Source organism: Erinaceus europaeus, chromosome 21 (genome assembly GCF_950295315.1).
Source record: "Erinaceus europaeus chromosome 21, mEriEur2.1, whole genome shotgun sequence".
In the NCBI taxonomy this organism is placed as follows: Eukaryota; Metazoa; Chordata; class Mammalia; order Eulipotyphla; family Erinaceidae; genus Erinaceus; species Erinaceus europaeus.
Window position 1 is genome coordinate 2607359 of NC_080182.1, and position 65899 is coordinate 2673257.

Consider the following 65899-nt stretch of genomic DNA (forward strand, 5'->3'; position numbering starts at 1 on the left):
TACCTGGCCGGTCTGCCCACCTGGATGACGTCCCGTGTCACTGGGCTTCACCGAGAGCCTCTACTACACTTACCTGGCCGGTCTGCCCACCTGGGGGATGTCCCGCGTCACTGGCCTTCACTGAGAGCCTCTACTACACTTACCTGGCTGGTCTGCCCACCTGGGGGATGTCCCGTGTCACTGGGCTTCACCGAGAGCCTCTACACCTACACTTACCTGGCCGGTCTGCCCACCTGGGGGATGTCCCGCGTCACTGGGCTTCACCAAGAGCCTCTACTACACTTACCTGGCTGGTCTGCCCACCTGGGGGACGTCCCGCGTCACTGGGCTTCACCGAGAGCCTCTACTACACTTACCTGGCCGGTCTGCCCACCTGGATGACGTCCCGCGTCACTGGGCTTCACCGAGAGCCTCTACTACACTTACCTGGCCGGTCTGCCCACCTGGGGGACGTCCCGCGTCACTGGGCTTCACCGAGAGCCTCTACTACACTTACCTGGCCGGTCTGCCCACCTGGGGGACGTCCCGCGTCACTGGGCTTCACCGAGAGCCTCTACTACACTTACCTGGCCGGTCTGCCCACCTGGGGGACGTCCCGTGTCACTGGGCTTCACCGAGAGCCTCTACTACACTTACCTGGCCGGTCTGCCCACCTGGATGACGTCCCGTGTCACTGGGCTTCACCGAGAGCCTCTACTACACTTACCTGGCCGGTCTGCCCACCTGGGGGACGTCCCGTGTCACTGGGCTTCACCGAGAGCCTCTACTACACTTACCTGGCTGGTCTGCCCACCTGGGGGACGTCCCGTGTCACTGGGCTTCACCGAGAGCCTCTACTACACTTACCTGGCCGGTCTGCCCACCTGGGGGACGTCCCGCGTCACTGGGCTTCACCGAGAGCCTCTACTACACTTACCTGGCCGGTCTGCCCACCTGGATGACGTCCCGTGTCACTGGGCTTCACCGAGAGCCTCTACTACACTTACCTGGCCGGTCTGCCCACCTGGGGGACGTCCCGCGTCACTGGGCTTCACCGAGAGCCTCTACTACACTTACCTGGCCGGTCTGCCCACCTGGGAGACGTCCCGCGACACTGGGCTTCACCGAGAGCCTCTACTACACTTACCTGGCCGGTCTGCCCACCTGGGAGACGTCCCGTGTCACTGGGCTTCACCGAGAGCCTCTACTACACTTACCTGGCCGGTCTGCCCACCTGGGAGACGTCCCGTGTCACTGGGCTTCACCGAGAGCCTCTACTACACTTACCTGGCCGGTCTGCCCACCTGGATGACGTCCCGTGTCACTGGGCTTCACCGAGAGCCTCTACTACACTTACCTGGCCGGTCTGCCCACCTGGGGGACGTCCTGTGTCACTGGGCTTCACCGAGAGCCTCTACTACACTTACCTGGTCGGTCTGCCCACCTGGGGGATGTCCCGCGTCACTGGCCTTCACCGAGAGCCTCTACTACACTTACCTGGCTGGTCTGCCCACCTGGGAGACGTCCCGTGTCACTGGGCTTCACCGAGAGCCTCTACTACACTTACCTGGCCGGTCTGCCCACCTGGGGGACGTCCCGCGTCACTGGGCTTCACCGAGAGCCTCTACTACACTTACCTGGCCGGTCTGCCCACCTGGGGGACGTCCCGCGTCACTGGGCTTCACCGAGAGCCTCTACTACACTTACCTCGCCGGTCTGCCCACCTGGGGGACATCCAGAGTCACTGGGCTTCACCGAGAGCCTCTACACCTACACTTACCTGGCAGTCTGCCCACCTGGGGGACGTCACGCAGACCGGTGTTCACCGAGAGGCACCGCTCTCACATGGACCTCGTCAGCTTGCCCGTCTGGGTGACGTGACACCAAGTTGGGCTCCGCTGAGCACCGCTACACCTGAGCTTCCCTGACGGGCCCGCCCACCTGGGTGACGTCACGCCCACCTGTCAGGTGGCCTGCCTGTCAGTGAGGCTTTGCTTCCTCCAGCTGCTCCAGCCCCGGGGACTGGGGGGATGGGTGATAGGGGCTTTATTTTGGGGGTGATGGGGGGGAGTCATCTCAAGGGACTCACCACTGAGTCAACTTATCTCAGGTAGGAGAAGAAACAGAGAGGGAAAAAGACACCACAGCACTGAAGCTCGCTCTGGTGCAGTGCGGACCTGGCCCGAACCGGGATCAGGCCCGTAAGAAAGCAGCTGCATTGTTCAAGTGAGCTCTCTGGCTGGCCCTGGATAACAGGTTTTTAGGATGTGAGACGAGACTTCGCCGTCTATTTGGTCCCCTCACACCTGGTCGAGGTGCAACAGTGAAGGATACTGGTGCACAGCTGTGGCTGTTGCCGGATCCGCTGCCCACCCACCTGCCCTCCCTCCGTGGATAGCTGACCCGGCTGAGCAGAGAACCTGCAGTAGCCAAACCTGTTGGTGTTCAGAGGGGAGCCGCCACCCCTCCACGGCTGCCGTACTCCCCATCCCAGTGTAGACAGAGGCCGGGTCTTCTGCATGCACCCCCAGAACCCAGAATGAGCCATGGCAAGTTCATTTGAAATAAACAAGTCTTGTTACTTTTTGACATTACAGAGTTTCCTTGGTACTTTTTTTGGAATCTGCACTGGGGGTTGGGACTATCTGTCCCCAGCTCAGAGGTGTGTGTGTGTGTGTGTGTGTGTGTGTGTGTGTGTGTGTGTGTGTGTGATTTGCCAGTAAGAAGTCATGCTGTAGGGGACTGTCCCAGCCACAAGTCCCTGGAGGAAGTAAGTGCTCCCACCCACCAAAAAAAAAGCCCAGAGTCTGGGAAGAACAGGGTGTGGAGTGTATGTGAGGCTCTGACAACTAAGTCAGGGTACAGTGGAAGAAGGGTGGCCTGGCAGGTGGCTTGAGTCAGGCTGGTGCGGACACTGCACCCAAGGAGCTATGTCTGGGTCACTGTCACCACTGGCCTTGCTGCTGTCCACCCCACAATCTGATTTGATGACCCCCCCCCCTTTGTCCTGGGCTCACTCAGCACCCACACAGCCTCTACTGTGACCTAGTGTGTCACCGTTAAAGTTACCCTCTCTCTGCCACTGTTTTGTCATCAATTCTATTTTTGGAGAGCTGGGATCTCTCATGTGAGTCTGAGTGATTTCACTGCTTGGGCCATTTTTTCAGAGAGCGAGAGAGACCACAGCACAAGCGCTTCTTCAGGGTTGACACGGGTGCCCTTCTGATACTATCCAAGGGGTTCCCATGTGGTGCCCGGGCTCCAGCCAGCCTCAGCACCACATGAGAGCGCCGCGCACAGCACCAGGGGAAGCTTCATGAGCGTTTTAGTGGTATGTTGGTGTCTCTTCTCTATATCTCCCTCTCTCTGTCCTGCCTCTAACAGTAAAAGAAAGTTTTTTTTAAAAATTGGGGGGAGGGGAGTTCGGTGGTAGCGCAGTGGGTTAAGCGCCTGTGGCGCGGAGCGCAAGGACCAGCAAAAGGATCCTGGTTCAAGCCCTGGGCTCCCCACCTGCAGGGGAGTCACTTCACAAGCAGTGAAGCAGGTCTGCAGGTGTCTGTCTTTCTCTCCCCCTCTCTGTCTTCCCCTCCCCTCTCCATTTCTCTGTCCTATCCAACAATGATGACATTATAAACTACAATAATAAAAAAGGGAAACAAAAGGGAAAATAAATAAAATTATATATATATTTTTTGCTAGGAGCAGTAGAATCTTACACATTTCAGTTTGGCTGAGAGATAGCTCATCCTGTAGGCTATGTGCCTTATCATGGATCCAACCCCGGCACTACCGGGGAGGTGCTATGGCACTGGAGGAAGCTCAGCTTTGTGATCTGCTTTTTTGTTTTGGTTTGATTTTTACCAGAGCACTGCTCAGCTCTGGTTTATGGTGGTGTGAGGGATTGAACCTGGGACCTGGGAGCCTCCAGCACGAGAGTCTATTTGCATGATCATTATGCTGTCTCCCCCCACCCTCTCTGTCTCTGTCTCTCTGTATCTACTTGAAGTAAAAGGGATGTAAAAGCCAGCCTGGGGACCGCACATGTTCAAGGCCCCATCACCACAAGACAAACAAGGCTCCGTGTTCTGTTTTCTTCCTGGCTTTCTTGGTCAGGAATATGTCACCCAGTTTTCACAGGCAAGTTGCTTGCTTTCTTTTGCTTTGCTTTGTGCCTCTGTTCCCTGACTTTGTCCTTCAGGCCACTTCCGGGGGGCAGAGTCCTGTGGGTGAAGCCAAGTGCACTGTTTGTAGCAGCGGCTCCTGGCGTTATCCAGTCTCCTTTCTACAGTCCCCATTTCCTGCAGCTCAGGGCTGGATAGCCCTGTGGGGACCACTGGAATTGTCACCAAGCTCTGCAAGAGGGCAGTGAGCCCAGGTCCCCAGGGCTCTGCCTCTGCCACTGAGGCCAAGATTCCTGATTAGGACAGAGCTGTGGCTGCCGGGGACCAGGCTCAGCAGTGGTGACCTCCCAGGGGCCTCCAGCCGAAGGGGCCAGAATGGTGGGAGCCACTGGGACCACGGGCTCCTCCTCTCCTGGGCCCCCTCCACCCCTAGGAGGCAGTTGTCTTCCACATGGTCCCTTAGACCTTCTGGTGGGACACTTCTGCTGTGTGGCCTGCAGTGTCCCGCTGTCCACACTGGGATTCAGTCAGGGGACACGGTGCACACCCTTCCTGCTTCTCTCTGGGGCTTCCTAGCGTCTCCTCCCCAACACAGTCTTTGCAGCCCCATCCCTGTCCCCAGATCTGCTCCTGGGCCCCCAGCCCCAGGAGGGGATTCCAGTGCCATTCATTCCACTCACCGACCTGACCACCAGGAGGCCCCCATGCCCCTCCCTCCTCAGAGAAAAGCTACAGCTAGTGCTCCCCCCCATTTTCAGTACCCTCCACAAATTCCAAATTGTTGGTCTGCTTCTAATTCTGCTTCTAAACCCCCTTCTGTGTCATTGGTTTAATCCCCCTGCTTAACACTGTATTCTGTTTACATAACCACTGTTAACTCAGCACCACCCTGCCTGCAGGGCACTGGTTTAATCCCCACTGGTTCATGATGTCTTTTTGCTCCACCCCCTCTCCTAGTACACCCTGATTTCCACCAGTCACTTTTTGCTCCACCCTCTCTACGTCACATCCTGTTTCCACCCTACTTGGCGAGTATGTATATAAGGACAGGATTGTGATTAGCGATAGCTTAGATTGTGCTGTGTTCCACATGAATAATGACTGAACTGTGTACCACTCAGCCATGAGTCCCTGGTCGTCTGTCTCCCGCCCGCGAAGCTAGCCCAGCACCAAATGACTTTCTGGCCCCTGGCTCGAGATCAGAGGGGAGGGGACCCAGAAGTCTCCCCTGGAACCCCCTTCCTAGCGTCCCTCCACGCACCCCAGGGAGACGACACCAGCCTCTGCTTTCTCAGCAGGCTGGAGGACACCCCGTGTTGTTCCTGTGCCCGGCTTCTCTTGAAAGAATGTTAGGGCCCGGACGGTGGTACACCTGGAAAAGCGCAAACATCATGTGTAAGGATGTGGTTTCCAGCCTCTGGTTCTTACCCCCAAGCGGGAAGCTTCATGAGCGGTGAAGCAGGGCTGCAGGTGTGTTTCTTTCTGTCTCCCCCACCCCTCTCAACTTCTGTCTTTTTCTTTTTCTATATATATTTTTTGCCTCCAGGGTTATTGCTGGGGCTCAGTGCCTGCACTACAAATCCACTGCTCCTGGAGGCTTTTTTTTTTTTTTCCTATTTCATTGCCCTTGCTGTTTTATCGTTGTTGTGGTTATTATTGTTATTGCTGTGACTGTTGTTGGATAGAACAGAGAGAAATAGAGGGAGGAGGGGAAGAGAAAGATAAGACACCTGTAAACCTGCTTCACTACTTGGGAAGCAACCCCTCCTGCAGGTGGGGAGCTGGGGGCTTGAACTGGGATCCTTACGTCAGTCCTTGCACTTGGGGCCATGTGCGCCCAACACGCTGCGCTACTGCCAGACCCCCATTATATTTTTTTAAGAAAAAAAATGGCCACCAGCAGCGGTAGATTCTCATGCAGGCACTGAGCTATAGCAATAAAACCGGGAGGCGGTGGTGGTAATAACAACAATAATAATAATAATATGTGACACAGCAGCACTAGGGTGTTTGGTTATTAACATTTTAGAGCAAGGTACATCATGGTCCTTCCATCTTCAGATTACCCCAGTCCTGCCAGAGGTAATGATTTTTTTTTTTAATTTCTTTATTGGGGAATTAATGTTTTACATTCAACAGTAAGTACAATAGTTTGTACATGCATAACATTCCCCAGATTCCCATTTAACAATATAACCCCCACTATGTCATTCATCATCTTTCATGGACCTGTATTCTCCCCACCCACCCACCCACCCCAGAGTCTTTTACTTTGGTGTAATACTCCAATTCCATTTCAGGTTCGACTTGTGTTTTCTTTTCTGATCTTGTTTTTCAACTTCGGCCTGAGAGTGAGATCATCCCATATTCATCCTTCTGTTTCTGACTTATTTCACTCAACATGATTTTTTCAAGGTCCATCCAAGATTGGCTGAAAACGGTGAAGTCACCATTTTTTACAGCTGAGTAGTATTCCATTGTGTATATAGACCACAACTTGCTCAGCCACTCATCTGTTGTTGGACACCTGGGTTGCTTCCAGGTTTTGGCTATTACACATTGTGCTGCCAAGAACATATGTGTACACAGATCTTTTTGGATGGATGTGTTGGGTTCCTTAGGATATATCCCCAGGAGAGGAATTGCAGGGTCATAGGGTAGGTCCATTTCTAGCCTTCTGAGAGTTCTCCAGACTGTTCTCCACAGAGGTTGGACCAATTGACATTCCCACCAGCAGAGCAGGAGGGTTCCTTTGACCCCACACCCTCTCCAGCATTTGCTGCTGTTACCTTTTCTGATGTATGACATTCTCACAGGAGTGAAGTGATATCTCATTGTTGTCTTTATTTGCATTTCTCTGACAATCAGAGACTTGGAGCATTTTTTCATGTGTTTCTCGGCCTTTTGGATCTCTTCTGTGGTGAATATTCTGTTCATGTCCTCCCCCCCATTTTTGGGTGGGGTTATTTGTTGTCTTGTTGTTGAGTCTGGCAAGCTCTTTATATATGTTGGTTATTAAACTCTTGTCTGATGTATGGCATGTAAAGATCTTCTCCCATTCTGTGAGGGGTCTCTTGGTTTGGGTAGTGGTTTCTATTGCAGTGAAGAAGCTTTTTAATTTGATGTAGTCCCATAGGTTTATACTTGCCTTAGTCTTCTTTGCAATTGGATTTGTTTCATTGAAGATGTCTTTAAAATTTATGCGGAGAGTTTGCAGTGAGTACCTCCCTAACACTTCCTCTCCACTATTCCAAGCTTGGGATCCATGATTGCTCAACAAATTGTTTGGCTTCATATGTTAACTCTGTTTTCAATCACCAGGTTCCAGATGCCACCAGGATGCTGGCTAGGCTTCCCTGGATTGAAGACCCCACCAATGTGTCCTGGAGCTCAGCTTCCCCAGAGTCACACCCTACTAGGGAAAGAGAGAGGCAGACTGGGGGTATGGACCGACCAGTCAACGCCCATGTTCAGCGGGGAAGCAATTACAGAAGCCAGACCTTCTACCTTCTGCATCCCTCAACGACCCTGAGTCCATGCTCCCAGAGGGATAGAGAATGGGAAAGCTATCAGGGGAGGGGGTGGGTTATGGGGATTGGGTGTTGGGAATTGTGTGGAGTTGTACCCCTCCTACCTTATGCTTTTGTTCACTAATCCTTTCTTAAATAAAAAATTAAAATAAAATAAAATAAAATAAAATTTATGCGGAAAAGAGTTCTGCCAATATTTTTCTCTAAATATCTGATAGTTTGTGGTCTAACATCCAAGTCCTTGATCCACTTGGAATTTACTTTTGTGCTAGATGAAATACAGTGGTTCAGTTTCATTCTTCTGCATGTTTCAACCCATTGTTTCCAACACCATTTGTTGAAGAGACTCTGCTTTTCCCATTTAATAGTCTGGGCCCCTTTGTCAAAGATTAGATGTCCGTAGGTGTGGGGGCCAGAGGTAATGATTTTTGCGCGCACACACACACACACACACACACACACACACACACACACAGCAAGGCTTAGCATGAAACGCACATGGAGCTGCTCTCCACAGTGCCAGGCCAGAGGACAGGCTCACTCATGCAGAGTCCCTTCCTTGACCCTGTTTTTTTTTTTTTTTTTTTTTTTTCAATTTTTATGAGGCAGAAAAGTAGCAAAGCACTGCTCCTCCCTCCTTCCATCAGATTCTCTTTTCTGCTCCCTTGTGCCAAGGATGGAACCCAGGGCCTCACACATGTCAGGGGAAAGCTTTACCCCTGAGTCCCCTCTCCAGTCTCTCCTGCTGTGTTCTTTTATTATTATTATTATTTAAATCAGTATCCTTTGTTTAACATTCCAGACCAGCATATAGAGAGCTGCTTCTTCATTTCAAGGGCTGCCTACTATTTTGGGGTGCAGCTGTGGTGTGGCAGTCCTTTCCAGTGGATGTGTGCATTGTGGGGGGGGGCTGTCTTTTGCTATGTCCTTCAGGAAAGGAATGTTTATGGCCATTCAGAGTGTGTGTGTGTGTGTGTGTGTGTGTGTCTTTGGGTAAATTCTTCTTTTCTTTTTTTTGTACTCCAGGGTCTTGCAGCTGTGAGAGTCCATTGCTCCTGCAAGACTCTTCTTTGCCTGATAGAGAATGAGGCACGGAGAGAGGGAGAGACACAGTGGAAACACCACAGCGCCCGCCACTCCACCAGTCATGAAACTCCATCTTTGTGTGTTTAATGCAGATTTCAGGTAGAGAAGGAGAGGAAGGGAGACACATCTCAGTCTTGGGGCTCCCCCTGCAGCCCTAGTACTCACGTGCTATGCCAGGTGTTTGAAGCCAGGCCTCGGGCATGGCGAAGCAGACAGACGCCCTCCCAACAATCCCCAGCCTCTTTTTAGCACTCACACCAGCCTGGCAAGGTGGAGCCTGATGCCACCCACCCAAGAGACAAGAAGGCTAGCCACATGCCCAGGAGTCGAAGGCCGTTTATTCTCAAGGGATGGAGGGCTCCTTCCTGGCTGTGCCCCTCACCCCAGATCTTCTCTGCTTGAAAGGGGCTTCTCAGCCTGGGGCACCCAGGACCCTTGGGCAGGTGGCTCAGAGCCCCTAGGAGACGCGTCTGGAGGGGCCAGGCAGTGGGAAGCGCCGACTCAGCAGCCGTATCTCCCAGAAGTAACTCATCAGAGGCGGCGCAGGCAGCGGGCACAGGCTGGACAGCGGCACAAATTCCGGGGATCCGAACCTGTGGAAGCCACACAGAGGATCCGGGGAGCCCCGTTGGGCAGGAGAGGTCAATCAGGGTCACAGCCATGACCATCACAGTCCCTACAGGGAGCTTCTGCTGCCCCTTCACCCACCCCACCAGCCACCACGCGCCCCAGCCAGACACTGGGCTGCCCTCCCAGGACTCCCACCAGTGTTGGGAGTTCCTCCTTCCTTGCCCCTTGTGGGGTGCACCCCAGGTCGGCACACACCAGGTGAGCACCCTCTGAGGGTGTCCCAGGAGGAGTGCCACTGTGTCATCGCACTGTGCGTCCCCTAAGTGGGTCCCATCCCAGCACCCAGGATGGATGAATGGGAGTAGGGATGGTCGGAGGGAACCACCCCCCTACTTCCCAGATGTCAGAGCCCCACTGCTCCCACTGTCTTGGCACCTTCAGAAGAGCCACACAGCCCCTCCCCAGTCTGGGGTTTGGCCCTGTCCTCCTCCTGACTCAAGTGCAAACTCCCTTCAAATCCTGAATAAAAGGAGAAAGCCCAAGGTGAGTGTGGGCAGGAGCCAGGCGCACATCCAAGCACATATATGTAGGTGTGTGTGTGTGGGGGGGTTACTCAGGGTGCTTATTCAAGGGACTCAGGGGGCTAGGCCTAAGTTGTTTGTTGTTGCTGCCATTTAGAGAGAGAGTGTGCAAGAGGCCACAGCAGGGGGCTCACACTGGGGCCACAGGCATGGCCGACCAAGCAGCCAGCCCACTGTCTGCGGGAGCTAACCCTCCTCTGCGACCATGTCATCCCATCACTCTCAATGAACTTTTTTATTTTAAGATAGTGATCGAGAGAGGGTTGAAGAGAGAAGAAGAGACACCACAGCCCTGCCCCACCGCTAGTGAAGCTTCTTGTTGGTCTGCTTCTGGATTCTGCTTGTGAAGCCTTCTGTTTTTATCATCACATTGGGTTCGCTTGTGTTGCTTGCTATGTGCTCTGTTTGCACGTCCACTGTTGGCTGGGCACCCCCTGCCTCCGGAACATGTGGTTTAGTCATCACTGGTTCCCGCTTTTTCCTTCCCCCCGCCCCCTGTCGCACTCCGTGGTTCCTGACTCTTCCTCCGGAGGAGAGACATGCAGGACAGAACTGTGTTGTGATTAGAAGAGATTAGTTTTTTAAACTACATCCCCGCTCGTGAATAAAGATTGAACCGCGTTCTCATCTCAGCCATGAGTCCCTGGTCGTCTCTGTCTCCCGCCCGCAAAGCAAGTCCGGCAGCTTCTCCCTTTGCATGGTGCTCCCACGTGGTGGCCAAGGGGCTTGAACCCGGGTCCCTGTGCACTGTAATGGGTGTGCTCTACCGGGTGAGCCCTCCCCCATGTGCACGCACCTTTTAAGAACAGAAGGCACATCTTTGAGGGCAGAGGTGACACGAGTGTGAGCCAGGGCATCACAGCAGGATCTGACCTGCCCTCCACAGCCCCCTTCTCCACCACCCCACCGGGCACAGCTTGACTTACCCCGGCACCGGGATGGATCGCATGGGCACCAGCGCCTTCCGCAGGGGCAGCTGCTCCCTCAGCGAGCTGTCCACCGCGCAGGTTTCCCGGGGCTTCCGAGGGTCACGCTCTCGGCTGGGCTCGTTCAGCCAGGAGAACCTGCCGCAGGTGTGCGTCGTGAGAGCTGCAGCTGCCGGCCACAGGAGCGCTCCCTCGCTCACCTGGCACCTGCCCGGCTCAATGGCGCTCTCAGACTTCCCTGCCTGAGGTGCCTGGTTCCGTCCCCAGCGCTGCACGTACTGGAGTGGTGCTCTGGCTCCTGTCTCTGTCTCTCTCTCTCTGTCTCATTATGCCTCATGGGAAACTCTCACATGCAGTGAATAAATCTTTTTTTTTTTTTCTAAATAAAGAAATATGAGGACCAGGGACACAGCATAATGGATCTGCAAAACACTTTCATACTTGCAGCTCTGAGGTCCCAGGTTCAATCCCTGGACCGCCATAAGCTAGAGCTGAGGAGTGCTCTGGTAAACAATACATAAATAATGGTTACTTAGTTATTTATTGGTATTGTCTTTATTTGATAGAGACGGCCAGAAATTGAAAGGGAAGGAGACGATAGAGGGAGAGAGACAGAGAGACACCTGCAACTTTGCTTCACCACTTGTAAAGCTTTCCCCATGCAGGTGGGGACCGGGGCTTGAACCTGGGTCGTTGTGCACTGTAAAGTGCACTCAACCAGGTGTGCCACCACCCAGGCCCCCAATAATGAGTTTTTAAACATAATATTTAACGTCAACCAGCTCACAGCCTGCAGCCATACACGTACTGCTGTTACCCACCACCCCGTAAGGAGAGGAGGGGCACAGAGAGGTTAAATGACTTGCCCCAGGTCACAGAGCAGGAGGTGCTGGGGCACTGCAGCCAAGCGACCTGGCCCCAGGGTGCCCCGAGACCCCCAACTTTTAGACTCTCTTGGTTTGAACCACAGGTCTAGCTCATGGTAGCTCTCACTCTGATTTTATTTTATTTTATTTTATTTTATTTTTGGACAGAGACAGAAAGATAGAGGAAGGGAAAAACCACAGCACCAAAGCTTCCTCCCGTGTTTGTTTCTATCTGAGAGAAAGGGTGAATGGGTTAGACACACAGAGAGGAGAGACACCACAGCACTGCTCCATCATTCATGATAGAGACAGCCAGAAATTGAGAGGGAAGGGGTTGATAAAGAGGGAGAGAGACAGAGAGACCCCTGCAACGTTGCTTTACCACTTGTAAAGCTTTCCCCATGCAGGTGTGTGTGTGTGTGGGGGGGAGCTCGAACCTGGGCCATTGTGCACCGTAACATGTGCACTCAACCAGGTGTGCCACCACCCGGCCCCCAGTAATGAGTTTATCTAGCTAGCCGCATGCTGTACTTGGTGCACCCGTGTGCTGTTCAAACCCAGGGTTTCAGGGACAACATAGCACATGCCTCTGGCATGTTCTCTCCTTAGCTCTCTCCCCACCCCAACACCTTCCATGGCTTGGGCGCTGCAGCCATCCTGGGGACACACCCTGCACCCTGTCACCAGCCCTCTTTTGGCCAGTGAGTGTGACACGGAGCCAGCCCCCAGAGATGTGCAGTATCAGCCCTGCTGCAGCCTGTGGGTCCTTGCTGCCGGTGACGGACTACTGGCCCTGGGCCTGTCACATCCTGGGCTGGGCCGGGCATTCAAGAGTGCCACTCAGCTGGGGCCTGGGGGTGGGGGTTCGCAGACTGTCACAGCACACGGAACTGCTCATGGAGAAGCCGCCTCTCAGTTCCAGGCTGTGCACCCCCAGAGTGAATCCTTGGGAGTCCTGGGGGCTCAAGGGAAGGTGGGGCTTTGCCCCTAAGCACTGGGGGTCTGGTACCTGTAGGGAATGGTGCTGGCGAATTTCTCCTGGGCCTTGGTCCGATTCCTCCACGCGTGGCTCTTCTTGGGAGCTCGCATCTTCTTGGTGGATGGGGGTTTAGTGATGGAGCGCCTCTCAGCTGAGGACAAGAGGGCTGTCAGAGCAGGGAGGCTGTGGGGGGCTGGTGCCCACTCATCTTCCCCACCCACACTCGCTCATGATATGATGTGACACCGTGTCACAAAGGTGGCATCACGCTGAGGGAGCTCTTTCCAGACTGGCTTTTGTCTCAGCATAGTCACCTTGAGGACCTCCAGCTTCACTGGTGACCAGCTCCTTGTTCCATGCCGGGTGGTACTTCGTGGGTGTAGCATACCTCTTCATTGAACCGCCACCACTTGCAGGATCCTCAGGTGTTTCTTCGTGGGGCTCTGGCAAACAAGGCCACTTGGAATGTCCAGGCTCACGTTTCTGTGTGAAAATCAGTCTTTGATTCACTGTGTCTCATTGCCTATGAGTGAAATTAACAGGACTTAGTCTATTTTTGTTGTTGTTGTTTTATCTGTTCATATACATAGTCACCACGATATTGCTAGGCTCCAAGTCTGCACGATTCCACAAGCCCCAGCTTCTGACAGACATTTTTCTTTTTTACATACATGTAGACAGACAGACAGACAGACAGGAGAGACTCTACAGCACTTCTCCACTGCTTTTGAAGCTCTTATGTCCTGCCCACGAGCTGGAACCCCAGTCCCGGCACGTGATAAGGTGTGTGCTCTGCTGGGTGAGTCACATCTGAGCTCCGAGGAACAGGAGGGTCCCCACAGGGCTCAAGGCAACCTTGGCAGCCATGTGTCCTCAGAATCAACTTGTTTCTGTTCCCCCCACTGAGTGACCATCATCCTGATGGCTGGGGCTTGGTCACAGCATCCTGCCCACCGCTGCCCCCCGTCAGGTCCCAGAGGGTAAAGACTGGGGTGCAGGGTCTGGTGCTGCCTTCTCACAGGAGGCTGGAGGCGGAAAGAGAGGACCAGTCAGCCATCACAGCTTCAGGTTACTTACAGCTGGTCTACGTGACCCCAAAGAGGCAGGAGCTGGCCATGGTCCTGGCAGCCACCCCGGCCTGGCACTAGTGACCCCTGGGCCAGCAGCTCAGAACCCCCCAGGGTCACAATTGGTGACATATGTGTCTCAGAACCCCGAGGAAGCCCCTCCCTCCAGGGAATGGTCATCCTCCATCCACACCTCCAGTTTCCATGTGGGGGAGGGGCAGTCTGCCTGTCCCCATTCTGAACACAGAAGGGAATGCACCAAATTAGCTTCCAATGCATGTGGGATGTGAAAAATTAAAAACAAACACACACACCTTTTCAGCTCCGCTTAGACTAAGACCCTGTCTCGTGCCAGGAATCTCAGGGCTAAGAGTTCAAACCCAGAGAGTGTGATGTTGAGGGAGGGATCCCTTATGCCCCATCACCCACAGTGCACCCAGCCACTGGCCTCTCTGCCTCAGTGTCCCCTCCTGCCTGCTGGGCACCCAGTGCGTTCATAAGCCGGCCAGTACCGCCTCTGTGAAGAGGTGAGACCGGTACCTCCCCCAGAGCCCTGGAGCTGAGGCTGGGGCTCCTTGCTTCCACAGGGAGGGAACAGGTGCTTAGCTATGGTTCCCCCTGGGTCTTACCCAGGACCCAGGATGCTTGGCCCCATCTGAGTCTCCTGGGAACTGATGACGAGCACACAGGCAAGTCATGAAGACCTCAGCCTCTGCTCCCACTGGACACCGAGCCTGGACACTCCCAGCCCCGACCAGGCACGGGTTGGAGCCCTGGTCTCCCTCTCCTGCCCCCATCCTGTCCCTGCACAGCAAGCTTCTCACGTGAGGCAGGAGGCCTGTGCGGCGTCACCAACCCAAGGGCTGGGTTTTTTTCTTTTTCTTCCTTCCTTCCTTCCTTCCCTCCTTCCCTCTTTCCTTCCTTTCCCCCTTCCTTCCTTCCTTCCTTCCTTTCCTTCCTTCCCTCCTTCCTTCCCTCCCTCCCTCCCTCCCTCCTTCCTTCCTTCCTTCCTTCCCTCCTTCCCTCCCTCCCTCCCTCCTTCCTTCCTTCCTTCCTTCCCTCCTTCCCTCCTTCCTTCCTTTCCCCCTTCCTTCCTTCCTTCCTTCCTTCCTTTCCTTCCTTCCCTCCTTCCCTCCCTCCTTCCTTCCTTCCTTCCTTCCCTCCTTCCCTCCCTCCCTCCCTCCTTCCTTCCTTCCTTCCTTCCCTCCTTCCCTCCCTCCCTCCCTCCTTCCTTCCTTCCTTCCCTCCTTCCTTCCTTCCTTCCTTCCCTCCTTCCTTCCTTCCCTCCTTCCCTCCTTCCCTCCCTCCTTCCTTCCTTCCTTCCCTCCTTCCCTCCCTCCCTTCCTTCCTTCCTTCCTTCCTTTCTTCTTCCCTCCTTCCCTCCCTCCCTCCCTCCTTCCTTCCTTCCTTCCTTCTTCCCTCCTTCCCTCCCTCCCTCCCTCCTTCCTTCCTTCCCTCCTTCCTTCCTTCCCTCCCTCCTTCCTTCCTTCCCTCCTTCCTTCCTTCCTTCCCTCCTTCCCTCCTTCCCTCCCTCCTTCCTTCCTTCCTTCCCTCCTTCCCTCCCTCCTTCCTTCCTTCCCTCCCTCCCTCCCTCCTTCCTTCCTTCCCTCCTTCCCTCCCTCCCTCCCTCCCTCCCTCCCTCCTTCCTTCTTTCCTCTCTTTCTCTTTTTCCCCCACCAAGGTTATCTCTGGGACTCAGTGCCTGCACAGTGGCTCTGCCCAGCCTGGTGGCCTTTTTCATACAGAGAGACGGACAGACAGACACCCGCAGCCCTGCTCCACCACTTTGAAGGTTCCCTCCTGCAGGTGGGGGCCCGGGGCTTGAACCCCAGCCGTGGTGCACTGTGCACTCAAACTGAGTGTGCCATCACCTGACATCTGCAACTTTTCTTTCAATTCTCATGTTTTTCCTGTTTCCTTACATGTCACACTGGGGCAGAGTAGACTACTGATAACACAGACACTGGGATATTTTGCACTGGGCAGCAGTGTTGGCTTGCACTCACACCACGGCAGGAGGCTGAAAGAGAGTTCAGCTAGTAGAGCAGACCCTTCACCACGCATGAAGACCTGGGTTCGAATCCCCAGCATCATGCATGGCACCAAGGGGAAGTTCCATGAGTGGTGGAGCAGTGCTCTGGAGTCTCGCTCTCTCTCTGTCTTTCCATTTAAAATTAAAACAAACTAAAGTCCCCTGGAGTCAGTGGAATTGGAAAGACGGTTTATTTATTTGTTCATTTATTTATTTTTTACCAGAGCACTGCTCAGCTCTGGCTTATGGGGGTGTGGGGGATTGAATCTGGGACTTTGGAGTCTCAGGCATGAGAGTCTCTTTGCAGAACCATGATGCTATCTCCTGCATCCCCAGGAGCATTTTAAAAACCTAAAATCACAATAAAGGCCACTGAATTGTACACTTTATTATTTTTTATTATTATTTTTTGCCTCCAGGGTTATCACTGGGGCTTGGTACCTGCACCACCAATCCACTGCTCCTGGAGGCCATCTTTTCCCTTTTTGTTGCCCTTGTTGTTTATCATTGCTGTTGTTGTCATTGTTGTTGTTATTGTCATTGTTGTTGGATAGGACAGAGAGAGAATGGAGAGAGGAGGGGAAGACAGAGAGGGGGAGAGAAAGACAGACACCTGCAGACCTGCTTCACTGCCCATGAAGTGACCCTTCTGCAGGTGGGGAGCCGGGGGCTCGAACCGGGATCCTTATTCCAGTCCTTGCGCTTTGTGCCACGTGCGCTTAACCCGCTGCACCACCACCTGGTGCCCCTGAATCGTACACGTTAAAGTAGTTGGCTTCAGGGCTGGCAAGAAAACTCACTGGGAGAACACACCTGTGTCTCCAGTGCAGGGACGAAGCTTCCACACTGTACTCTGTCTCCCCTCTCTCTCCCCTCTCTCTCTCCCCTCTCTCTCTCCCTCTCTCTCTCCCCTCTCTCTCTCCCTCTCTCTCCCTCTCTCTCTCTCCCCTCTCTCCCCCCTCTCTCTCCCCCTCTCTCTCCCCTCTCTCTCCCTCTCTCTCTCTCCCCTCTCTCCCCCCTCTCTCTCCCCCTCTCTCCCCTCTCTCTCTCCCCTCTCTCTCTCCCTCTCTCTCCCCTCTCTCTCCCTCTCTCTCTCTCCCCTCTCCCCCCTCTCTCCCCCTCTCTCTCCCCTCTCTCCCTCTCTCTCTCTCCCCTCTCTCCCCCCTCTCTCCCCCTCTCTCTCCCCTCTCTCTCTCCCTCTCTCTCTCTCCCCTCTCTCTCTCCCTCTCTCTCTCCTCTCTCTCTCCCCCCTCTCCCTCCCCTCTCTCTCTCCCCTCTCTCTCTCCCCTCTTTCTCTCCCCTCTCTCTCTCCCCTCTTTCTCCCCCCTCTCTCTCCCCCTCTCTCTCCCCTCTCTCCCCCTCTCTCTCCCCCCTCTCCCTCCCCTCTCTCTCCCCTCTCTCTCTCCCCTCTCTCTCCCCCCTCTCCCTCCCCTCTCTCTCCCCTCTCTCTCTCTCCCCTCTCTCTCCCCTCTCTCTCTCTCCCCTCTCTCTCCCCCCTCTCTCTCCCCTCTCTCTCCCCTCTGCCATCCTCCCAGGTGGAAAGATGGGTCTCTGGTGCCGTTGTGTGGTAGCAGTGGGGAACAGCAACCTTCCCTTCTCTGGTACATACACCACCAGGCGTTGTTAACAAGAAGCAAGTGGCCTGGAGCCTGGGAAACCAGGGATTCCGGCTGAGGCTCATGGAAACTGCATCTCAGCCCTGGCCTATGGTGGAGTACTGAGATCTGAGTCTGGAGCCTCTGGGTCCTCGGGCATGGACGTCTGATGCATTACTGCTTCTCTCCTGGCTCCAAGAAACTAGGTCAACAAGACACGGCGTGAGGGGAGGAGGTTCCCTCAATTGGGGGTGAGGGTGGGGCTGAGCAGACATGGTTCCAGTGGCAAACGCATCTGGGGTGAAGAAGAAAGACCACAAAGGCAGCAGCCTCGGCAGCTGATGACTGGGGGGTGGTCCTGTCCCCACCCCTCCTGCCAACCAGCCCAGGGTCCCTCTCAGGACTCCTTATTGTCACCAGCTGTACACTAGGGGCCATCACAGCCAGCATGCAGCTGACAGATGAGTACTGGGGCTCAAACCCAGGGTCTCATGCACAGCAAGGCAGGCACTCTACCTAGTGGAGCTATCTCCTGATTTTCTGAAGAAAAAAAAGATTCGATTCTTTATTGAGAGAGAGAGAGAGCACACAGGAACCAGAGCATCTCTGGCCTGTGTGTGCTGGGCATGGAACTTGGGACTTGTATTCTGCTGGGCTCCCTTCCTAGCCATGCCTTAAGAGTTTCTTTCTTTCTTTCTTTTTCTTTCTTTCTTTCTTTCTTTCTTTCTTAAGCAGTTTAATGAGTACAAGAGGGGAAACTATGGCTTATTCTAGAATCCAGTTTGTATTGTCTCCTGAGGTGACAGCTCTGTGTCTGCAAGTAGTGAGGGCACCCTCGTGTTGTAAGAAGGCGACTGGGGCCAGTGTGTGTGCAACAGACCAGGTACAAATGCCGTCACTATATCCGTCTGAACATGCCCCTGGCTTGCCAGTGTGTGCAGCTGGGAAAGGCAGAGGAGTGAGGCTTCGAGCCTCATCCCGACACCAAGAGAGGGGGCCGGATCTTGTTACATCTGCTTAGTGAGTTTCAGCTACTTGAAATTTCTAGTCATTCTGGACACACGCAGAGTAAGATTTATCACGGTTGTAGTTGCTTTCTTTCTGCTGCAGCCATTCTTTTCTTTTTGCCCTCTTTTTATGTTTTTTTTTCTTTCTGTTTTCACTTGACTGTTTTCTATTTTATCTCCTTGGTCTCTCCTCTCCACATTAATGTGTCCCTAAGTGCTATGGAATCTAGACAGTCTTTAGAGTTCTAAGTATTCTTAGATTAAAAAAAAAATTTTATTTTTATTAGGGGATTCATGTTTTACATTCGACAGTAAATACAATAGTTTGTACATGCGTAACATTCCCCAGTTTTCCACCTAACAACACAGCCCCCACTAGTTCCTCTGTCATCCTTTTCCAGGACCTGGACTCTCCCGTATTCTTAGATTTTTTTTTTCCCCACTAGGACCACTGCTATGACTTGGTGCCTGTGTAGCAGCTCCACTGCTCTGGTGGCCATTTTAAAAAACAATTTGATAAAAGTGACTCCGAGGAGAGATGGGGCCACTGCTTGTGAAATTGGACTCCTGCAGGTAGGGAGCAAGGACTTGTCTGATAAATTTCCTATTTCAAGAACAGTTATTGATAAGCAGAAATTTTTTAACTGGTGGGTTTTTTGAAACAGGTAAGGTATTTGATTTCACTCTCCTCTGGCTCTCATAGTTTGACAAGGTCTATTGTTATTCATGTCTTTGTTCCTCTATAGGGAAGATTCCCCCACTACCACACCCCCAAATGCTTTGAAGATTGTCCCTTGCCTTTTCAAATGAGGTCGCCTAGTTGTATTTTAGTGGGTACTGAGCTCCTGGTGTCCTAGTAATGGTGATCTGGTCCAGTGATGAGACTGCAGTACAAGGGGCGAGGCAGTGAGAGCACATGGCTGAGAGCACACATCACTATGCACAAAGGCCCAGGTTCAAGCCCCTGGTCCCATCTGCAGGGGACAACCTTCATGAGTGGTGAAGCTGCTCCTCCACTCTCAACTTCTATCAAAGAAAGAAAAGGAAAAAATGGCCACGGGGGGCATTGAGTGGTAAGCTTTGAGCCACAGCAACAACTCTGGTGGCAGGCAGGAATGAAGAATGGAAGAAATAAAGGGAGGGAGGAAACTGCTGTATAACTACTGAAAAGGCCATACTCCTCTTCCTGTTACAGAGCAGACTTCTGAGCTTCCACTTCTCGTGAGTCCCCTGCTGAAACCCCTTAGCTGCACGCCGAGAGAGCAGCCCTCTGACGTGTGTTCACTTGAGCACCAGTTCACCCATCACATGACCAACCTCACAGACATCCTGGGCCTCAAGCCGTTCCTTTTCCTGTTGGAGGCAGGCTTCTTCATGAGCTCATGAGACAGAGCTTGTCAAAGATGCTATGCAGATCTACAGCTAACTGGCGATATTTTGTGCTTTATATGATAATAATAACAGTATCTCCAGTATAATGGAGGGTTCCTTGCGGACCTGATTATTTTTGTATATATCTTTATCTTGCAGGTAAAGTGACCCCCCCATTTAATAGGACCCCCTTTTACCCCGGGGGATAACAAGGAAGATGGGCAAGGAGACGAAGAGGGGAAGGATGAGGGAGCCGACTGCAGACAGCTTTACCTCCAAGTCTCTCTTCCTTGGAAAGGAAGGGTAACTAGCCTTCCCAAAGGTCAGCTTGGAGAAGGGGACACATGACAAAATCTGTGGGTGACTTCCTCCCTTCCACCCACTCCAGAGAGAAGGCAGTTAAGAGTCGTTACTGCCTGTCTGAGTGAGGCAGAGTCTTCTCTCCACTTGCTCTGCCCAGTTTTGCAGAAATATCTCCTACCTGGAACTCCACCTGGGGCAGGTCTGAGCCCTTTGCTAACTGCAAAACAGGGACTCAAGACTGCCTGGACTTCTGGTCAGGGCTCTGGAAGTGTGTGTGTGTGTGTGTGTGTGTGTGTGTGTGTGTGTGTGTGTGTGTGTGTGTACACAGTTAACAAGAGAGCTGTACTTTATTGTAGTTGTATCTTTATTGTAGTTGAATCCTTCAGAAGTGTCATTTGGAGCCTATCTTGCTTCTCATCTTTGAAGCCCTCTTCCTCTGTTGGTCTGCTTCTAAATCTGCTTCTAAGACCCCTTCTGTGTCATTGGTTTAACCCCCCCTGCTTAACACTGTATCTATTTACATAACCACTGTTAACTAAGCACCGTCCTGCCTCCAGGGCACTGGTTTAATCCTCACTGTTTTGCAGGCTTTTTCCTTCTCCCCACCCCATATCTTACGTACATCCTCTTCGGACCTGACTCTTCCACCTCAGGATAGATAAGGTCAGGACTGTGATTAGAGATGGCTTAGATTGCGCTGTGTTCCACATGAATAAAGACTGAACTGCGTACCACTCAGCCATGAGTCCCTCTCTCTCCCGCCTGCGAAGCTAGCCCAACACCTCTCCCCACAAAGTCGGCTCACATCTGGCTGCTTCCATGAAACTCAATTCCTCCAGCCTCACGGCCCATGGAAGGAAGCCAGTAGCACGTTCTTACCTGCCGTTGCACCGGCCTTTCACCTCAGTCACAGCCGTGACTATGCCTGCAGTACTTCTGGGGTTTGTGCCTTTTCTCTCCCTGCCAACGAAAACCCAGCTCTCTTCCTGCACCCTGTGGGATCACCCCTGGGTCGCCAGACCCACCCATTGCTCCCACCTCACTCCTGGCCTCCGACGGACACCCGTCTGCTGGTGGGGCCTTTGTCTGTGAAATGACCATCTGGAAATGCTGACCACAGAACAGTCCACCACAGTGTGCAAAGAGCTAGTGACTGCCTTCAACAATGGTGAGTGGGGACGGGGCTCAACGGCAGAGCATCTGCCCCATGTGCTCCAGGCCTGGGAACAAGAGCCACTAAGACAAAGGACAGGGAGTCAGGCGGTAGCGTGGTGGGTTAGGCACACGTGGCGCAAAGCGCAGGGACCAGAGTTAGGATCCCGGTTCGAGCCCCCGGCTCCCCACCATCAAGGCTGTCGCTTCCCAGGCGGTGAAGCAGGTCTGCAGGTGTCTGTCTTTCTCTCCCTTCTCTGTCTTCCCCTCCTCTCTCCATTTCTCTCTGTCCTATCCAACAACAATGACATCCCTAACAACAACAATAATAACTACAACAAAAATAAAAAATAAAGGCAACAAAAGGGAAAATTAAAAAATGTAAAAAAAAGACGAAAAACAAGCACAACTCCAGGGATGGGGGGGCAGCACTCTGGCCTCCTTTCTTCTCACTCTCTCATCACCGATCACAGACAGACATACACATATGTGTACATGTGTGTGAGTAGATACATACATGTACATGTGTAAATCCACCAGGGAAGTGGCTCAGCAGCGGGCATGTACCTGAAGCCCTTGGGTTCAATCCCAGCACCACATGAAAAAGACAAAAGGGGCACAGGGAAGGGTGCTGGGCAGCCTGTACACGATGGTCAGAGGCACCTGGCTTCGTGGTGGGAACGGTGTGCAGGCCACCTGCCATGGGGAGATAAAAAATGTAGCGGCAAGACAGCCTAGAGTTGGGTGTCGCAATGTTGCGTGCGTGTGTGAACACCAGTGAAGTCTCCTAACATCATCTGCTCATTTGCTGAACTTGACTCTGATCCAACAGATGGCAGGCTGAATCCCTCTGCACAGTTTTAAGTCAGCGCTATTTCATGTAACATAGCACTGAAAACCTCGTAATGTCCCGGAAGGCCCACAGGAAGAGAAGCGCAGGCATCTCTCCCTGATGCGGAGCCCTGGATACAGGCACCAGAGGCTAAGGGCCGGCCTACGGGCCTCCCAGGACAGGGGCGCAGGAGGCCAGCTTCTGCGGGGGCCAGAACACAGCGGATGAGGAAACAGCTCGCCCTGCACTCTGCAGGGTGGTCAGCCTCCTGGAAGTGTGCAGCCCGCCCAGGGCTCTGCGGCTGTGATTCAAGGCCACGGCCAGGCACCACTGACCACATGTAGACTCCAAGCCCAGGCCCTTGAAAAGCACCCAAGACTTGACAGAGTAAGGGATTAAAAAAAACACCAGGAGGCGGGACGAGTAAGTGAAAGTGGGTTCATTGTGTGACCCTGGAGTCTTTCCCAGGGCAGCTTGGTGCTGACAGGGCAGGGCGTCAGCCGTGGCTCACCCCACGCCGGGGCTCCGAGTCAGGGCGTCAAGGAGGCAGCACGCTGCCTCTGCCCATCAGCGACACTGGGCGGATGCCCGCTGCCATCCTGTCTCCTTGTCTGCTTTCCCACCTCTGGGTGAAGAGCAGCCTCAGTGGCTCCCGCGAAGTCAGAGACTAAGCTTGTCTTTGGAAGGAACGAGGAGGCGACAAGGGAGAGGTGATGGCAGCGGGCCTACCCTCAGCAGCCTTTCTGGGTGATTTCCAGCCCTGATGACTTCGTGATCTCCAAACTTGTGAAGACCTGTGTGCAAGGAAGAAAGGAAATGAGTGGGTCTCTCACCGTCGTGCATGGTTTGGTTCTGCTGTAAAAAACCACATTCTGGGAGTCGGGAGGTGGCGCAGCGGGTTAAGCGCACGTGGCGCAAAGCACAGGGACCAGCATAAGGATCCCGGTTCGAGCCCCCGGCTCCCCACCTGCAGGGGAGTCGCTTCACAGGCGGTGAAGCAGGTCTGCAGGTGTCTGTCTTTCTCTCCCTCTCTCTGTCTTCCCCTCCTCTCTCCATTTCTCTCTGTCCTATCCAACAACGACATCGATAATAACTATAATAAAACAAGGGCAACAAAAGGGAATAAATAAATATTAAAAAAAAATTTTAATCTTAAAAAAAAACACCACATTCTGAATGTTTCATCTGTACTATCCTTAACAGTGGCATGGCAGGGCAGGGGAGACAGCACAGCCTGGTAGAGCACCAATTTGCAAGCCTGAGGTCCCAGAAGCTGCAGGTTCAATCCCCAAGATCCCCAGCACCACTTTAGACCAGAGCTCACTCCGTCCAGTGTGATGGAACCAGGCTCAAAGGTCACACACGGCAAAGCAGTGACACTAACTAAAAGAGTTATTCTGCCACCTCCTAACAATGAATGTTATAAAAGCTCTTCATGGAACCAAAGAGTCAGTCCAGGGAGGGTGCATGCCTTACCATGCAAGCTGCACCAGAAGAAGCTGTGATGTTGTGGGGCGCCTCTGCCTCTCCCTCTCTCTCTCTTGCTGAATGAAAACAAGTCATTCCAGGAGCAATGAAATCACACATGAGCCCCCAGCCCCATAAATAGCAGAAGACCAGCGTAGTGACTGAAGTTAAAAAGAATCTTTGACTCCATACCTCACCACACGTGGGATGGATGCCAATGGTGCCGTCCAGTTGCTGCTTGGTGAGCCCACACTTCATGGCAACTGCAAATCCCTGGGTGACCTCGCCTGCGTTGGGTCCCAGAATGTGGAATCCTATCACCCGATCCTTTAACACAAGAGAGAAAATCAGGGGCAGCCCAGGAGGGCTGTTAGCAAGGTCGCAGTCAGAATCCACAGCCTGCTCTGGAGAGAGAACCCTAATGCTGAGCCGAGCGGGAACATCATCGCAGACGAAGCCACCGCGAGCGAGACTGTTTGAGGAGCCGGCAAATGCACATCCCGGCTTGATGTGCACTCACGAGCAATTTGCCCGCTGCAAGAAGGTGCTCATTAGTGAGGGGAGAATTTCCCAGCCCGGCCGAGAGAGCCCTACACAAACGCAGTGAGGCCAGCACCGGGTGATGCCCAGGCCGGGGGCTGTTTCTGGAATCGCAGGGATTCCTGGCCTGGAAGCGAGCTGCCCAAGTCCTCCTGTGGTGGAGATAGACCTGCGGTGGCTGGGAGGGCTGGTGTCCCTGCAGGACCGGATGCCGGGGGGGGGGGGGGGGGGGGAGCTGAGATGATCTGAGCAAGTGGCATCCGCAGGGTGTGTGTGAGGCAGCACTGTGTTGCGCACTGTCCTTTCATTTATGTCTCCTCCTCAAACTACTTTTCATTCTGATCTTCACTAGTAAAAGTGCCTGAGGCAGAGAGAGAAAGAGAGCGGCAGGGGCCTGGCACCTCCTGGTGGTGACAGATGGAAAGTCAGTGGGGAGGAGCTTCTCAGAGGCCTTTTATTACAGCCCAGGCTGTGGGTGCCATGAAGGCTGTGGAACTGGAATCTCTGCCGGGGTGCCTCCCAGCCAACCAGGGGGGTGGCCCAGAACAAAAGGCCTGTGATGGAAACCTCCACATACAGACAAACCGGAAGGCAGGTTCCTCCGAGCCTTAGTCATCGTTGACTGCCACTAAAACCAGGAGCATGGGGCTCTCCACAGGGCGGGGTGGCACTGTGTTGTGGTGCTCTCGCCCTTCAGACCACACGGCACAGCTACTCTTCCCTGAGCCTGTGGCAGAACCCTGGGCCCGTGTTTACTAAGGGGAAGATGTCTCTCTGTGACGACCTTACAAGGTCATGACCATTGCTTTTCATGGTCATCTGTTGGGTTGTGGGAAAAGTCATGATGCACTTTTGCATAGACAAACACAGAAAAAGGGTGGGGGCAGATAGCATAATGGTGATACAAAGAGACTCTCATGCCTGAAGCTCCAAAGTCCCAGGTTTAATCCCCTGTACCACCATAAACCAGAGCTGAGAGTGTTCTGGTTAAAAAAATAAAATAAAAAAAAAAACAAAACAGAAAAATACACTGTGACTGGGAGTCGGGCAGTAGCACAGTGGATTAAGCGCACCTGGCGCAAAGCGCAAGGACCGGCGTAAGAATCCTGGTTCAAGCCCCCGGCTCCCCACCTGCAGGGGAGTCGCTTCACAGGCGGTGAAGCAGGTCGTCAGGTGTCTGTCTTTCTCTCCCCCCTGTCTTCCCCTCCTCTCACCGTTTCTCTCTGTCCTATACAACAACGACGACATCAGTAACAACAACAACAATAATAACAACAGTGAAAAACAACAAGGGCAACAAAAGGAAATAAATAAATAAAATAAACATTAAAAAAAAATACATCGTGACTTTTCTGACAGCCCAATAAGGTGATGCTTCTGTGGCTGATGTTGTTGACGCAATTAATCACCATTGGGCTGCATTAGTACCTAGGATATGGTGGAGTCTGCCCTGAGCCACCTCTGGAACCCGGGAGGCCAAGTGCCTGGCCGCAGCTTCTTTATGAAAAGCCTTCCCACAATGAGCTAGTCCTCACTTTCACACGCATCTCCTTTCTCCGGGTGCCTGACACACCTTCAGTCCACAGACAAAGGACGTGCATGCCCTGTCTGCTGAGTCAGCGGCCCATAGCTTCCCCACTCCCAGGTTAGCGAGCTCTGGGATGGGGCACCTATTCCGGGAAGGCATTAGGGAGATTCCAATTGCAATCTCACACTTGTTCCAACTCAGAGGATTTCTGCTTTGCTCTGCAAGTCATCTTTAAAGAGCTTATTTAAAGATAATAATACTAGAATAAAAACTACCTATTAGAAAAATAAAACCAGCATTTTGGCTTCTGACCACAGTTAACTCACATTATCAAATTTATTGCAGATGATCTTTGCATAGCAGGTGTTGTGGTCCCGGCCAGCTACTGTCCATTCAAGAGGCCAAAAGAAAGTATGATACACCTGGAAGGGAAAGAAAGGGCCCAGGATCAGTGCCTGTGAAGGCCACTCCTCCACATGTACCTGGAGCCTATGAATGGGTGTTCCCACGGCAACACATCTTCCAATGAGGAGCACTACTATCCACGGCAAAAGCACTGGCTCCTGCGGGTTGAAAAGCACGTGCTCAGACCCTGCACCAGCCAGTTTACAACCTGCCTTGCAGCTTCCATGCAAACCAGATCCTGGAGAAGAAGGAGCGTTAGATGTGTTAGAACACTGTCCTCTCTCCCGGTCCCTGAAGGCACCACTGAGGCTGCCCGGCCTGGCTCTGCCTTTCAGGAATCTGAGCATCGCCCAGTGTGCCCCCACCCGGCCCCCAGGCTCCTACCTCCTAATCACTCCAGACAGAAAGCGCTGAGAATTCATGTCTGGTGCCAGGATAGAAAATGTATTCTAAGTGCTAATTCCCAGCAGAGGGATTTAAATACTGATTATTGGCTCTTTAAGAGGATTATGCATTTTTGTATTTTGAATGCTTTTGGTTTTTATATATATAAAAAAACTGACACAAGGTTATTATAAGAATACAGAAAATCAAGGAAAGTAAGAGCTGAGTTTAGAACTAACCCTCTTAAGTATTAAAAAAGCATCAGGCTGCTGCCATAGTCAAAATCTCTGTATATGATTTTTTCAAGATTTTCTTTTTTTTAGCATGAGAGCAAAAGAGAGAACCAGAGTGTTTGCTCTGACACGTGCAATGCTAGGGACCAAATTTGAGACCTTATGCTTTTAAGTCCAATGCTCTCAAGCCACTGTGCCACCTCCCAGGCTGCTAGAAAAAAGAAGGGGAAGAAGAAGCCTACTTAAAGGTATCATAGTGCAATTACAATTAAAAAACTATTAAATTCAGCTTGTGTTGCAACTTGAGAAAGGAACTCTCTGACATGTCTGAATATAACCTTCTCAGTCTCCCTATCTGCTAGAGCCAGAGAGGACATCCTCCAGAGCGGATGTCCTCAAGCACCTGTCTCAGGTTGGAAAAGATCCTGAGAACTCTGAGGTTCCAAATGTGGAGCTTGTGCTTTGAGAAGGCCTCTGCCTTCCTGCTCTAAAGCCAAATGAAGCTCTCCTACGCCCCTCGGTCCCTTTCATTCTTGCCCTGGTGTTTTTGTTTTTGTTTTTTTTCCCCCATCAGCACTTTGAAGATGGTCAAGTCTTTGATCTTCCTGATTCAAAGCAGGTAAAATGTGTGAATCGAACTAGATACCTGTATGGTAGTCCATCTGTTCCAACATCCTTGACTGAAGCTTTCCCCACAAACTAAAAATATTGCCGTTACCATGTATTGCCACCAGGGTTATCACTGGAGTCTGGGGCCTACACTTTGAATCCACCATTCCTGGCTGCCGTTCCTCTCCCTTTCCTTTTATTTCTTTCTATTTTATTTGATATGACAGAGAGAAATGGAAAGGGGCGGGGGAGATAGAGAGGGGAGAGAGAAAGACACCTTCAGGCCTGCTTCACCACTTGTGAAGCTCCCCTCCCCTGCCAGCACGCGGGTGGGGAGGGGGGGCTCAAACTCAGATTCTTGTGCATGGTAATGTGTGCATTCAGCTGGGTCCACCATCACCCAGCCCCTATCAGGTGACGGCACTGGAATTCATTTCTGGACTTTCTATTCTGTTATGCTGGTCACGTTGTCCATCTGGATGCAGCTACGACATGATCTTAACTACCACACCACGTCACAAACCTGATTACCTAACAGGACTGGTCTCCACACACACCCCCAAACACTTTATTCAGAATCTCCCTTTATAAGGTCTATTTTTTTTAAATCAAAGTATGCACACTAACTGGACATGATTCTCAGGGCTCCACTGTGAAAAATAGCAATATCTACCCACTTCGATGGACATTAAGGCAATAACCAGTTTTTATTTATTTGCTTCCCTGTGTCTAAAAAGCCTATGTGCATCACTACTACTTGGATTTTTTGTTTGTTTGTTTTAGATGCTCTTTGTTAACTCCCCTCTATTGAAGAATGGTAGTTCTCGTTAAGTTCTACACTTGCCTACCTGTCTTGAAGCCAAGTCCTCTTTCTCTCTCTCCACCCTCCCTATGAAGGTTATATTCATACAAGACAGTTCTAGTTTCTTTTTTCAGGTAAAGGCTATTCACAAATAAATGGAAATCCACACCCTGAAGAATGAAGTGGGGGCAGGGTAGATAGCATAATGGTCATGCAAAGAGAGTCTCATGCCTGAGGCTCCAAAGTCTAGGTTCAATCCATCCCCAGTCCCCCACTACCTCCACCATAAACCAGGGCTGAGCAGTACGCTGGTAAAAAAAAAAAAAAATGAAGTGGGACCCTACCTCACACTGCTTAAAAATAAAATGGATCAACTGAGTCATGAGAGTACCAAAGTGAAGACAACCCTTTTGTCAACCAACTGACACATGGATGGCCAGAACGTGAGACTGTTGACATCAATCAAAGGCAATGAAACACCGCTACATGTGGATGGGCCTTGAAAACGAGCTTATGAACCGCAAAGAAGCCAGGCCCAACGATGACCTACACACTGATGGTTCCCTTTATATGGGAAGCTCACAAGAGATGACTGTCCAGAGAGCAGAAGTGGAATAGTGACTGTCTGGGCCAGAGGGAAGGGGTAGAGGGATGCAGACGATGACTGTAACTGAGTACTGGGTGTCTGACTCTAGACGAAAATGTTCTAGCACTGACAATGATAGGGTTGGGGGGAGAGTATAATGGTTATTCAATCAACTTTCATGCCCAAGGCTCTGAGGTCCCAGGTTCACTCTCTAATACCACCGTAAACCTGGGCTGAGCAGGGCTCTGGTCTCTCTCGTTAAAATAAAATATACTTTTTAAAAGGACCGATTGTGCGAGTAGGGAAACAAGCCTGTGAATGAAACAGAGCCCCTAAATGACGTAGTTCAAGCGGCGCACCACACGGTATGTGGATTTTTTTCAAGGTAAAGCAATTATTTTTTTAATTAAACTATTCACAACTGAGTCACACAGTAAACTATAATTATTTCACTCTCGTGAGCTTTCAGTTCTCTATGGGATTGAAAAGTGTCTTGTTTTATCACAGAATTAAGCTTTCCTGTAACAGTTTCAATTTATCCCGGATCTTAACAGTATTGTGTTCCAATCTACAAACACATTGTCTTTCCAATTACTTAGACATCTTTGAGAAATGTTTTGAAGTTTTCATTGCATAAGCCTTTTGGCTTCCTAGTTAAATTTATTCCTGAGTATGTCATTCTTTTTGAAGCTACTAGAAATGTAACTGTCTTGATTTTCTTTTTTAGATCATTCATTCCAAGTATACACAACTATAATGGATTAGTATGTTCACTTTCTATCTTCAACTTTGCTCAACTCACGTAGCTGTGGTGCAGGCTGAATTTGTCTGTCTCTCTTCCTCTCTATCTCGCCCTTCTCTCTTGATTTCTGACTGTCTCTATCCAATAAATATATAAAGATAATTTAAAAAGGGGGGAGGGGCAGCGGTGGTGCACTTGGTTAAGTTCACATGTTATAATGCACAAGGATCCAGGTTTGAACCCCTGTCACCCTCTCAAAAATAAAGTCATATACTGATGTTTTAGCCCCTAACATCCTATAAAGTAACCAGATGCGGATAGGGTCTTTAATTAGGGCAGGGGATATAGTATGACGGTTACACAAAGAGACTCTCATGCCTGAGGCACCAGAAATCCCATGCTCAGTGCCCTGCACTACCACAAACCAGAGCTGAGCAGTGCCCTAGTAAAAGTAAGAGAAACATAGAATAAAAATAAAGAGATAATTAAATTAAAATGAGATTACTCGGGTGCCCCGATATACTATGACTATGTCCTTACAAGAAACGGAGATTTAAACATAGATAAGCTCAGAGGAAAGATGATGTGAAGATGTAGAAGGTGACTGGCAACAAGGCAAGGAGAGAGGCCTGAGCAGGTTCAGGAAGAGACTCATCATACAGGAAACATGAGCTCAGATTTCCAGCTTTCAGATTTTCAGATTTCCAGATCAGTGAGATGCCAAAACTGTTTTATTTCTTTCTTTTGCCTCTAGGGTCATTGCTGGGATTCAGTGCTGGCACTACTAATCCTCTGCTCCTGGAGGCCATTTTTCTTCCATTTTATTGGACAGGAAGAGAGAAATTGAGAGGAAGGAAGTCAGAGAAGGAGAGAGAAAGATAGATACCCACACACCTCCTCCACCACTTGTGAAGAGTCCACTTTGCAGGTGGGGAGCCGGGGGCCTAAACCCAGATCCTTGCATGGGCCCCTGAATTTAGTACTATGTGCCCTTAACCAGGTGCACTGCTGCCTGGCCCCCCAAAACCTGTTTCGCATAATTCACATCTTTAACATCTTAAGGAAGTTCCCTTCTATTCCTAGTTTACTGGGCTTTTCTCATCATGAAAGGCTGGTAAATGGCATATGCTCTCTGTGTCTCTCTCTTTTTTTTTCTTGCATCAACTGAGATGATACATTTCTCCTCACTCCGTTAGCATATTAGCACAGTATATGACAGTGAGTGATTTTCATATGCTGAATTAGCATTGCATTTTGGGAACAAATGCCAGTTAGCCAGCAGAGTGATGCCCTTCCAAATGCTGCTGACTTCAACGCCATAAAAACAGTGAGGACAGTGATTAAGAGACACTGTTAACCATAAACAACAAAGCCCACCCTTACCTCCAGGTTCTCTTTTTTAAACATTTCAATAGCTTTCTCTTCAGATAACCCACAGCAGCCATATTCCAGAGGAGTGAAGACCGTGGTTGGGACATTGATGTAATCACACTGGGAGAGAAACAGATCACATGTTCTGATTCTGCCATACTTGTTCCAAGAAGACTGGTGTTGCACGCACTTATAAAAGGAAAATAAATAAGTCCCATTCGGTAGGCCTGCTCTCATGTGCTGCTACTTCAGGGAATCCTGATTTACACCAAAGCAGATGGTGAGGCCTTGAGTACAGAGTAAAGGCCACACACTGGCCGGCAACCGGCAGGGCGGCCCATTTTCCAAGAGCCCTGACGGTAAGCTTCCAGTCTGCAACCTAAGCAGTGCAAGTGCAAGTGGAGGCAGAGTTGGCACTGCTTCTTCCACAGATCACCACTAGGAAAATTCCTTTTCTATCCTATCCTATCCCATCCCATCCCATTCCAAAGAGGAGAGAGAGAAGGAGAGAGGTCAAGGGCTCCACCATCATCCTCGGAGCTCCCAAGGTGATATCCTTTCTCCTTCTGTAGAGGACTATGGATAAAACCCAGGCCCTCACTCATGGTGAGCTGTGTGTTTTTACCTCCTGAACATCTGTCTCCTCATTACCTTCTTACCTACCTTTCTAGACCCTTCCCACCAATTCTTTATTGAGCTGTCACAGATTTTTTTATTACCTAGCACCAAGAGAATAATCCAGCTTCAATCGCAATTCTAGCTCTCTATCAGCAACTGCTCAGAATGGACAGCGGATGGGCTAGTCTTGCCAGCAAAGCCTTCACCGCCCTCAGTTTTCAGTGACTGAGTCTACACAGCCCATCTCAAAGTCTTAGCTCAAAGACCAAGAAACGTAGGGAGGGAACAAAAATCCTGGGACTCACATCATTAGCTCTACAGAGGGTGAAACTGAGGATCAGAGAAGCAGAAGGTTTGACCCACTTTTCATATCAGGCAGGCACTGAAATCTGGGCCAGCATCCCAGCTACGCCAAGCGCCCCTTCCTCCATGTGGGGCCCCTTGACCCAGCCTTATAGTTAGCATCAGCTGTTCCCGTTCTCTGGGTGGCCCTCACCTCCCTGGGAAGCGCCTTGGAGTGGGAACCAAGCCAGTCCTTTGTCTGCCACCCTGCCACAACACCGTGCAAGTGGCAGATACTCCAGAAATATTAACTAAGCAGCCAGGAAGATGGCTCAGCTGGCAGAGTGCATGCCTGTGGCTCCTGGTTCAATCCCTGCCACCACAAGTACCGAGTGGTGCTCTGGTTTCTCTCATTTACATATGAAATCATGTCCCCCCTCACAGTATATCATCAGAAATAAGTCCTTTAAACATATTAATTAAAAGTCAACTGCAAATGTGAGGGACGCTTTGCACAACAATCACATAAATCTGATCGACAGTGACTGGGGTGACAATTTTGATACCGGTGCTGCCTTAAACACAACAGTCAGAGCTGTACCTTTTCTGAACTACCCCCAAAAAGCCTTCGCGCCAGCAGCTTGCCCGCCTGGATAGCGACAGGGGTGAGTTCGAGCTTCCCTTCCAGGACATCGCCAATAGCATAGACGTGAGACACATTGGTCTGCTCCATGTCATCTACTGGGATCTTGCCGCTCCTGGGAGGTTTAGAGGAAGCGAGACACACATTGTGACTAGCTAGCTCTACACTGCTGGGTGGCCAACACGAGGCCAAGCAACAAAGATGAGACGCACGGACAAAAGCCCCTAGGAACTCTTACGACTCTGGTTACCAATTGTTGAAAGGAGCGCCGGCTCAGTCCGGGAGACAGCAAGGCTTGCACAACCCCAAATGGCAGGCTACAAGGTCCAGTCCCTAGCAGCACATTGCACCATAGCTAAGCAATGCTCCGGTCCCCTGCCCTCACGAACCTGGCCCTGCCGATAATTAAGTAACCCTCTGAAAAAAAGAGCAATGGCTTCATGTCGCAAGAGTTCCCGAAGCTCTGAATGAAACACCCTTTGGGTTAGTGAGGCTACACCTAATCTGGAGGCATTAGAGATACCAACAGCGAGCTCTAGATTTCCCCCAGAGTGACACTTTGCGCTTAGGGATTTCTCTCTGTCTAAACAAGAATACACAAACTCACTCTGAATCAGTATGTGAATACCTTCCCACCATGATTTCTTTTTTTTTTTTTTTAAATCACCATCTAATGTGCGAGCTCTTTAAGGCACTTGATAAAGAGTTACTGATTAATGAAAAAAATAATAGAGCTGGCGCAGAGCTCACTGTCAAATAAATTGAAAGCATTAACACCTTGCACTTAGTAATTAAGAGAGAGCTCCTGGGAGGTGAACAGCAGAGATAGTTTGCTCTGTGGGCAACAGTGCTCTGGGCCCACACGGACTTACTTCTCATCCGTTTTGACACCAATCTTCTCCAACCCGATTTTCTTTGTACAGGAGTCCCGACCAATTGCTAACAGAACCTAATTAGGGAGAGGTCAAAAGCACAAGTTCTCAGTATTAGGAATGAAAGATGGAACTTTACTCTGGAGCTTTCACACACAAAAAGGATAATAATATGAACACCTGGTGTCAAGAATGTGACAGCTGAGATAAAAGAGTTCCACCACGCTCAGCTCACATGCACACAGGACCACAGGACCGGAAGGATCCCAAGTTGTGTGTGAAATCATAGCCCCTCCCCCAATTCATATGTTAAAGTCTCAGGACCTGAGAATGTGAGCTGCTTCCAGTGAAGGCCTTTGGAGAGGAAACTAAGATGAAATGAAGCTTCTAAGGTGGGTCCCATCCCTAAAGGACTGGAGTCCTCATGAGTGGAGTGATGGGAGCACAGGCAGAGGGGTGACGATGTGAGGACAGAGGGAAGGCATGGCTGTTCCAACTTGAGAAGAGGCCTTATAAAAACTGTGTCTGCACACACCCTTCATTCCTGGTCTCTGGCACAGAGCTGGTCTATAGCTCTTTTCTTTGATTTAATTTTTTTATTATCTTTATTTATTTATCACATAGATACAGCCAGAAATTGAGAGAGGAGGGGGAGGGAGAGAGGGAGAGAGACAGACACCTGCAACACTGCTTCACTGCTTGTGAAGCTTTCCCCCTGCAGGTGGGGCCTGGGGGCTCACACTTGGGTCCTCGCGCCTAGTAACATGTGCGCTCAAGCAGGTGCGCGACCACATGGGATTTTGGAGTTTCATATATGAGAGTCTCTCGGCATAACCATTATGCTATCTACCCCACCCATCCGTAGCATTTTCTACGGCAGTGTAGCACACCCTGCACTCTTCCTTGTGAAACAGTCCTTAAATTAACTGTGGACTCAGGTGATTTCATCGTTCAAGTCTATGGGACAACCAAGGGCCTGGGAAGTAACCCAGGGGAGCATGTGTCTTGCATGTGTGGAGCCCTGGGTCAGACCGCCCACACCATGTGGACAATGAAGATGAAGCAACAGAAGCTCCATGGGCGGCAGAGCGGTGCTGTGGTTTCTGCCCCAATCAGAAAACATTCTCTAGGAGTGGGCCACTCCTGACACAGCGGGGCCCCAGGCTTGACCATAAACATGGCAGGTTAAAGAGAAACAAGCAACAAGAAGCTTCCTCCGCCGAAATTAAGAGGTGTTATCACCCCCCAAAAGTCCGTGTGAATGGAATATCTACAACATCTGCAGACTTCACTGTTTGTTTTTGAACAAGAAAACTTCTTTTTCTGGCATTATTGTTATCATCATCATCGTTACTTTGTGTGTATGGAACTGGGGGGGGGGGGTCCATGCCTGTGGGATTCCACTGCTCCAGGTCACTTTGTCACGTAGAAACCCAGCAAGAGCAAGAGAGACAGAGACAGAGAGAGAGAGGGAGAGAGAGAGACAGAGAGAGAGACACAGAGAGAAAGGGAGAGACAGAGAGAGACAGAGGCAGAGAGAGGGGGAGAGAGAGAGAGGGAGAGAGACACACACAGAGAGAGAAAGAGACAAAGAGACAGAGAGAGGGAGAGAGAGAAGACAGAGACAGAGAGACAGAGAGAGAGAAGACAGAGAGAGACAGAGACAGAGAGAGAGAGGGAGAGAGAGGGAGAGACACAGAGAGAAAGGGAGAGACAGAGAGAGACAGAGGCAGAGAGAGAGGGGGAGAGAGAGAGAGAGGGAGAGAGACACACAGAGAGAGAGAAAGAGACAAAGAGACAGAGAGACAGAGAGAGGGAGATAAGACAGAGACAGAGAGACAGAGAGAGGGAGAGAGAGAGGGAGATAAGACAGAGACAGAGAGACAGAGAGAGGGAGAGAGAGAAGACAGAGACAGAGAGAGACAGAGAGACAGAGAGAGACAGGGAGAGACAGGGAGAGGGAGAGGGAGAGGGAGAGGGAGAGGGAGAGGGAGAGGGAGAGGGAGAGGGAGAGGGAGAGGGAGAGAGAGGTCGCAGCATCGGAGCATTATCTGGTGCCGGAGCATCTCCCATGTGGTGCTGGGGCTTGGACCTGAGTCACGTGTACGTCAAGGCAAGTACCCCCCACCCCCTCACTGTGTTATTTATTTTAGTAAAATGTAATCCACTCTTACTGAGAAAACATTCAAAGGCAGAAACGTGTGACATACAATTTCCCAGCTAAGCCCCGGCAATAGTTGGGGGCGCTATAATATGGTTCTGGGGTGTTTCTGCACAGTCCCGCATGGGCACAGTCTACCGTGTCGAACGCTAACTGGCCCCCGCCCAACGACACCCACATTTCCCACCCTCTTCACAGGCTCAACATCTCCTCGGGTACAATCTCTCGTGAACCTCCTCTGGACAAATGTGCTGACGTTCAGAAGACGAGCACTCACTGTGTTACAGACTTCTTCAATGGTTTCCGGACCTTCCGTGGATTTAGCTACCACTTTCAGCTTCCCAGGCAAACCCTTCTCCAACTGCTGAATCTAGTGAGAATCAATAATGCAGCGATTCAATCCCCAGGTGACAGAGGAAAGCATAGGCCACAGAGTACACGCCTGTGCCTGGGTCTCTCACTGTGCAGAGTCAGGGAAAGGCGGGCCGCCCCGGGAGTCACAGGATCAGTGACATAAAAGGACTGGTGGGAGACCCTCCAAGTGCTGCCTTCCTAAGTCCTGTAGACCGCAGTCTCTTTTGCTGAGTAAGGAGACAGGCTAGAAAGATGAGCAGGAGGACACATTCTGATAGAGAGGCAAGAGGTTCATTTCCATCTTGTCCACTCTGAAGTATCTGTGAGGAATGCAGGTGAAGCTGGCCGGCAGGCAGCTGTATAACCGACTGTGGGGTTCAGGAGAAATGAGATCTCTTAGCCCTGACAGCCACTAGTAGCACGATGATGAAGAAGAGGCTGAAGGGAGACTGCCCGCAGGAGAAGTGCAGAGAAATAAGGAGGGCTAGAGGCCTCACTGTGGGCCCACAGACACAGGGAAAGGAGATTGTTTCAACCATGAGAGAAAGCCAATTTCTCCTTAAGACAAAGACAGAGAGGTGCCTGGTGATTCTGACAAGAGGGAGGAGTTGCAGACCTGGACAGGGCAGGGCTGGGAGTAACACAGTTGGCTGGACAGCTGCGAGTGTGAAACAGAGGCAAGAAATGAGAAGGAGCATGTGTAGAGTTCTTTGCTATATTTTAAATATTTTAACTTTATTTATTTTGACGGGGCAGAGAGAAATTGAGAGGAAAGGGGGAGAGGGAGAGAGAGAGAGGGAGAGAGAGAGAAAGTTGCAGTACTGCTTCACCACTTGTGAAGCTTTCAACCTGCAGTTAGGGACTAGGGATTGAACCAAGTCCTTGTGCATGCTAGCATGTGCACTTAACCAGGTGCACCACTGCCCAGCCCTGAGACCTTTTTTTATAAAGGGGAGAGAAAGAGGAAGCCAGCCTGAAAAGCAGAGGAGTCAAAAGAAGGCTTACTTGTCTAAAGACAGAGATGCTGATGGGAATGACAGAGGGAGAAACAATGACTCACCAATGGGACATTCCTACCAAGGGGGCAGGAGGGAAGAAGGGACAGCATGGTTGAAGAGGAGACCCAATCAGAGAGAAGGACGGTCACTGCTTCTTCTCACAGGAGAGAGGGACAAATGGGGAGTCCTGCAGACATGGGGGGGGGGAGGAACGCTGTCTCTAAGGCTCTCTAAGGTTCTCTACTGACAAAGGGGGCTAATTTGTTGAATGAAGGAAAGGGGCTAAAATAAAAAACTCAAGGGAGAGGAACCAAGGAATTCCAAATGCCATCCGGACTTACCGCCACAGGCACAAATTTCCTTAAGAACTTGACCCGGTGCTGTTCCATGTAGGCGCCCACTTTCTCGGCCATCTCCTGGTCAAAGCCTCGAAGCAGGACAGAGCGTACCATGACCGTGACGTCTAGGCCGAGGCCAGCCAGGAACCCCGCACACTCCAGGGCCACGTAGGAGGCGCCCACGACCAGTGTCTTGCCAGGGCAGTAAGGCAGAGAAAAAAGGTCATCGCTGAGAAAGAAGACCAAAAAAAGCACAGGCAGTTAAAAAAAAAAAAGTCAGCTGCTGAGGTGTCACTGTCCAGCAGTCTCTCACTGGAGAGACTACAAGAACCAGCCTACCAATGTCGTTGATAGTATTAGCCGTGGAGTGACACACGTGTTCCTCAGTTGTTCTGAAATCAAATCAATGGATCGCCAGCAATGCTACAGATATAATAAGCTACTAGACAGGCATGACAGCAGGAAGCAGCATGTTGTGCACTCCTGGTTTGTATGGAGTGAGCAGGCCTACACATCCACCTGGCCAGCAGCTCAAGGAAAATGAATTTCTTCATGTGCGTGAAGTAGATATAAAAAAAAAGTTTGGGAGGCGCTGTATCATGCTGAACAAAGTTCTCTTTGTGTGTGTGTCCCAGGAAGATGCCTATTAATCTCAGTATGGAGAACAGCCATGGCCTTCCGGATCAAGCAGCTCACTCATATTAAACAAACACTAAATGCTGACACTCATCAGCTTGGCCTCTTTGCTTTGACGTGCACAAGTAGAGAAGTCAGCTCCCAGACCACCTTGGGAAATTACCTAGAAACAGGTAGCATGTTTTGTGCGTAAATTAGACCTTACTGCTTCCCTTAACCTTATTCTCTTTACTCCACTACATCAGGTACCTGGCTTCTTACGCTGTACGTATCTTTGGCATCTATTAGATTATCTGTGAAATTAGGTAAGAGGTGGGCAAGTTGGAAACACATAAACACAGTTTATAATCAGAGTGGCCTGTCTCCTCTTACCTGGTAATACAGTATTCCTTATCTCCCTGGATTCCTAAGTAGCGTGGTCGTTCACCAGTCGCTATGACAAAGTTCGCAGCAGTGTAATAGGATTCCTGTCCTTTTCTATTGGTTGCCTGGAAAAGACGTGGGTGACTTCACTTTTTCCCAGACACCGTAGGACATCGGACAGGCTGCTCACTATTTTCTGTCATCCAAGTACGTCATTAGTACATTTTCATTTTAAAAAGTCAAGGGCGGGGCCAGGCGGTGGTGCACCTGGCTAAGCACACACACTAGAGTGCACAAGGACCCGGGTTCAAGCCCCCAGTCCCCACCTGCAGGAGGAAGATTCCATGAGGGCTGTGGGTATCTCTCTGTCTCTCTCCCTTTCTACCTCCCCTCCCCCCCGCCATGTTTCTCTATCTTTATCCAATAACAAATACATAAAATAAAATTTTTAAAAAGGCAAAGGGCCAGGCTTGGGAAATGGCTCCTTATGAGAGCACAGAACTGCATGTCTGAGGCACCAGAGGTCCCAGGTTCGGTCCCTGACAACAGCAAAGGCCAGAGTTGAACAGTGTTCTCATTCTCATTCTATCTATCTATCTGTCTATCTATCTATCTGTCTGTCTTGTCTGTCTGTCTATCTATCTATCTATCGCTGTCTCTTTCTCATATAAATATAAATCAGTCATCTAAAAATGGAGGTGTTTACACAAAGGGCTGCTTTAAACAGTGTGATGGAGGGAGGGCTGGCTGGAGGCAGGAACCTGCTGGGGGTAGTTGTGTCCTGAAGAACAGGCTGTGGGGGATCTGAAGTTTCTGGCTAGAACAAGCAGGGAGCCACGGCATCCCTAACCGATGACAGAGGCTGACAGAGGCCGCAGGTTTGGTTGGGAACGAGTGGGTGACTCAGCCAACCGTGACAGGCACATCACAACCTGAGGACTAATCCGCTGTGCTTCATGTGGATATAACTGGCTCATCTTTGGCTTCTAAGTGGCAGCTCTAAATATACCACCTCACAACTTATAGAAAAAAAACACATGGCTACGAAATGACCTCAGACCCTGTCAAGACCACTGCACGCCGCCCAGCTCCGTGTTAAGAATAACACCCAACTCTTCCACAACCCCAGTTACAGATGCGTGCTCACCAGAATGACCTCCTCTTCCTGGTGTGTAATACAGCTACTCACATAAAGCATACATGTATGAAACATGTGAATCATGACCCTTTAATTTTTTAATTACGATATATTTCATGATGCTTTTATAGCTAATAAATATTGGAGCTCTAGTTATAGCTTCACTCTTCTAATTGTTGAACGCTTGCTGAAAGTTTTGTCTTTTTGTCGTGTGAGCTTTGCCTGCATAGTCCAGACACGGGTTCTCTTTTTAAGGTGGCAGTGAAACCAACAGGCAACCAGCTTTGAATTACGAGATCTTTAAAACAGAATTCTGGGGCTGGGTGGTGGCACACTCGGTTGAGCACACGTTACAAAGCACAAGGACCAAGGTTTGAGTCCCCAGCCCTCACCTGCAGGGGGGAAGCTTTGCAAGTGGTAAAGCAGGGCTGCAGGTGTCTTATCTTTCTCTCTCCCGCTATCTCCCCTCCTCTCTCTATTCTAACCAATAAAAATGGGGAAAATGGCCTCCAGAAGCAGTGGATTCATAGTGCAGGCAGGCACCAAGCCCCAGTGATAACCCTGGAGGCAAAAACCAAAACAAAACACACCCACACCCACACAGCACCTTTACTTTATGGTGGTCGACAAACTCCCCATAGGCGTTGACATAGGCCACGCCCTTTTCCCTCAGAGACAGCTTGTAGGCCCAGTTCAGAGAGCCTATGTGGTCCTGGATGGCTTCTCTCATGGTCTCCCAGTTGTGCGTCACTGAGGAAAAAAATCATCAGGGTGAAGGCAGAAGGAGCATTTGACTTTTAACTGGATTGTCACTGCCGGGGTCTCACCATTCCATGCCCACTTTTTCAGACAGAAAGAGAGAAGAAGGGAGTCGGGTGGTAGCGCAGCGGGTTAAGCGCAGGTGGCACAAAGCACAAGGACTGGTGAGAGGATCCTGGTTCGAGCCCCCGGCTCCCCACCTGCAGGGGAGTCGCTTCACAGGCGGTGAAGCAGGTCTGCAGGTGTCTATCTTTCTCTCCCCCTCTGTCTCCCCCTTCTCTCTCCATTTCTCTCTGTCCTATCCAACAATGAAGACCTCAACAACAACAATAATAACTACAACAATAAAAAACAACAAGGCAAAAACAAAGGGAAAATGAATAAATAAATATTAAAAAAAAAAGAGAGAGAGAAGAGTCAGACGAGAGGAATGAAGGGAAAGATACCCCAACACCAACGTTTCCTCCAGCGCAGAACTGTGCCCATGCCAAACAAAGCAGGTGCACTAACCGGGTGAGCTATCTTGCCAGCCCGAGAACTTCACTTTTAATGGTGAATTATATCTAACCACATACGAGCACAGTGCATACAGCTCTAAGAATCAAGAAGGGTATATATTCTTTACACCAATTACAGTTTACACTTTTTCCTCTACTGGATGACACAGCACATGCAGAAAGCAGAATGCCAGAAAGCAGAACTCTGAAAACAAACAAACAAACACCCTCCAGGGGTGAGGAAGTGGGGGTGAAGTGGCTCTTCTACAGTAGGAAGGACCCTTCCTGTTGGCTCTACATTCCTTGAAACCTGACAATAGTGACTAGAACCCCCAACCTCCTGCTAAGGGTCTAGACTATCTGTAGCTGCAGCTCCCTTCTAGACAGTCAAGGACTCCCAATGCCTGCTGAGGAGGAGAGCTTCAGATAACCCCCGAATCAAACAGCCGGCCTTTCCTTCCCTCCTGCCCCCGCCAGTGCGCGTGGTGTCTGCTGGGACCCACCTTGCTGACTGTACTCCCAGCCGAACTTCCTTGAGTCGGCCAGCGCCTGTCCCAGCAGGGCTGCCTGATGCATCAGTTTCTTGGGGACGCAGCCGACATTGACACAGGTGCCACCAAGACCTGAGAGAAGGAACAAGAGTCATTCTGGTTTTCTGTCTGTGAGGGTTTAAGTGCAGAATGATGCTGTAAGGGCTGGGTTGTGGTGCGCTCGGTAGAGCGGATACAGTACCATGCATGAGGACCCAGGTTCAAATCCCTGGTTCCCACCTGCAGGGGAAGCTTCATGCACAGTGCAGTAACACTATAGGTGTCTCCATCTCCCTTTCCCTTCCAATTTCTCTATCCTATCAAAAATAAGTATTAAAAAAGACGTGTAGCAACGGCAACCTTGAATGGTTAGGGGATGAACACACACACACACACCACAAATACATAAACAGTTAGCCTAAACTTTATGTTAATGAGGTACTAAGGAATGCATCCAGAACCCAAGCAGGAGCAATCCTGCTGAGTCACCTCCCCAGAGCCATTTTTATTTTGCGTTCTAGAGACACTGAGAGAAACCACAAAGTACTGCTCCACCCTCCAGGCAGCTTCACCCACTTCTGTCCTGGGTGCTCCAACTTGGTACCTGGGAGGGAGCCCAGGGCCTCAGCTGTGGAAGGCACGGCAAGGAACCACAGCCCAGGCCCTAATCTTTACTCTGTAACCACTGGTCCCCGAAGGTGCGCTTGAACTGGTTTCTGGAGACAGAAGCTTCCACTGAGTCTGACTGCCCCTGGGATGAGAAGTGCACTCATCAGATCTGGACTGCACACCAAGGTCCAGAGCCCCTGTTTCAACCTTTCCTCTCTGGAACGCTAGGCCACTGCAAGCTGCCTGGGATATCTACTCTCGATGTCCCAACAATACAAAGCAGCCACACACAATCCTGCCCAACAGGTGCAGGGCGAGATCGTGAGTTCTACTCTTACCAGGGTCTCTCTCGGGAGTCCAGAGGTGTGGGGTGTTTCTGGACAGCAAAGTGAGATGAGGAGGAGAGAGGGATAAAAAAGAAAGAAAAAAGGACAGTGTGCACACTCCACCCTGATCTCACAAGAAAAATCAAGGTAGATTAGTTTTACTCCATAAAATCTTAACAAAACTTTTTTTATTACTCATTTATTGATGAGACAGAGACAAAGAAATTGAGAGACGGAGGACACAGGGGGAGAGAGAGAGACACCTGCAGCACTGCTTCACCACTTGTGACGCTTCCCCTCTGCAAGTAGAGACCAGGGGCTTGATAATATGTGCCCTCAGCCAGGTGAGCTGCCACTCAATCCCTAAGCAAACTTGTTTTTTTTGCCTCCAGGGTTATCACTGGGGCCATGCTGGTGCTATGAACCGCTGCTTCTAGCTACCTTTTTTCCTCTTCTTCTTTTCTTTTTTTTTTTTAATTTTTTTTAAATGTACACAGCAGAAGTTACTCTTTTATTTATTTTTTAATACTTATTTTCCTTTTTGTTGCCCTTGTTTCATTGTTGTAGTTATTATTGTTGTAGTTGTTGTTGGATAGGACAGAGAGACATGGAGAGAGGAGGGGAAAACAGAGAGGGGGAGAGAAAGATAGACACCTGCAGACCTGCTTCACCGCCTGTGAAGCGACTCCCCTGCAGGTGGGGAGCCGGGGGCTCGAACTGGAATCCTTACGCCGGTCCCTGCACTTCGCACCACGTGCCTTTACTACCGCCCGACTCCCCCTCTTCTTCTTTTCATCTGATAGGACAGAGAAGAATTGAGAGAGGAGGAAGAAATAGAAAGAAAGAAAGAAAGGCACCTCCAGACCTACTTCACTGCTCATGAAGGGTCCCCCCTATAGGTGGGGAGTGGGGGTTCAAACCTGGGTCCTCGTGTGGCTCTTTGCACTTTGTACTGTGTGCACTTAGCCGGGTGCCACCACCCGGCCCCCAGCAAAACTTTCTAACTGGGAGTTGGGCGGTAGCGCAGCAGGTTAAGCACACGGCGCAAAGCACAAGGACCGGCATAAGGATCCCGGTTCGAGCCCCCGGCTCCCCACCTGCAGGGGAGTCGCTTCACGGGCGGTGAAGCAGGTCTGCAGGGGTCTATCTTTCTCTCCCCTCTCTCTCTGTCTTCCCCTCCTCTCTCCATTTCTCTCTGTCCTATCCAACAACAAAGCAACGTCAACAATGGCAATAATAACCGCAACGAGGCTGCAACAACTAGGGCAACAAAAAGGGGGAAAAATGGCCTCCAGGAGCGGTGGATTCATGGTGCAGGCACGAGCCCAGCAATAACCCTGGAGGAAAAAAAATAAAAAGAAATCAAGTCAGAAACACAGACATGCTGGAAGCCCAGGAGAAGGCAGCACACCCAGTGCCCGCAGCACTGTGCAAACAGCAGCCGGGAGAGCACACACCAAACGGCAGGTACTGGACATCCGCCGTCGGCGAGTTTTTTGCAAAATCTTCTTGTTTCTCTTGCTCTTCCTCTCTCTCGTTCTCTTTGCTAGGGCTGTGTGTGTGTGTGTGTGTGTGTGTGTGTGTGTGTGAGTGTGTGATGTCAGGGCCTTGTGTAAATGTGCTTTCACTGCTCTAGGCCACTACACTATTTCCTTTAGCTAGAGACAGAGCAAGAGACCGCAGCAGCAGTGCTTCCCCCAGTGCCTTGGCAGCTCCCAGTGTGATGCTGGGACTCAAAGCCGAGGCTACGAGCACAGCGAGTCAGATGCCTTACTTGTGAGCTCTTCTTCGCAGCCTTTCTTTCATTATTTCCTAGTATCTTCCCAAATCGCAGCTCGCTGGCTATGAGGGGCTTGGACTAGTTCAGAGACTGTTTCCTCACCTATTAAACTGGTGACACCTCTTGAGATTGTCGTGAGAGTTAAAGGGGATGAGACAAAGCCAGCATGACAGGCGGCGAGCAGAGAAGCGTCAAGACAAAGACAGTAGCGGCTTACCCCAGGACGTGCCCAGAGGTGAGGGGACCACAAAATCCAGGACCATCACTTTCTTCCCCAGAATGGCAGCTTCCTACAAAAGAGGCTATATATAAAGACCGTCAGCTCTCTGACACACCCCCAGCAGAGAAGACTGTGCCACGTCTTTATACGGTCTTTTCTTCTTCCTGAAGCCAACCATTCCAAGAAGAAGCTTGCAGTGCAGCTTTACAATGGCCCTTGCTGAAGAGCAGGAGGAGCACAGGCGTGAGCAGGAAGAGTACCTTTGAGTCCCCTTTGGTTCCATACCTGAGCACACGAGAGGCCACCGGAACCACCACCGAGCACAATGAGGTCGTAATCAAAGCCATCAAAGCCCGACCCTTCCTGGAGGAGCTGCTGTAGCAGGCCGCTGTGGTGTGCCTGGGGTTTAATCAACAGGGGAAAGCAGGGGGCAGGGGTTACACCAGGCGCTCACACCCGAGGCTTAGTCTGCAGGGGTATCTTCAAGTTGGGGGTGTCAGCCTTTCTGGGTGGTGCTCAGTGCTAGCTCATCGGAAGGTCGGGCAGACATGTATTTTTTGCTCATTGTCATCTGTTAGCTAAGCTTGTGTCAGACGACCAAGAGGCCATGGGTTAATTTATGACTCTAAGTGAAGGTCATTTTCCTTAGTCCAACTCAGATATTACAAGCAAAGACAACAGAACAGCCAGGGGGCACTTCCCAAGACCACGGCGCTGAAGCTTCCTCCACTGTGCTACTGGCCAGGCTCAAACCTGGGCCACACAACGGCAACACAGTGCACTGACGTGAGGCTTCATTTTTGAAATCATTTCTTTTTTCTTCTTTCTCTTCCTCCCTCCCTTCCTTCCTTTTTTTCTCCCTTCCTTTCTTTCTTTTTAAGTTTTTTAATTAATTTATTTATTTATTTATTTATTTTCCCTTTTGTTGTCCTTGTCTTTTTGTTGTTGTTGTAGTTATTATTGTTGTTATTGATGTCGTTGTCGTTGGATAGGACAGAGGGGAGGGGAAGACAGAGAGGGGGAGAGAAAGACAGACACCTGCAAACCTGCTTCACCACCCGTGAAGCGACTCCCCTGCAGGTGGGGAGCCAGAGGCTCGAACCCGGATCCTTATGCTGGTCCTTGCACTCTGCGCCACGGGTGCTTAACCCCCTGCGCCACCGCCCGACTCCCCCTTTCTTTCTTTCTTTCTTTCTTTCTTTCTTTCTTTCTTTCTTTCTTTCTTTCTTTCTCTTTTCTGCCACCAAGGTTATCACTAGAACTCAGCACCTGCTTGATGACTCCACTGCTCCAGGTAACTTTTCCTTCCCTTTCTTCTTTTGAAAGAGATAGAGTGAAATACAGATGGGAGAGGCACAGCCACAGCACTGCTCTTCCACTTGTGAAGCTTGTCTCCGAAGCTTCCCCCTGTAGCTGGGGACTAGGGTCTTGCCCCACTGCTTGGCCCTGAGGCCGATTCTCACACATGGCCAGAAAGCCAGATGCTTCCTTCTCTCCCATGTTTCTTGTAAGCTGATTGAATCCTGATGAGCCACCACCACCCCAAGCGTTTTTCCTCTCTCAGCAACAGTCACAGGATTGGCTGTACATACAGGATTTTTTTTTTAATTTTTTTACCAGAGCACTGATCAGCTTTGGCTTATGGTGGTAAGGGGGGATTGAACCTGGGACTTTGGCTGGCTCCCCACCTGCAGGGAGGTTGCTTTGCAAGCGGTGAAGCAGGTCTGCAGGTGTCTTATCTTTCTCTTCCCCTCTCAATTTCTCTCTGTTCTAGCCGATAAAATAGGAAAAAAAAAAATGGCCTCCAGGAGCAGTGGATTCCTAGTGGAGGCACCGAGCCCCAGCGATAATCCGGGAGGCAAAAAAAAAAAAAAAAGGGACTTCAGAGCCTCAGGAATGAAAACTTCTTTGCATAACCATAAGCATTATGCTACCCTACTCCCACACTACGGTGCCACCCAAGCGCCACTCCACCACACGGGAAGCTCCCCTTTGCATGGTGCTCCTATGTGATAGCCAGGGACTCAAACCCATGGCCAAGTGTACACTCTACTAAGTGAGCTAATTCCCAGCCCCAGGGAAACCCAGTGCTAAGCACCTGCCATCCAACATGGAACTAGAGTTTATAGTGCGGCATCTCCCTGTCAAAGTGTTCTGGCTAAGGATCGATAACACCAGCACTTCTGACAGTGTGTAGGGGCTGTAACCCCTGAACTTCCCAACCTGTGAACTGAGCGGTAGCTTCTGGGGCTCATCAAGCAGAATGTCACTAGATAACAACGTTAATCACAGATTAACATACAGATGACATGGTCTTCTTCCCCAACAGAAATAGCTTTTTTTTGCCTCCAGGGTTATTGCTGGGGCTCGGTGCCAGCACTACGAATCCACTGCTCCTGGGGGCCATTTTTTCCCCTTTTGTTGCCCTTGTTGTTTATTGTTGTTGTTATCACTGCTGTCATTGTTGTTGGATAGGACAGAGAGAAATTGAGAGAGATGGGGAAGAAAGAGAGGGGGAGAGAAAGATAGACACCTGCAGACCTGCTTCACCACTCGTGAAGCGAACCCCCAGCAGGTGGGGAGCCAGGGGGCTCGCTCAAACCGGGATCCTTAAGCTGGTCAGTGCGCTTTGCGCCATGTGCGCTTAAACCGCTGTGCTATCGCCCGCCCCCCCCCCCCCCCATGACCATTTTTACCTGGAATGTTCGGTCACATCCACCCATATGCACTTTATTCACAAAGACATTGGGCACCGTCTTCTGATTAGTGATCTCTAGTAGCACGTCTTGAATATTGGCCCCATCGTCTAAAGAACAAAAATTAAATACTGAAACACACTGGAAAATCCCGGAGCTCCGTGAGAGAAACTGAAGCATCGTGACACTCAAGTGCTCACACGCGCACACCCATGTAAGTCAGTGTGTTAGATAACTTTAGGGAAGGATGACTCAAGGGAGAAACACCCAGGCTTTCAAAGGCCACCTTAAAGAATAAAGATTAAGCCACTGACCCCTTTCAAAACAAAGTCTTCTAAATTAGATTTCTATCTAAGTTAACTCAGTGACTACGCCAAGGCAAGTAGGTAAGAATCCTCTTTTAAGAGCAGGTCTCAAGATTAAGGTTTGCTTCAATGTCATATAACATGGAAGAGATTTTTCCTACAATCACACTTGGCAAAGCTTTATGATCACTATCCAAAATTTATCCCCCACCCTTGAAAATAAAACTGAGCCGTGGATACTTAATGCGTGAATATCCTTACCCGGCGTAGTCTTTAGGAAGCTCTCAGAGATGCAAGCGCATCTGACTGACTACGGCAACCTGGCTAAAAGAAGCTGATGAGGTCCCATGAAAGCAGATAGTAACTGTTTTGTTCACTGCCATTTCTCCCACCCTTGCAAAGCACACGTCTGTGTCAAGTGTTCAAGTATTACAACAGATGGAGCACGGGTGACAAGAATGCCAAAGTATAAAGCTGGGAAAATTAACATCGCCCTCCCCCACTGGGAAAACAATCAGGAAACGGGGGGCTTCTTCTCATTTATTGCAGCTTAATCTATTTTGCTAGAGAGTTGGCAGACACCTCTGAAGCGCCTGAAGTAATTCAAGGTAACAGCTTATGCCTTTTCCTCCCACTCCATCCCTAATACAGAAAACATATAAATAAGGAGAAAAAAAAAAAACGACGCCAAATTATCTGTCATGGGGAGGCTCATTTTCTGCATGGCTGCGGGAGACAAAGATGGTTCACCCAGCCTGAGGAGACAGGAGAACAGAGAAAGCAAACAAGAAGCAGTCATTAAAAAAAAAAAAGATATCCACACAAGTTGTATAAGAACCATTCCACTTACCCGTCTGATCAAGTTCCATCACATTATATTCGACTCCCAAAGAAGCAAAGAGTTCTTTCACCTGTCAAGGAAAATTCACTTGTGTTTTTACTCTCAGATTCAGCAGACGTGCCAAATACCAGCAGCGTCAAGCAGGATGCCCCAGGTAAATTTTCTTTGGGAACCCGAGCTAGGGCCCGCGCTTTCTGTCCCCTTCCCCTGCAGTGGCTTCCCAGAATCCCTCACATCATCTCTTTCCCGCTTCACTGTCACTCCTCAGTCTAGCATCCTCCTTCTGAACTCAGGCAGGCAACTTCTATGTCCACCTGAATGTCTTGGCGACTCGGGACAGTTTGAATGCACAACATTCCATGTTTCTTTTCTTATTTCTTTTTATTTATTTATTTAACATGCCAAGACTGGGGCTTTGCACCTGCCCAATCCACTCACCCTCTATCCTGTACAACAAGAGGATTCTTAGAGAGAGAGAGAGAGAGAGAGAGAGAGGAACATGGAAAGGGAAAGAAGGATGAGGATACCATACCATAGAGCCACCATGTGGTCCTGGGTGCTTGAACCCAAGTCCTCACCCACAGTGAAGTATGTTCTCTACCTGGTGAACTATTATTCCCCAGCCCCCATCTCCCCACCCTCCACCCCCACACCCCCACCCCTTTCTTCTTTAAGATGTACTTATTTCAAAGAGAGAAAGATTGGGGCCAGAGCACTGCTTAGCTCTGCCACATGCAATGCTAGGACCGAAGCCAGGGGTTCAGGCCTGCAGGGCCTGTGCTCTACTCACCAAGCTACTGTCCCAGGAACTGTTTCCTTTCAACGGTCATTGAGTCATTCCACAGATATTTCCCCTTCTCACAGAACCTCTGCTACTCTATGTGCTCAAGATATAACTGTAAGATCCTTGACCCCCAGAAGGAAAAGCAGGCTAGTAAACTGACCATTTGTCTCTTGCCAACTAGCTGCATAAGAGACCCTCAAGCATCACTTTGAAGCTTGGGAGACACACAGCATCTGACCCCGATCAGAATCTGCATTTGGAAAGCGCAGCAAAGCAGGGATTGTGAGTCACCTTCAGGCTTCCCTCTCTTGCAACAGCACGGTACCCTACATGAACTCCCCACCCAGCCAGTGAATCAGTAAGCATCAATCATCCTCTAAACTAAACTAGTTCATCTTGCTCACTCCCCAAGGTTGCTATCGAATCTGAGTCACCTCGAAGCCCCATGGGAATGTCTCAGTAATAGCTGGAGTGTTCGCTCGTCTGGCGTCTTCCCTCCAGTTTTCAAAGCCACAGCCAGAGAGTGACTCTATAAAGCCTGCGCCCACTTCGCCACCACTTCAGACCCGACAGTGCTCACAGCCCTCCTGATAAGGCCCAGGCCGTCACTGCCATATGCAGGGTCCAAGGAACTTGGTGTACCTGTTCCCTGACAAAAACGGGCACTGCCAGACAGAAACAAGAAGGCCAGAATGTCCCACGCCCTCCCTGGGTCTTGCTCATAAAACAGGGTTTCATGCCCCAAAGACCGGGTGGCCATTCTCACCCTCAGCTCTGGAGTGAGGTCTCCAGAGATTTTGCTCGGGCTTTAAGATCAGAGAGCTCCAACTCTGGCAGGATTTGCAACAGACGGTGCACGTCTACAACTGCTTCTAAGGGAGGTTCTGGGGGAGGAGGAATTGAAGGAAGATGGGCATAGACGCAAACAGGGACCGAGGCAGTGGCTCAGCAGTAGAGCACTTGCCTTGCAGGGGTGACACTCTGGGTTCAATCCCAGCATGGCATGAGAGTGCCATGGACGGTGGAGTGGTGCTCTGTTTCTCCACTCTCACTTAAAAAAATATATTTATTTACTATGAGGGGGAAGAGAGAGCCAGAACTCTGCTCAACTCTGGGGACTGAACCTGCAGCCTCAGGCATGCAAGCTGGTGCTTGAAAAGCCCCAAGAAATATTGTTGTTTGTTTGGTTTTTTTTTTTTTTTTTTTTTTTTGCCTTCAGGGTCAACATCAGGGCTTGGTGCCTGCATTACAAACCACTGCTCCTGGAGGCCATCTTTTTTTCCAGTGTTGTTGCTGCTGCTATTGTTGGTGGTGTTGCGACTGCTGCTGTTGGGTAGGCCAGAGATAAATTGGCAAAGGAGGGGAAGATAGTGAGGGGGAGAGAAAGATAGACACCTGCAGACCTGCTTCATCGCTTGTGAAGTGACCCCCCTGCAAATGGGGAGCCTGGAATCCTTGAGCGGGTCCTTGCACTTAACCTGGTGCTACCCGCCTGGCCCCTGGGAAATGTTTTGAAAAGAATAAATTCTAGGAGTTCTCACTGCAAGGAAAAGTTTGTTTTCTTTCTTTTTTTTTTTTTTACATTTATTATCTTTTGTTGCCCTTGTTTTATTGTTGTAGTTATTATTGTTGTCATCGTTGTTGGATAGGACAGAGAGAAATGGAGAGAGGAGGGGAAGACAGAGAGGGGGAGAGAAAGACAGACACCTGCAGACCTGCTTCACCGCCTGTGAAGGGACTTCTCTGTAGGTGGGGAGCCAGGGGCTCAAACAAGGATCCTTATGCCAGTCCTTGTGCTTTGCACCACCTGCGCTTAACCCGCTGCGCTACCATCCAACTCCCATTTGTTTTCTTTCTTACAACACACACACATGCACACACACTCACTCACAAACTCACACACACACACACACACACACACTCACACACACTCACATTCACACACACACACACACACTCACACACACACTCACTCACATTCACACACACACACACACACTCTCACACACACTCACACACACACACTCACATTCACACACACACACTCACACACACACACACACACACATATAGAAAGAGAGAGAGAGAGAGAGATCACAACACCAAAGCTTCCTTCAATGTGGTGGAGGCCGGGCTTGAAGCTGGGTCACACACGCGTGGCAAAGCAGCACACTATTCAAGTTGAGTTCTTTTGCCATTCCTGGAAAAAAGTTCTCCGGATTTTCTTTTTTTTTTTTCTTGGTTTGTTGGTAGATGTTAACTGTGATGATCGTTTCAAAATGTATGGAAGCCAAGCTACCGAGCTGTACACCTTCAACTGTAATGTACATCAGTTATTTCTCAATGAAACTGGAAAAGAAAAACAAAGGTGCTTCTGAAAACAATGGAGGCATTGGTGGTGAGGGTTAAGAGGAGGCTGGCAATTCCACTGGGGTAAGAAGCTGAACTGTAGGCTGTCTGACTTGGCAGAGTCAGAAAAGAGAGCTCACATTAGCCCTTCCACGGGGCTAATCAGCGTGAGCCCCAGATTCTAGCCTGTGAAGCTCCTGGATTTATCTGGATTGGAGTGTGGCACAACTCACACCCCAGGGCACTGCTGGCATTGAGGACAACCAGCCTGTGCTCACGCGGCTTGGCATCGGATATGAAACCAGCAGAGTCACCGCCACCCATCCTCCGCGGTGCCCGCACACACACTCCAGAGTGACATCAGAGGCCTCATCTCACATGGAGACAAACCCCAAACAGGTCCCTCAAATAATCTGGTCAATTCACTATTAAGAAATAAGCGAGCAGGAGCTGGGAGAGAGCTCGTGCTCTACCAGGCGTGAGGCCTTGCGTCCCAGCCCCAACACCACATGGGAGCACCGTGGGTGACACCAGTGCAAACTCCATGGGTAGTGCAAGACCCTGTGGTGTTTCTCCTCTCTGTCTCTCCCACCCTCTTTTCTCTTTTTCTTAAAAAATGACAGGTATAGGGACCGGGTGGTGGCGCACCTGGTGGAGCGCACAGGTTACAGTGCGCAAGGACCCAGGGTCGAGGCCCCGGTCCCCACCTGCAGGGGGAAATCTTCACAAGTGGTGAAGCAGGGCTGCAGGTGTCTCTCTGTCTCTCTCCCTCTCTCTATCTCCCCCTTCCCTCTCAGTTTCTGGCTGTCTCTATCCAATAAATACAATTAAAATTTTTTTTTAAAAATGAAAAGTATAAAAATGGATGTGAAAGCGTATCAGTGGCATCATGTAAGCACAGGGTGCTTTCCTGGGTTCATTCCCCGGTGCCATATAAAAAAAAAAGGAAAGAAAGGAATGGGGACCAGGAGATAGCTCAGCCAGCAGACTGCAACCACCAGCCTGTGTCTGGCCGTACGGGAACACCATGATGCAGCAAGAACAGCCAGGGTGGCGGAGTGGTGCTGTGGTGCTCTCCTCATCTCCCTCTCTCTTTCTCTCCCTCTCTCTATCTCCCCCTCTCTTTCTCTCTCTCTCATCTTTATTTATTTATTTATTTTGGGTAGAGACAAAGCAATTGAGAGGGGAGGGGAGATTAAGAGTAAGAGAGATAGAGAGACACCTGCAGCCCTGCTTCACCACTTGTGAAAACCCCCCCGCCCCCTGTAGGTGGGTCCCCCTCTCTCTCTAAATAAGAAACTAAAGAACCAGGCCCAAGCAATCACTCAGAATAGTGTCCTTGAGGTCATTTTAGTCCAGGTCAAGTGTCCACTTATCTTACCCAGAGGGAGAGGGCCTGGGTTCAAGCCCTGGCACCACGCGGGGGGGGGGGGGGGGCTCCATGCTTGGTGGAGTGGAGTGGAGGTGTAGTAGCTCTCTTCTCTCTGAATAAAGTTCAAATTTAAAAATTAGAACAATGAACAGTTTCTGACAATGAGAGCCCCCATTCAGCACACACACATACGTAGTATAAATGCCAGAAAAAAGAAAACAAAGTAGGAGTCAAAGAAATATCCCCCCAAATACCAACTTTGATGAAAGTCAGTCATCTATAGATCCAAGAAGCTTGAGGATCCCAAAATAACTGAACAGCAGCTCTGGAAAGTGGTCAAAGAACTATCAGGCAGCCCAGCCTAATAGTTTTCCTGTCCGATCAGGAAAATGCAGGCATGGAATAGTAGCAAGTGCTATGGCATCTTTAGTCTCCCATTACACCACCCCTTATCTCCCTTCACCTGACCCCAACCCCAGCGCTGATAACTCAGAAAGGAGGAAGCAGATGCCTGGTTCCTTCCAGTAAAGGTAGAATGAAGATGCAGTGTCCTGACCTGTCGGACAGCTGCCCACAGAACCAGTCTCAGACACTCAGAGTTCAGATGGCCAAAAAGGGCTGGGACTCAGGCCAAGCAGAACACCAAGAAGCAGTGGGTGTGGCTTCTGAGATCCTGCAGACAGCTGGGGGCAGACGGACATGACAGGCAGAAGAAATCCCTATCAGTCAGGGTTCTTAGAAGCAGCAGGGGGACTGAGGGAGCAAAGTCTACAGGAGTATTTGACCCGTGTGTCAACAGTACACAAACAGACTCCAAGGAGGAGAATGCCCAAAAAAGATTTGAGAGAATCCCAAGTCTCCACATGGAGCGGAACCAGTGGAGGGCTTGCTCAGCACACAGTCCGTCTGTTTTTCACAATGCCTAATTTTCAGCAAAAGACCACATATCCCACCAAATCTAGAAAACGTTATCCAAGGGAATAAGCTAATTTCCAAAAATGTTTCTGAACAAGTACAAACTTTAGACTTGGTAGATAAAGACTTTAAAGTGGTCTTAAACATGCTCAAAGAGGAAACTTAAGAGTCAAAAGAAATCAGTGAAACAATTCATGAGCAAAGGGAGGATACCACCCGAGAGAAGAGAGAAGTAACCAAACCAAACGCGAACCATTCTCAGCAGAGCCTTTCATATGCCTGACCTGTGACCCACTGTTTCACTCCACCTGCAGGGGAGTCGCTTCACGGGCGGTGAAGCAGGTCTGCAGGTGTCTGTCTTTCTCTCCCCCTCTCTGTCATCCCCTCCTCTCTCCATTTCTCTCTGTCCTATCCAACAACGAACAACATCAACAATGGCAATAATAATAACCACAACAAGGCTACAACAACAACAACAAGGGCAACAAAAAGGGGGAAAAATGGCCTCCAGGAGCAGTGGATTCATGGTGCAGGCACCGAGCCCAGAAATAACCCTGGAGGGGAAAAAAAAAAAAAAAGATCTAAGTTCACCTAGTCAATCAACCCTTGTCACACGCTTGGCATTATTCAACGCTCTGGTGACATAGCAATGGCCAGACTGACCTCCTGGCCCTTTTATAAGCTTCAAAAGACACACTTTTAAAAACAGAGATAGAAGAAACCAGGAGAGAGACAGCTCACGTTACCATGCATGAGTCTGGCTGGAGCTTCAACACCACAAAGGCGTATCATAGACAGCATGTGTGTGCGTGTGTGCGTGTGTGCGTGTGTGCGTGTGTACGTGGGGGGGGCAGGAGGAGGCAGGGAGTAAAGCTGCATGGATGGTGGCGGAGTGAGTGCTGTGCTGTGCTGTGTCTCCCTATTTTTCTCTCTCTCTCAAATAAAAATAATGGGAAAAAAATCAGAATGTGCATAAGGCCCTAGGTTCATTGCCCAGGACCTCCAAAAAATGGAGAAAGAGAGCTTACAAGCTATCCTAGAAAAAGACCACACAGATGTCAGAACCTGACATGTGACGACTGACCATTAGAATAAGTATGGATAGACAGACTCTGACCAACGACACAAGGATGGCTGGCTGGTCATAAACAAACAGTAACTGGGCCCTTGCTCACATCAAGAGTATCAAATTCAGGTAGGATGAAGGTGAGTGTGAAAAGTGCACTTTAAAGCTTCCAAAATCCAAAACATCTTTATAACTTCTCACTCATAAATAAATGACAAAGTTGCTCAACTTCATCACGGAAGTGCAAATTAAAGTCAGAAAGAAGTACCATTTCACAACTGCTAGCATAGCTGTGATCTTGGATCAATACTGATGGGGAAATAATTATAAGGCTATAAGAAATGCTTACCTTCCTTGTTCCACCTGCCCAAAATACAAGCCAGGAAAGCCTGTTCATACAGATCTTAGACATTTTTAATTGCCTAGTGGGTCATGTGAGGTTTCAGCACTGGGTTTCATAGAGTTGCCCCAGTATCAAGTGTAGAAGGATGTTTTAGTCATGGTCTATATATTTTCTCAGGGACTGAGACTTTCCCTTGTGAAAATGATACTGCCTCTGCTGGGGCCACAGAGCTTTTAGAAGAATTTCTCTGACCTGGGACACTCCTCTAGAATGCCTATGACAAGTTTGTGTCATCTGACCGATTTGACAACATTTTCATTGTGTTGTGAAACTCTCAGTCCCCTGGTTTAGCTGAACACATCAACAGTACACCTTCCTTTCTCTCATCCTGCCTGCCTGCTTTTCTTTGTTCTCTCTCCCACTCTCTCTCTCTCTCTCTCTTTCTTTCTTTCTTCCTTACCTTCTTTTATTTCCTCACTGAATCACTGGGGCTTCACTACAGGCTAACTTTTTTAGATGGAAACAGAGAGCTGGGAGAGAGCCTGCAAAACAGCATGGCCAAAAGAAGTATTGCCATTGCTCCTTCTAAATCACAGCCTCAAAATCCCTGGTCTTCATAAACCCACGCCCTTTGAGATAGTCACAGGATACCCAGTGCATCTAGTTCCTGCCCTCTTGATGAGATAAATTCCAATGCTGTGAAATTAATCACATCTGTCAAGTATAATCATGCTCTGATTGAGTAATCTTTTCACGGAATGCTCCAGGGTGATCAAAGCCTTAAGGAACACACCCCACAAACTATAGAGATCTCATCTATAGGGGCGGGAGGACCTCCAGAAAGACTCTCCGCAGCCTCACTGTCAGCATCCCCAGTCAGATACAGACAAGAATTCCTCGCACAGCCAGACATCAGGGAAAAGACTCTTGAATTCATGTGACACCTGTAAAGACAGCACCAATTCTTAACTGGGTCCTGCACACTATCTGGTGACCTGAAGATAAAGTTTTCCTATAACTATATTTATCAAGACTTGTTTCCCCAAGATATCAGAATCGGTTCTGTTGGCTATAAAGAGGCTGAGATGAGAGTACCTAAGAGATCTTTGTTCTATCTCTCTCTGTTAATCGAAAAAGTTCCCAAGCTATGCACTTTCTTTCCAAAGTGGGATGTGAGAGCTCCCTCGTAATACCACAGAATGGCTTTTCAGAGAAACGTGTCGACTGAAAGGGGAAAATGTGGACAGAAGCCCCATTTCCATGGGGTCGAGGCTAGAAGAGAGCACCCACTCATGCATCGTCAGCACAGCAGAGGCTCCCACAGGCCAGGAGTCTTCAGCGGGCAGTGATGTCATTTCCCTGCACCAAGGAAAAGAAGAGAGGTCTGTGCCTAGCAAGGGGCCCTGCAAAAGCTTTCTGGCAGAGTACAAGTTTTAGCTCTCAGGAGGTGCATGTGTTTCTTGCTATGAACCTGCACTTTGCAAATTGTCCTCGTTTTTTTTTTTTTCTTTCCCCCAAATAAACAAACCCATTCTGTTGGTGAAGCATGGGCTGCTTCTTGGTTGAGGCCAACAAAGGTACAGCATATTAAGAGCCAAATAACTCTGTAACAGCAGGATCTTTTTTTAAACTTCTATGTCAAAAAAAAAAAAAAAAAGCAAACTCAATGATTTAGTGTGATTCATCAAATGGTATGAGTCACCACCGTAATGAAAATTAACAAGCCACAGCTACAGATACTTACACACAGAGACATCTAGACAGATTGGGGAGGGAAATACCTAGGAACGTTTAAGATTCTATTGGAAATATAGGAAGTACCCAAACTGGCCAAAGGGAGCAAAATATTGTTTCAGGATATGCAGGTATTTGGTAGAACTGTGAGGAAGAACGAGGGATTCTGAATAGAGGCTATCCTTGCAGGGTGGGAAGAGTATGTAATCAGGGAGGGTCACCCTAGGAGGCATCCAGAGTCATTTTATTGCTCTTTAAAGCGAGTGAATGACTTGCATGGGTTATGAAACCACATAAAGTGTGGTGTAAACTTAAAAAATAAATCGAAAACTACATCCTACTTCTTCACATGTTCTGTGTATTACTAGCTCAGTTTTTCTCATGAAATGTAATATCACCATAAGAATATTCGATGACCCTAAATACACAAGGGTCTATTTTTGAAAAGTTTCTTTGCAAGTAGGTTACTAGTTACTATAAAAACCCAGAACACGGGAGTCGGGTGGTAGCACAGCAGGTTAAGTGCAGGTGGTTCAAAGCACAAGGACCGGCTTAAGGATCTCGGTTCGAGACCCTGGCTCCCCACCTGCAGGGGAGTCACTTCACAAGCAGTGAAGCAGGTCTGCAGGTGTCTGTCTTTGTCTGCCCCTCTGTCTTCCCCTCCTCTCTCCATTTCTCTCTGTCCTTCCAACAACAACGACAATAGTAACCACAACAATAAAACAACAAGGGCAACAAAAGGGAATAAATAAAGAAACCCAGAACACATATGCCCATCCAAGTAATGTTGAGAGTGGGCATACCTTGAGTGCCTGAAGCTCCCAGTTAAATCCCTGGCACCCCACATGCCGAAGTAATGCTCTGGTCTCTTAACACTCTTAAAACTTGTTCTTTAAGTAATGCTGAATTCCTAGCTAGCTTTCAAGAAGTTAAGGTACTGTGCAACACAGCTGAGTAACCCAGCACACCTCACACCCTCACACCATCCCTTCAAGTTCATTTTACAAAAGTGGAAACCAGGGATGGAAGAGTCCTGCAGCTTGGTCAAGGCCACCCAGTTAGCAGGGGGGTGAGGGGGATCTGAAAGCTTCAGTCCACTCCCAGTTTGTAGCCTTACTTAAACTTTTTTTTTTTTAATGTTGTCTCACTCCAGATCAACTCTTGATAAGCCAAAAAGCACCGAGAGAGAGAGAGAGAGAGAGAGAGAGGAGAGGGAGGAGGGAGAGCAGAAGCTGTGAATCTCCCAGATGCAAACCCACCAGCCTGGCCCAGGTCAGCTACAAGTTGTGCCCAAGGAGCTGAGCCAAGGGACCTATTCCTGGCTTCACGTCACCCTTCCCTTGACAGGAAGGACCACAGCCTCCTGGGCTGCACATGCCGGAAAAGGTCTCACTCAGGCCTTGGCCCTGGTGAGAAAGGGACTCAAGGAGGACGAGCCAGAGGGGCTCCCTGAATTGGGAGAAAGATCCCCCCAGCGCCCCCGCCCAGCTCCCACCATGCCTCCTCCTGCTGTCAGTCATCCTGCAGGTGCCCAGACCCCCCAGGACCTTCGGGACCCAGGTCTCCCGCCCCCCTGAGCCCCCCCAGGTCTCTCGCCCCCCCAGGTCTCCCGCCCCCCTGGGCCCCCCAGGTCTCCCGCCCCCCCAGGTCTCCCGCCCCCCTGGCCCCCCCAGGTCTCCCGCCCCCCCAGATCTCCCGCCCCCCTGAGCCCCCCAGGTCTCCCGGCCCCCCAGGTCTCCCGCCCCCCCAGGTCTCCCGCCCCCCTGAGCCCCCCAGGTCTCCCGCCCCCCCAGGTCTCCCGCCCCCCTGGGCCCCCCAGGTCTCCCGCCCCTCCAGGTCTCCCGCCCCCCGGTCCCCCCCCCCCCCCGGCCCCCCGGCCCCCCGCCCCCACTTCCTGCCGGGCCGCAGCCCCGCCTACCCGCGTGCAGTAGGGGCAGTAACTCTTGCTGAAGATCATCACCCGGTTCTCGGCGATGAGGCTCAGCAGGCGGCGCCGCAGCTCCTCCCGGGCCTCGGCGGACAGGCGGCCGGTCCCGGGGGACGACAGGCGGGCGCGGCGCCCGGGCGGCGAGGACACCGGCACGCCGCGCACACTGCCCAGGCGGCGGTTGGGGACGCCGCCCAGCTTCGCCGGGCCCGGCGACTTCTGCGGCCTCGGAGGCGGTGGCGGCGGGGGCTGCGCCAGGGTGGCGGTGTCCTCCGGGTCGGGCCCGGGCTGCGCAGAGAGGGGAACGCAGCGCGGACGGCGCGGTCAGCACTGGCTCCGAGCTGGGGGAACCCGGCGAGCCGACCCACGACGAGCGCCCGCCCCAGTCTGCCTGGGGGAGCCCGCCCCGCCCACGCCCCGCGCCCGCCCCGCCCACGCCGCCGCACGCCACGCCCACTGCACCGCAGTCCCGCCCACGCCGCCGCACGCCACGCCCACTGCACCGCAGTCCCGCCCACGCCGCCGCACGCCACGCCCACAGCGCCGCAGTCCCACCCACGCCGCCGCACGCCACGCCCACTGCGCCGCAGTCCCGCCCACGCCGCCGCACGCCACGCCCACTGCACCGCAGTCCCGCCCACGCCGCCGCACGCCACGCCCACTGCACCGCAGTCCCGCCCACGCCGCCGCACGCCACGCCCACAGCGCCGCAGTCCCACCCACGCCGCCGCACGCCACGCCCACCGCGCCGCAGTCCCGCCCACGCCGCCGCACGCCACGCCCACTGCACCGCAGTCCCGCCCACGCCGCCGCACGCCACGCCCACAGCGCCGCAGTCCCGCCCACGCCGCCGCACGCCACGCCCACCGCGCCGCAGTCCCGCCCACGCCGCCGCACGCCACGCCCACCGCACCGCAGTCCCGCCCACGCCGCCGCACGCCACGCCCACTGCACCGCAGTCCCGCCCACGCCGCCGCACGCCACGCCCACCGCGCCGCAGTCCCGCCCACGCCGCCGCACGCCACGCCCACAGCGCCGCAGTCCCGCCCAGCACACAGACACGCCCACACGATCGCCCCACCTGTTGCGCCTCTGTCCCTCCCAGGAAGCCACCATCCCGCAGCGCGTGTGAACTTGACCACCTGAGCACGTGAGACAACCCAGCCACACTTTCCAGTCCAGGTTAGGTCCACTGTCCGTGATGCCACCCCGAGGACTTTTCTTTTCTTACAACCAGCCCGCCCTTAAAAAGTTGTGTTTTTTTTTGTTTGTTTGTTTGTTTTTAAAGACGAGGAGAGCCAGACAGTGCTGCTCACCCAGTTGAGTCCACATGTTACTAAGTTCAAGGACCTGGGTTCAAGTCCCTGCTCCACACCTGCAGAGGAGACACTTCAGAAGCACTGAAGCAGGTCTGCAGGTGTCTGTCTCCCTATCTGCATCTCGGGTCTCAAGTTCTCTCTGTCCTAACAAATAAAATAGGAAGGAAAGGAAAGCAGGGCCACCAAGAATGGTGGATTCCTAGTGCCTGCACTGAGCCCCAGTGATAACTGTGGTGGGAAATAAATAAGATAAGAAGAAGGGAAAAAAGTATATCTATAGTCTAGGGAAATGGCTAATTCTTTTTTACATTTATATCCCACAAACTAAACAAAAATATTGTGTCTCTGTTGGGACCCAGTTTGAAACAAGTGACCTAGGCTGCTCCCTCCGTTCCTGCTACAGAGGATTCTGGGGATCCCTTTAACAGAGAGGCCCTGAAATCACCTGTGGCAGAAAAGACCTCTTGTCCCCATCATCTGGGTGAGGAAAGTGGAGGGCCCCAAGGGCTGGGCCTGCCCACACTAACTTACATTCTGCTGATTTACAGTGAGCTGAAGACAATTCCACCGAAAGAGAGACAGCATCACAAGACCAGCCTGGGCACCTGGCCCAATCTACCTGTCCAGTCTATCGGTGTCGCCCAGGTGCACTGTGCCCAGCCTCACTGGCTTTCTCCCCGTGTCTGGGGTCTGTCACACCCATGTTTGCCTCAGTGTCTTTGCCTTTGCCGTTACCTCCTCCTAGAAAGTACTGCACCTCCAACAAAGTCTAGCTCCTTCTCTTCAACCAAGTCTTCATTTCAATGATCCCTTCTTATGGACATTTTGCCTTTTACTTAGAATGAAGTAGTGGGCAGAGGGGGTAGCATAATAGTGCTGCAAAAGATTTCCATGCCTGAGACACCAGGGGTCCCAGGTTCAATCCCCAGCACCACCATAAGCCAGAGCTGAGCAGTGCTCTGGGAAAAGCAAACACCACAGGATGAAAACAGCACCCAGTCCCTCTGATGTCCCACATCCTCGCAGTTATCTTCTCCAATTGCTGGCTCCCCTACGGATTGTCCATTTTCCCCACCCCCTCAACACCAGAATGTGAGCCTCTTCACACCAGTTCTAAGCTGTATCCCCACAGTCTATCCCAGACCTTGACCCATACATAGCAGGCATGAATGAATGAATGAATGAATGAATGAGCGGTTCAGACATGCCACAAATTACCAAGGCATATTTTACAGGAGCAAGTTAGATCCCTGTGCAACAGGCTAGGATCTCCAGTCAGTCTCCTTCATAGGCTATTTATCCCAAAGAGTCCTAAATAGAAAGTGGGGGTGTCGGGGGGCAGGGATCAAAGTCTACACTATTCAGGCTGCATTTCGCCTCTCCTCACCCCCCACCCCAACCCTCTGCTGCCGTCCTGGGGCATGAGAGTACTATGCATAGATGGTGGAATGGCACTTCTCACTGTGTCTTTCCTTCTCTCTCACTCCCCAAAATAAATACGGGGGGCGGGCAGGAGATAGCTCGGTCAGGAGAGCACACACAAGGACCGGGGTTCAAGGTCTCAGCCTTCAAAAGGGAGCGCCACGCACAGGGCAAGCAGCTGAATGGTGCTGCATTGTCTTGCTTCTCTCTGTGTCTCTATTTCCCTCTTCCTCCATCTCTCAGCCACTATCTGGAAAAAATAAAGAGTTCACCAGAAGTGGTGAAATTGAGCATAAAGCCCCAGTGATTAAAAAATAAAAAGAGGGGGTCAGGCAGTAGCACAGCGGGTTAACACACATGGCGCAAAGCTCAAGGACCAGCGTAAGGATCCTGGTTCAAGCCCCCTGTGGGGGGGGGGGTAGTGTCGCTTCACAAGCTGTGATGCAGGTCTGCAGGTGTCTTGTCTTCCCCTCCTATCTCGATTTTTCTCAGTCTTGTCCAATAGCAGTAACAAAAATGGAAAAAAATTGCCTCGGGGAGCAGTGGAATCCTAGTGCAGGCTTGACCAAGCCCTGGTGATAGTGCTGGAGGCAAAAAAAAAAAAAAAAAAGGAGTCGGACAGTAGTGCAGCGAACGGGTTCAGCACAGGTGGCGCAAAGCACAAGGACCCACATAAGGATCCCGGTTCAAGCCCCCGGCTCCTCACCTGCAGGGGGGTCACTTCACAGGCAGTGAAGCAGGTCTGCAGGTGTCTGTCTTTCTCTCCCCATCTCTGTCTTCCCCTCCTCTCTCCATTTCTCTCTGTCCTATCCAACAACGACGACATCAATAACAACAACAATGAAAAACAATAAGGGCAACAAAAGGGAAAATAAATAAATATAAAAAAAGAATTTAAAAAAACTGATAGAGGACTGGAGAGATAGAAAAATGGTTATGCAAAGACCTTTCATGCCTGAGGCACCAAAAAAATGATGAGGCCAGGCGGTGGCTCACCTAGTAGTCCATACAAGTTACCAAGTATATGGACCCTAGTTTAAGCCCCCAGACTCCACCTGCAGGGGGAAGCTTCATGAGCAGTAGAACAGTGCTGCAGATATTTCTCCTTCTCTCTCCTATCTATCTATCTATCTATCTCTGTAGCTCACCCTCTAGCAAAAAGGAAAACTAAGGTGGGGGTGGGCACCAGAAGTGGTGGAGCAGTGTGTAGACACCAAGCCCCTCTGAAAATGCTGGTGGCAAAATAAATAATAGATAAATAAAATAATGATGATTATGAATGATAAGATTGAGGTCATATTTTGAACAAGTTTTTCAACCATATATCTTTAACTCCAGATAAGTAAATAAATAAATAAATAAATAAAATAAATAGAAGTAAGAACATTTATGCTTCCTCCACACTCCCCATGGGTTCTTATAAATCATGTTATTACTTTTTACATTGTCAAGCTTTATAATATTTGTATTCCATTTGTGTGTGGAAAACATAGTTGTCATAATTTAATTTTACTTATGTAAGTAATTAAGTGGATTTGATTAGTCAAACACTAATCTTCTTGCCACAGCTTTTGTATTTCTAAATTTTAACATTTTAATCACTTCTTCATTGTTTGATTTCAATTATCCCTAGTAAGTTTTTTTTTCCTGGAAGGATCACAGTTGTTATCAGTTTGGTATTTACATAGTGGAGAAGTCTGTCAGTTCTATACATACAGAGGCAAGTCAGCTCACTTCCTTTCCCTCTGAGCATGTCACTTCTCCCTATCTCCAATGTCATGTCACTTTTCCCTATCTCTGGACTTGGGTAGTTTTGAGAACAGCTATTTCTTTGTTCTATATTGTATTCGTTACCCATCCTGGGAACAAAGAGCCCTGGAACTGAATAACTAGGAACAACCAATGCTTAGGATCTCTTCTGGGGTCACATCACTGTGAGGGAGGGGAGGATGGGAGAGTGAGTGATGAGGACTGGGGAGCAGTGCACTAAGGTCAGCAATTCAGGGCATCGACATGAAGTTCTGGGATTTTGAAAATTTGGATTAGATGCATCTTCATAAGCAAGGACAGAACAGAGGTAGCACAAAGTCACTGAGGGAGAAAATCCAAAGTAGGCGGGCTAGGAGCAGACTCAGCTAGAAAACACAGGTGCCTTAGCAAGCCTGAGATCCTGTGTTTGAGCTCTGGTACCACGTGGGGGCACCGTGGACAGGACTGGGCCAGGGGCTCTGTGGACAGTGGAGCACTGCTGTAATGTCTGTGCTTTGCTCTCATTCTCTCTCACTCTTCCACGTGTGTGTGTGTGTGTGTGTGTGTGTGTAATATGTTTAATAACCTGGGGAAGCCCCTCAGCGGTACAATTGCAAACATGGCAAGCCTTGGGCTCACTGAGTTGCGTCACACACAAATCAAGTCCTAAGTCTCTGTCGGGGGGAGTAGCTTCTTCAATACTTGTTGGTGTAGTTCAGATCCTATAACTAGGTAAGCTAGGCTGAGTATCTGAGTTCATGTGAGTAGACGGTCACCCTCGGACCTCAACTGGTCTTGCCTATCTTGGCAACGCTCCAGGTTTCTTCTCTCTTGGTACCGTCTCCTTGGAAACTCCAGAGGGGAGAGAAGCAAATGGTGACAAGTAATACCTTCTTTGCTGTTGTTCCAGGCCTGGGGGCTGTACCTGCACTTGGGGAGGAGGAGTTGGCATCCAATCTTGCACCTGCGTGGCCTGAATATTTGAACCTCTGTGAGAAGCCAGGGTGACAGCTTTTACATTGAGGCATATTTGTCAACTCTTCAGTCCACTCACTCATATAAATTTTGGACGTGTAATTGATACACGGCCAGAGGTGGGGTGTGGGAGTCTCAAATAACTGAATAATGTCTTCCCTCCTGCTGGTGCCACGGTTTGAACCTGGGCTGTGTGTGTGGTCAGGCTGGTACCTGATCTGGTGGGCTAGCTGTCTAGCCTTTGACTCATTATGCCTGATGACTTATTTCTTTCATTATCCAACAGCTTCCTTTACCATCTTTAAATTCTTTTTCTTTTCTTCCAGGGATATCGCTCGGGATCCGTGCTGGCACTACGAATCCACTGCTTCTGGTGGCCATTTTTTTCCATTTTATTGGGTAGGACAGAGAGAAACTGGGAAAGAAGGGGGAGATAGAGAGGGAGAAAGAAAGAGAGACACCGGCGGCAGACCTGCTTTATCGTTTGTGAAGTGTCCCCCTGCAGGTCGGGAGCCAGGGACTGGAACCCAGATCCTTGCGCAGGTGCATGCACTTAATATCACGTGCACTTAACCGGGTGTGCCACCACCTGGCCCCTCTTCAATTCTTAAAAAAAATAGTTATTCATTTAATCATACACACAGAGAGAGGGAGAGGGAAAGAGAGAGCAAAAGCCAGAGCATCACTCAGGAACAGGTGATGCTGGGGATTGAACTTAAGACCTCATAGTCTAGAGTCCAATGCTTCATCCACTGTGCCATCTCCCAGCCCAAGAGTTCTTAAGTTCTATTTTTCCCAAATATTACCATGGTCAAATCTACTTTTTTCTTTTTTTGGTGTTCGTATATATATCATTTGCTATCATTTTGTTCTTTTTTATTTATTATTCCCTTTTGTTGCCCTTGTTGTTTTATGGTTGTAGTGATTGTTGTTATTGTTGTTGTCGTTGTTGGATAGGACAGAGAGAAATGGAGAGAGGAGGGAAAGACAGAGAGGGTGAGAGAAAGATAGACCCCCTGTAGACCTGCTTCACCGCTTGTGAAGTGACTCCTCTGCAGGTGGGGAGCCGGGGTCTTGAACCGGGATCCTTATGCCGGTCCTTGCGCTTTGCACCACCTGCACTTAACCCGCTGTGCTACCACCCGACTCCCTTATCATTCTATTCTTAACACATATTTGTCTTTTTCTCCCATGTGTGTCTCTTAGGACATCATATAACCTAATTAATCACTTCCTACCCCCTTAAAAGTTCTTAATTAATTGAAGGCAGATACAAAAATCAGAAGATAATGCCAAAAAGCTATTGCAACAGAAAGTAGATTAATGGTTGCCTGAGGCTGGGCAGCAGGGGAGAAAAAAGGAGGCATGATGGCTAAAGATTACAGGATTTTTCTTTCTAGAGTAATGAAAATGTTCTCAAATTGATCGTGGTGATAGATGTACGACTCTATGAAGGTACTAAAAGCCATTGAATTTACACGTTTATGGGGAGAACAGCATGGCAGGAGGGTTGTATCTTAATTCCATTGTTAAAGAAAAAGCTGAATAAAGAAAACAGAAAAATGGGGGCTGGGTGGGGGCGCACCTGATTGAGTGTACATCTTACAGTGCACAAGGACCAGGCTTTGGTCCCCACCTGCAGGGGGAAAGCTTTGTGAGTGGTGAAGCAGGGCTGCAGGTGTCTCTCTGTCTCTCTCCCTCTCTATCACCCCTTACCCTCTCAATTTCTGGCTGTCTCTATCCAACAAATAAATAAAGATAATTAAAAAATTAAATAAAAAAGAAGACAGGACATAACTAGAAGACAAGAAAGATGCTTAGCCATTTGAAGTATTGTTGCCAAAGTTGGCTATGAATTTACAGTGTCATAATTAAATAAATAAGTCTTGGAAACAACATTTCAAGTTGTTAAGACTTCTTTTGGGAATACAACATATGCCAGAATGAAATGCAGTAATGAAATTCTTTCGATATGTAATACATCACATCTGGTACAATAAAATGTATTTTGTACAATATAATATATAAGTATTATTGACATAGATAATTATGTATTCTATTAATTTATCATGTACTATATATATTACATATATACATATGTGTATCCTTCCTTTCTTCCTCAGGGTTATAGCTGGGGCTCAGTGCTTATATAATGAATCCGCCACTCCCGGTGGCCACTTTTTCTTTCTTTCATTTTGGTAGAACAAAACAGTAATAGAGGTGAGGAGGAGTTAGGGAGAGAGATGAAGAGAGAGACTTGCAGCCCTGCGTCACCAACTCTTGAAGCTTCCCCACTGCAGGTGGGGACCAGGGG

At 50.3% G+C, this 65899-nt stretch overlaps 2 protein-coding genes and 1 long non-coding RNA gene across 5 annotated transcripts in view; all 3 read right to left on the reverse strand.

Annotated features, from left to right (window-relative positions):
- Positions 1-2581, reverse strand: part of LOC132535217 (uncharacterized) — a 6514-nt gene extending 3933 nt beyond the window's left edge. The window contains exon 1 of the long non-coding RNA XR_009546986.1: positions 2383-2581. This is a non-coding gene — a long non-coding RNA (uncharacterized LOC132535217). The remainder of the gene's footprint in view (positions 1-2382) is intronic.
- Positions 2582-9034: 6453 nt separating this feature from the next.
- Positions 9035-13801, reverse strand: C21H3orf22 (chromosome 21 C3orf22 homolog). Of its 2 annotated transcripts, none has more exons than XM_060180215.1 (5): positions 13716-13801; positions 12953-13161; positions 12669-12789; positions 10794-10931; positions 9035-9309 (listed from the first exon to the last, which is right to left on the reverse strand). In XM_060180215.1, the coding sequence occupies exons 2-5, from the start codon at positions 13032-13034 to the stop codon at positions 9174-9176; spliced, it is 477 nt and encodes a 158-aa protein (XP_060036198.1). In that variant the 5' UTR covers positions 13035-13161; positions 13716-13801; the 3' UTR covers positions 9035-9173. The 2 variants fall into 2 exon arrangements, with proteins under 2 accessions (XP_060036198.1, XP_007526945.1); XM_007526883.2 differs by having other exon boundaries at positions 12953-13121; positions 13716-13794.
- An 8620-nt stretch (positions 13802-22421) lies between these two features.
- TXNRD3 (thioredoxin reductase 3) lies at positions 22422-58295 on the reverse strand. Of its 2 annotated transcripts, XM_060180264.1 has the most exons (17): positions 58112-58235; positions 49181-49298; positions 47640-47700; positions 46485-46594; positions 44074-44187; positions 43786-43858; positions 40827-40946; positions 39675-39817; positions 37939-38054; positions 36934-37159; positions 35518-35610; positions 33080-33156; positions 32166-32322; positions 30677-30784; positions 25859-25954; positions 23657-23791; positions 22422-22791 (listed from the first exon to the last, which is right to left on the reverse strand). In XM_060180264.1, the coding sequence occupies exons 3-17, from the start codon at positions 47656-47658 to the stop codon at positions 22729-22731; spliced, it is 1650 nt and encodes a 549-aa protein (XP_060036247.1). In that variant the 5' UTR covers positions 47659-47700; positions 49181-49298; positions 58112-58235; the 3' UTR covers positions 22422-22728. The 2 variants fall into 2 exon arrangements, with proteins under 2 accessions (XP_060036247.1, XP_060036248.1); XM_060180265.1 differs by lacking the exons at positions 35518-35610; positions 49181-49298 and having other exon boundaries at positions 58112-58295.
- Positions 58296-65899: the final 7604 nt, after the last annotated feature.

Bases quoted from the DNA above. Each gene is read 5' to 3' on its own strand.
- TXNRD3 (XM_060180264.1), bottom strand. The intron at 43,859-44,073 runs GTATGGAACCAA...CCTCTTTTGTAG, and splicing joins GTGGCCTCTCGTGTGCTCAG to GAAGCTGCCATTCTGGGGAA. The intron at 39,818-40,826 runs GTGGGTCCCAGC...TTTTTTCCTCAG, and splicing joins CTGGGAGTACAGTCAGCAAG to TGACGCACAACTGGGAGACC.
- C21H3orf22 (XM_060180215.1), bottom strand. From the start codon at position 13,034: ATGAAGAGGTATGCTACACCCACGAAGTACCACCCGGCATGGAACAAG. The intron at 10,932-12,668 runs GTACCAGACCCC...CACCTGCGGCAG, and splicing joins GCCAGCACCATTCCCTACAG to GTTCTCCTGGCTGAACGAGC. The intron at 9,310-10,793 runs GTAAGTCAAGCT...TGGCTTCCACAG, and splicing joins CGATCCATCCCGGTGCCGGG to GTTCGGATCCCCGGAATTTG.